Source organism: Pistacia vera, unplaced genomic scaffold (assembly GCF_008641045.1).
Source record: "Pistacia vera cultivar Batoury unplaced genomic scaffold, PisVer_v2 Contig183, whole genome shotgun sequence".
NCBI lineage: Eukaryota > Viridiplantae > Streptophyta > Magnoliopsida > Sapindales > Anacardiaceae > Pistacia > Pistacia vera.
The window spans coordinates 1-58,620 of NW_022195927.1; the positions used below are offsets into that span (position 1 = coordinate 1).

Consider the following 58,620-nt stretch of genomic DNA (forward strand, 5'->3'; position numbering starts at 1 on the left):
ACCTCCTTGGCAACATCCTCAATCCCCAACCCCATTCAACTCAGCCACAAACACTAAAACAGCTGCCACCAACGGCATTGGCCTCCTCCCTGTCGTCAGAAACCACTTCACAGCACAATTCAACAAAATCACCCCTTGTTGTCTCATTTGCTCCAACTTATCCCTCTCCAATTTAACCAATTTAGCCACTTTTGAGTTACTAAAAACTTTCTCAAACATAATCACAATATCAAATTCAGGCAACTTTAAATTCAAAAACTCAACCACACGTGTAACCATTCTCCCCATTTCATACACATCACAATTCAAAACAGACGCAATCTCACCCATTGGTAATGATTTATTCTCCATTCTCATAACAATATAACTACACGCGCCGATTAAAATGGGAAACCACTCCTCTAACCCAAATTCACCTTGGGTAACTTCATCAATCATGTTTTTGACATCGACAAATCGTTGACAGGTCAAATTTAATTTGTAAGCATATTCATCGATTAATTTATTAGACTCATAGATTTTTTCTCGTTGTAATTTAGGATAGAGCCGGTACCTACAGAGCCGACATGGATGTAGGTTCCAATAGGGCCGTCATGCCCATAGGTTTGGGCGTCAAAATTGTCGAATGACTGGACCGTACCAAATGATGTGCATATCACATTGCCTGATATGTGGTCATGGGTTAGGGATTTTGATTGGCAACTTGTGCAGGACATATGCCTGATGAAAATTTGGTGTTTTTTCCTTGAGAAAATTATAATTTTATATAGAATTTGTGAGTGATATAGTTGACATGTCCTGTCAAAACAGAGATTCTAGGCGCTGCCATCTGCATATGCTCACTGGAAGTTTTGAACAAGCTATTAACGGAAAATAAAAAATAAATCCATGAGAAGAGAAAGAAAGAAAAATAACTCATGAAACAATAATTTGGACATTTAATTCTCTTAAACTTATTAAGGAGAAGAGGAAAATTCCGAGTGATTTAATTTAGAATATTTTAACTCAAAACGATTAGCATCTCTGCAGCATTCAGAATCATAAAAAATACCATATACTAGACAGTGATTAACTCTCCAAAATATATCTCAAGTTAAGTCCAAGGAATTATTTTACACTGGAAGAGTACAAAATTCTATTGAAACAGCAATCATTCGAAGTTTATACAAACACCAACATTTTCCAATTAAAATGAGTTCATTACAAAATTTCCCTAAAGGTATCACTAGACAATAATTTCATCTTAGTATCTAAAATAATAATTCACCCTACCGACCGAGTTTTGTAAGGTTCTGGTGTTTAGTTTAACATATCAAGAGCATTTAATTTAACGAACTTAACAGTAAAATATGTTAGTCAAAAGGAAGAAACCTAGACATAACAATGACATCAGGAGATAAACTATAAATTTAGGACAAATTGTTATTTAATGATATCTAAGGGTAAATTACAATTAACTCATTAAAGATTTCAATTTCTAATGCAAAAGAACTAGCGAGATGTATACAAGTTCATGTGCACACAGAAAGTTTATATAAATTAATTTCCAATTAACCAAAGACTAAGCAATCCACACAGCTCAAATAACTGATTAAAAAAAAAAAAATTAAGTTCAATGGAAACTACGATTAGGTTTTGTAAAATGAAGAGACGTAGTTACCTTGGGCAGAAGCTTTGCGGCGACAGCGCCACCAGACGCGGTGGCTGGGAATTAGAGTTTTTGATTGCAGTATCGTTGGAAAGGTAGTAAAAGTTTAGAAGTCAGAAAGGGATTTGATCGCTGAAGGGCTTGTTGGTAAATTTCTAATAATTACGACTTACAGTCACTAACCTCCCCTTTGTTTTTTTCTAATTTATATTAGACTTTTCATCACTTACCCATCTTATAGTTTAAAATTATTTATTTAAAAAAATCCTTTAAAAAATCAAATTATAACAGATATTGTCACTTAAATTCTTTATTCTCTATAATAAAATAAAAACGGAATGGGTATCTAATTATATATTTATATGTAAAACAAGTAAAGATTATTTTAGATATTTATTTATAAAAAGTCAAAAAGTAAAATTAAAAAGTTACTCGTAAGAAGGATATTATAAAACTACAGTAATTGTATATTTGTATAAATATTAATAAAAGAAAGAATCTACTTTATTAATATCTCTGTGTAGTATTATATTTTAATGAGATTACGATATTACATAAACTATTATATCATGCAGAGGTGAATTTATCCTCACTACCATATTTATTCGGTGTCATTGGAGAAATGAATGTCTTATAAGATAAGATATGTTATATACACTACCTTTTACTAACCGAGTAGTTCGATAGAGATTACTGAATGTATTACTCAAGAAATCTTGAATTCGAATCCCTCTTCAATTATTAATAGGGATAGCCAATGAAACTCTTACTTGATTGTTAGTTTCAAGATTTTGATGGATTAGTTGAGGTATACGTAAATTGATCCGAACAATCTGATGATTAAAAAATAAAAAATAAAAAAAAAGATTTGTCACACACTTCGTCCTTCCTAATTTATTAACCCACAAAACAAAATAATAAGTTCAAGTTGCCCAAAGAGTCACCAGACAAAATTGACTAAGCTGGATTATGCTTTCAAACTATAATTCTACCGTCTGCTGGGCTAACCGAAAATTAAACAACTTCATATCATCAGTGATCACTATAAAAGAATGTTTCATTTTTTTTTTTTAATTTTTTTTTTCATTTCATCATGTCTGCTACAGTTGTGAAATATAAGTATGAGCTTACATTTTAGCTCATACACGTTTTAGCTCATATTATACACGTTTTAGCTGTAAGTACTTTAATCGTATGCCATCTCTACAAGCTAGCAGCAATGAACGAGGATGACTCCTGTTGCTTTAGGCTGTCTGCAACATGAGCAACCACTCCGGCACCAGCATTATGAAACCATTCATTTTTCACCTACATTACCAACAACCATCAAATTAGAAAATGAAATACAAATATGAGCTTACATTTTCAGATGGAAATTCAAGAGGGGCAGTACATGTATATTGTTATGAGCAAAGAAGGGCCAGAATGCCGAATGAAAGCTGACATCGACCTTTTTCCATCCTAACTGTTGTAGACCACCTATCATCTCCTCTGTTAATATAACAAACGTATGCTATAAGAACTCATTAACATGGAATAACCAAGTTCAGTTGAAGATTTCCAACATAATTCAGCTTCCATTGCCATCAAACTTACCTTCCACAATTTCGTGATACTCCACAGTATTTTGCATACTGGGTTCCTTTTGTGCTGCCTCCTTTGCTTTGACTGCTTCTGGAGTAAAATGGGGGCCATCAGAGGAAACTGGTGGACAATATTCCACATCCACCACATGCTTGTAACCATCCAAAGATCGACGAGGAGGCTGTCCATTAATTTCAAAATATCACCAAGATGCATAACAAACAATTACAATCTTCATTTAAAAACTGTGTACTTTCTAATTTACATAAAATTGGTGCTTACAACTCCAAATAGCAAATTCTATGTATCCCCTGTAAAATTTATCCATGGCTCAAACTTTATTACCTCCCATGGCAAACTCTTGTTGCTCCCACCATGGAAAGTGCTTCTGCACCCACCCTCACTTAGCACTATTAGGGTTAGACATGATATTTAGAGGTTACAAGCAGCTGATCCTAAGCTGAACCAAATATACATGAACTATACATTTTATAAGAACTCACTGATAATTTCCAATGAGAAGAAATATTCATTTTATGTAAGCTCACTGATAATTTCCAATGAGAAAATTCCTAAACTGCCACAGGAAAAAAAAAATAAAAAAAAAAGAGCAGGAGATAAACCTTCTGAAGGTTGTTTGTCCTTCTGCCATTGTAGATACTCAAACAATTCTATACTTTCCACATTTATAGTACTTGCTCAACAATTATGGCCTACTACAAATGTCTTACAGAATAGGATGATTTTAATTAATGACGGATTATTACTGCAGCAACTTTTTAAAGAAATTCCGCCACTAAAAGGATNAAAAAAAAAAAAAAAAAAAAGCAGGAGATAAACCTTCTGACCAAAGGTTGTTTGTCCTTCTGCCATTGTAGATACTCGAACAATTCTATACTTTCCACATTTATAGTACTTGCTCAACAATTATGGCCTACTACAAATGTCTTACAGAATAGGATGATTTTAATTAATGACGGATTATTACTGCAGCAACTTTTTAAAGAAATTCCGCCACTAAAAGGATCACAGTTTAAATGAAAAATAATAGACAGTTCCTCATCCTTTGGCAGCAACTTAAAACAACATAAGAAAAAGAAGTGAATTTTCATTTAAATAATTCCATAATTATAGAAACAACTATATGACCTCGTTATGACAAAATTCAAATTGCTGAGTCTGAAGGGGGTCTCAGTTATAATTTTTATTTATTTATTTATTTATTTTTAAACAAAGGAAAACCCCATTACCAGGACACTGTCCTTGGGGGCGAATAAGAAACTACTTCACAACTACACCAAACTGTGACTTAATGAGGAAATAAGCCTTTTTGAATCTTAAGACTTGTGTAAAGACATAAATTTGCTATTAGACATGCATATGGAAACACACATGCATGCATTTCCAAGAATGCCATATACACAAAGCACAAAAGTAACAAAATTGGGTTTTCTACTTATTACTATTGAACATAGGCATTTTTGTAATAATTTATTGTTCCCTAATAACCTACTTTTTTCTATTTATTATAACTGAAGATAAGCATTTTCTTAATCCCAGTCCAAAATTGAATGCACACATCTCAAATAATAGGTCAATGAAGATTGATGCATTATCATATAATGCGTTTGAAGAAGAGAAACCATCAAACTGACCTTCACAAGTTCTGTCTCCCTCCTTATGGATGATGTGCGCCAACCAACCATATCTTTCTATCGTCAAAGAACCAACTCAATGGCAAATGAGAAGCCTAATAAAAAAAGGTTGAGAGAGCTAGCTGATTTACTTTAAGAAAAGTACAACAAATAGATGATGCGCAGTAGGATACGATCATAAGACACATTTGCATAAAGAATGCGACATCTAAATGCACCAAGGGCAGATCTGCAAGAGAAAACATTTTAGAAACATTAGATTAACTTAGAAAAGAGGATAGCTCCAATTACTATAAAAGGTCTCTGTACTTACAAAAACTTTATATCTTCACAGTCAGATGCCATTCTCAAAAGCAGGGGTGGGTTGTTGGGTTTACCATCTGTCAGAAACAGTTGACTACCAGTCCGGCCAACAAAAATTGGAGCTAGTGGAAGAGCAAGTTTCTCCAGAATGGGAACTCCAAAGAGAAATGGAAGCTGGAAAACAATCATGAGAGTAAAATTAATGAACTTAATATAGGATCCTTCTGGTTACCAATAATACTATTATGTATTAACATACTCAGTGAGATTCAAGAATACTGAATTGAGGAATAACTAGATTTTTGAACATGATTGAAGAGTTTACTGTCAACAAAATGTTAATCAGGCTACACTTGTGATAGTTCCCAATATTAGAATCAAATGCTTTAACGTTCGACTAGAGACAATGGCTGCAGTAAGGGTACAACTTTATTTCCTCACAGCGAGGACAGAGCCCCACACTAGACAGCAGGTGGAGGTGAGGGGCCCTGCACCTATATTTCTTGTACCTCAGTTGTACCTTAAAAACTATTTAAAAATATGTTTAGTATCTTAGCACGTTGCAAGCATTGATGAAATGAAGGTTTATCAATTTGAATCAGTAAGACCCTAATGTGCACAAAATGAGCACGTACAAATATGTATAGATATTGAAATATAAAGACAATTTTGGGAGAAAAAAGTAGCAACAATGAAACCAATAATAACATGAATACTACATAGTAATTATGTAGCATCATATAAGCACAGTAGTCAGCACCCTCCAGAACAAACCTGCTTTCTCCCTCTCACCCCAAGATGTGGAGTCGCCAGGGTAATGAAATTGACTGGCTCGAGTCCTGCAATTGTACCTCGTCTAGGAGAGAACATTGTTTGTGAGTTTGCCATCTTAGAATCAGCCAGATCAACAGGTTCGTCACTTCCTAAGGGAGTTGGTGAGTAAAGGACAGCAACTGCATATCTTGCAAACAACCCTCCAAGAGAATGGGCTAAAAAGGAGATCTTTTTAAGGCTATCTGTCTTCTTCACAACTTGCATGACCTGTTTATTAAGGAAGAAAGATCATCAATTTTGATACACATGTAATTCCCTATAAAGATGCAGGTCATATACATATAAATGGAACACATATCAAGACTCACTTCATCTGCTAATCGCTTTCCAGCTCCATCAACCCCAGAGAAGGTTTTGGTGTAAGTGTTACATGAACTTGCTGCAGATGTAAACATATAAAACTTTACAATAACTGGCAACATAATAAGAAGCTAAAACTACCACAGCAAAAATTGCTACTATAATCATTTCTAGCACATTGGTCTAACTATTTTGTGTCATCAGCACATTTCTGACCTTTTCATGGTTCAGAACGAACCACATCTTTCTGCCAAAAAATCAGATATTGGTTATTCAGAATGAGACCATTCTCATTCTTTCTAGTCACCCCATCCTTTATAAAAGCATTCAAATAAATACAAATTACTACTAAATGGTGTTATGATTATTGCGCTTAGAAATTGGCAAAATACCTCAATCAGTAACCCCCCAATATACTATCAAACTGAGGATATTCCTAATTTCCTTGGCGTTCCCATCTTAAATTATATCATTTATCAACATTGACAATAGAATTCAACAAAAATAACTGATTTTTTGCCATGTGAATATGAAGAATGTTGAAAATAAAAGACATGAGCATACCATAAATTAAAAAGTTTCTCCCAAGACGCCTTTTTAACTCAGCTTCCACATATGTCCAGTCACTTGGGCTGCATTTTGAAGAGAGGTATCAATTTAAAATGAGAGCTGAAATAACAATAAGCATGACATAAATACTTTAAGCCCAAACAGTGATAATTCGTTGACATTATGACAGTATCAATTAATTTCATTTAAACCAAGATACTAATCCTATTAAGTAATATAGTCTATTAGAGAAAAGAGCATATGCAGAAGTGCATGCTTTCTTGCATAAAAGGCTAAAAGTTTCCACAATTATATTTATCGAAAGATATGAGACATAAAATTCTCTAGGCACAAAAAAGGTAACAGCACCGACCCACCAAAATTGTCGCATGACAAGGGTTCAGTTCCAAATCCCAATCCAAGGACCACTAAACCAGCTAATACCATAATTAATACAATAAATACTGAAAAAGGGAATCGGAAGCCTAAAAATGATATGAGCATATAGTACTTGAAGTAGCAATGTAGATATGGAATGGTATTAATGGCAATTTGGAGAAAAAACTGATGCAAACAGGGTTTTTGGATGTACATTTTTAGAATGGACTTAATGCAATGTGTTTCCACCAGTAACAATATTAATACCACATTTAGTTTTGACTTCTTCAATGGGGCATTCACTACTTTGTGAGTGGAAGTTGATCAACATATACCTAGCCAAGATACCATGAACAAGAACAAGAAGATGGTCAGGATCATTTCTCCCATTCACAATTCCCCTTGGTGATGCAAAATTTTCCTGAGTGGTGGTACTCATAGCTTGAGCTTTAAAGCCTTGATGTTTCCAATTATTGATCCCTGTCCAAGTTCAGTTACATATTCAAAAACAAGCAAGGAAAAAATGATTGAAAAGCATGATAGACATATTTACTTGAGAAAAGTGTCACAACATAGTTACACCCTTACTTTTCTGTTTAAAGCATTAATTTCTTTCACTTTCCTACACCATCCCAACGGTTTTTTTTTTTCTTTTTTTTTGGGGGGGTGGGGGGGGGCACAGTATTACCTCTAACTTTTTGTCTCAATATTTCTTGTTACTTTTTCCCCCAATTTAGAATGAGAGGAATGTTGAAAATGCAATATCACATATGAGTTCTCTTTATAAATTGAGCTTCTGCAAAGTAGACACCCTTCACCAGACAGAGGGCAGTTATCCTAGCTAAGCACACACAATGACAAAATAATGCCCAGTGATATCACAAATCAGTTTTAGACAAAAAGGTTATCAGCACATACTCTCAGGTCTTAACAACAACCATCTACAACAGCATGAACAGGGTTTAAAAAAGACCAAAGACCTTAATTAAAACATTCAACTCAATATGAAATAATCGCTGTCACATATGAGAAAGACCAGCTATGCAGCTCACATGACTGAAGTCAAAAGTCTAACAAGAGTGACAACCACAAACAAAAATGTGTAACTGCGTTCAAGCATCAAGGTCAAAACACTACAGTCATCCAATTTCCCATAGTCAGAAATTGCATCAATCTAACTCCATGCAGCCGTAAGCACATAATTTCATCTCACTTCTTTTCAACACCATCAAAAGTCCCTCTTCACGCATCAATTCAACAATTCCTCCAGAAATGTCCACTGTCCAGCCCAAATCCCTGCTTCAACACCAGACAACTAAACCAAACCCATAGACCATGATCGTGGAGATGCTTTCAAGTTCCAAATCTCACAACAAACTAGTTACTTCCCTATCTGCAATATCATTGACCTCTATTGCATCTTAATTACATTAATTTAACTAGCGGCTCCTTACATACAGTTGATTTATGCGTATGATGTAGCAGTTTGTGTGCAAAGAAGAGTGTGTTTTATCCTCAACCAAATCTTAAATGACAAATTCAATTTAATGCACCACAGAAGACATACGATAACATTACAATTCATTCAGCATGATCAGCAATTTACACCGGAACTCATTTAGAAATTACTCCTTTAAATGAAATGAAGTTAAAACATTATCTAATATTGAACCTTCAATTCCACTAAAATTGAAATTCATATATCTAACCTTTACAAATACAACAGTAAATCTAATCTTTCAAGTTTCTAATTCGAATCCTCTCCAAACTAAAACCGAAATAAGGAATTGAAATTACCAGAAGAGAAACAGGAACAGGAAAAGAAAAAGGACGTGGAAGAAGCTAAAGGTCCATGACCACGAGCTTCATCTCTGCTAGTATTACTAAGTCTGGGAGAAGAAGCAGAATAAGCGGGAATCAAAGAAGTGGTAGCCATATATAGAGAAAGAAAGAGAAAATCCAAAAATTTCGGTTTCCAATGCTATGTCAGCATCGGCACCATATCTGCAGTGTATTGGTAAATTCGACAATCATAGCAAAGCCCATGCCCATCACCTGCCATGCCCATGCTCGACTTTTAATTTCCTTATCTGCAATTCTGCATCAACAACTCCCTAATTTTTGTTGGTACTCTTTTTTTTTTTTTTTTGTCTAATTTGTATATAATATATTATTGGTTTTGTCTTCAAGGAAGAATGGGATAGGAGACAAAGATGTTGTAATAATTAGGAAGGCCAGTGTGACTCGGTTGGTCAGGGATGTGGGAGTCTGGGAGAGATGTCCAACCAATTGGATTTGGTTTTTGGTCAGGTCGAGTAGGGAGTTTTGTGTAATTATACGTGGTTTGGCCAATCAGATTGGGAAACATATGAACAGGTCCATGGTATATCATATGTATCACATCTTTTGTTTCATTCAGGCGGATATCGATTGGTAGCATAGTTATAAATTTGATTCACCCATTCTTATATGGGGGTGGAATAAGAAAATAATATCATATGTCAATTATCTTTGGAAACCAAATTGGTTCGATAGAAACTTTTGAATGTGTTACTCAAAAGATTATGAGTTCAAGCCTTTCCTCAATTACTAATAGAAGTAATTACTAGAGTTTTTATCAGTCTAATAGTTCTAAGGTCTAAAAATATTAATTGAGGTGAGTGTAAATTAACTTAGACATTGTCGGTCATAAAAAAAAAGTAGTATGATATGTTTAATCAGGTAATTTCAACCGTTTGATTCAATATAGAATTTGAAGAGATGTACCTAACAATAGGGAACAAAAGCAAGAGTTTTAAATTTAATCACTCCATTGCACGGCACGACATCTTAGTACTATAATAGGAAATTTTATTATTTTTTAAATATATTTCCCATGCATATTATATATCACTTGCACAACATAGCCTAATCCTGTTCCTTGGATCATGCTCCAAGATTGAGTCCATTGCTTCAAAGTTTTGTTCAATAATTCCCATATTTACTTAGCTCAAAAGCTATTGGAATTAGATATTCTTATGATACCAATCTAGATCCATTTCTTTTAAAAGAAGAATATTTCATTATTTTCACTCATACTACCTTTTTTTTTTTTTTTTTAATGATTGATGGTGTTCGAATCAGTTTGTATGCATCTCAACTAATTTCTTGGAACCTTAAAACTACCAGTCGAGTAAGAGTTTCGGTTGCCACTCATACTATTTTTTTTTTTTTTAATGATCGATGGTGTTCGAATCAGTTTGCGTGTACCTCAACTAATCTCCTGGAACCTTAAAACTACCAGTTGAATAAGAGTTTCGGTGGCCACCCCTATTTGGGGTTGAAGTGAATCGAACCGGGACCTCTTGAGTAATACACCCAGAGTCCTAATTGACTACTCAGTTACCCAATGGTGGTTAAAAGATTAAGAGAACTCTTTTACTATCAAAGAGACTCGAACTTGGAAGACCATCTTAGATCCTCATTTGTTCTTTTACCATTAGGTTATCTAGTGGTAAAAGCGCATAAAATATGAACTTGGTAATTGCTTCTCTCGCTATTCGACCATAAGACCCCTGGATCCCACCTCTGTCATTACTCCCATACACATTTTTAGATAATGAAATTAAAAGTTTAAAATAATTAAAAATAAAAAATAAAATAAAACAATCCATACAAATAATAAAGCCATGGATATAATACAACTAAAGAACAGAAACAATTATTGAGATTGAAATCACTACCAATAATTTGAAGGAAAAAAACAATAAATTTATGTTTTACTACAAGCAGCAAAAAAATAAGAATATTCTTATTCTTTTATGTTTCCACAAGTATAACAAACAATTCTTTTAAAAAAGACAAAACATAATTAACATGAAATCTTTGCTTCTTTCATTTTTCAACTGGTTTTTAATTAAAAATATAATTAGAATTAAAAAAAAAAAAAAAATCTGAGAAGTAACAAAAAACTTACAATTATATTGCTTGTAATATGACGTATCATATTGCAAAAATATACCTTCTTTATTACACCAATTTTTAGTTCTAAAAAATATGAGTAATGCTATCCGTACTCATGGATCTTACTAATCTTTGTTAAAATTACATATGGTGTCCGTACTATACTGTGGTACCTGTATTATGCTTTATATTTACAAAGGTTAGTACGATGGTTAGTACACTCGTAAGTACACATAATATTATTGAAAAAATATTTCAACTTCGTCGCAATATGAATTGAATAAATATAAAAGAATTATTGTTTTGAACATAGAAATGAGGTGTAAATTTAAATATTATTAAAAAATTGGGTTTCTTCTAAAACAATCTAGAGAGTAATACGAAATCAAACAAATAAATAATCACAAATATCAAACTAATAAAGTGAAAGAAAACACGTGCGGTTTACTTTGGTTCATCCAAAATTCGGGCTACGTCTAACAAAGTCTCGGGGGTGTTTGTCTGAGCTTATGAAAATTAGCTTATAAGCAACAATTACTTATAAGCTAAAATTAGCTTATAAACATTTAAAATTTTAAGTAATTACGTATTTGGTTAAAATACTTATAAGTGACTGATAAGTAGTTGACGTGTTTGGTAAACTGTAACTTATAAGTACATTTTATTATAAAATGACTAAAAAATATACTACATTAAATAAGAGTATACTATGAAATTTTAAAATTAAACAAGGATAATGTGGTAATATATTTGGTCAAACTAACTTATAAGCAAAATGCTTATAAGCAAAAAAAAAAGTACCTCCCCCCCAACTTATTTTTTTTGGCTTATAAGCTCAACTTATAAGCTCAAAAAAGTTATAAACAAACATGTCAGCTTATTTTAGAGCTTATAAGCTAGTTTGACCAGCTTATAGGCTTAGCAAACACCCCCTCAATATTATTATAATATTGACTCATCCTCTCACATTAGAATGGATGTATTTGCTTAATTTGCTATATCACTTATACAAGAAAATAATAAGTTTATATATTAGATTTAATGAGAAAAATCTAATATTATTAGAATCATTTTTCCTAAGCCCAAACCCATTAAGAATTTAATTTCTTAGAGAAATTCTATAATGACTCTTCATGGAATAGGCTTAACTGACTATGGAACCCCGAATGTGTTTGTCTCGCCCAAAATTGTTGAAGCGATCAACAAATCCAACATCTTTATCCAATGATGAGATAAAAGAACCACTCTTTTAGTTTTTTGTTTGCACTTTTTCATATTGATAATAATAAAGTATCTAATGCTATATACAAAATTACAAACCCGAACATTGATCACCCCTGCAAACACAGGCATTAGGATGAATAAATTTTTCTTATGTATATAAGAAGGTTTTATCGGATGATGAATTGGTTTTATTTTTTTCCTCGTTCACACCCAAAAACAAAAGATTAAAGATAACAGATACTGTTGTGATAAAACAAAAGGGTACCTACTAATGCAGATCCAGATACGACTATAACAAAACAAAAACGTATATACTTATGTAGACTGGAGACAGCCCAAATTTTTGCAGGCTACGTACTCAAAATGTACTTGGTTCTATTCTTCGCCCTGCATATTTTATTTGGACGGTTGTTTCTAGTTTATCTTGATATCCCAATAGTAAATTACAATGAAGAAATCTACAGTGCTGCGTACACCCTATTAAGAAAGGACAATGTTTTGACTTTTGATTTCATGGAAGAAACAATTTGCCTAGTTAACAGTATATAAAATAAGCCAAAAGAGAAATAACACTTCAACATTTTATTTTTATGAAAATACGGCCGGTTTAAACTGGAAAACCAAATTCTGGGGGCTTTTACAATGTGTTTTGCATAGAAATCTCCATTGAATTTGTTTTATACAATGTATGCACCCAGTATAAATAAACCCTTTTATTTATGTGTAGCTTATATCAAACTTGGTCAAGCAAATAAGTAACTGAAACAAATTAAATTTGGTTATGGCGGCGAAGGAAGGAGGAGTTGTGAAGAAGGGTCATCAAGAGGGAATTCGGATGGCTACTTCTCTTCTTCAAGAGTTTGGCCTTCCTGGGGGGCTTCTCCCTCTTGCAGATGTAATTGAAGTTGGTTACGTTAAGAATACTGGCTACATGTGGATCTCCCAGAAGAAGAAGGTTGAACACAATTTCAAAATGATCAGCAAGCTTGTGAGCTATGACACTGAAATAACTGGTTTTATTGACAAGAAACGGATCAAGAAGCTCAAGGGAGTGAAGGCTAAGGAACTAATGCTCTGGCCTCCGGTCAATGAGATCACTGTTGATGACCCACCCACCGGAAAAATGCACTTCAAGAGCCTTGCCGGCATCACCAAGACTTTCCCAGTTGAGGCATTTGCTGCCGGCCAGTGATTGCTCAGAGCCTGTTTGCCTGCTTTTAATTACAGTTAAATGGCAGAATAGCTATCCTTTTGCCACTTCAAATTTTCTTTTACTTAAATTATTATCTACAGGTTCTTCACTGATGAAATTTCTCATGCCAGCATTAGTGAATGAAATAAAAATTCTGGATTATAAACTTTTACCAGGTTAAGGGATTCAGCAACCTATCAATTACTCCATACCTTATTAGAATAAATTAATACCTTTCCTAATAAGTAATGCATACCTTATCTGAATAACTCAATATCTTTGCACATCCGGCAACACCACCAGTGTCGCAAGGATCAAAGTGAGTTGGTCTATGCAACACCAAAGCAATAACGAGCATTTGACAGGCGGCCTTTGGGAGGAGGCATTGAATCTCGTATTTTGGGATTTTCTCAAGTTTCGTGCCCTCTAAAGTAGTCCAAGTTATCATTTCCAAAAATAAATCTTATTCATATTTTGATAATCTTGTTCCTGGAATGATCCGCGAGTAATTGCTACACTACCAATGGGGCTTCTACTAGTAGTCTCTTCAAATGATTGAAAAAAGATAAAAAAGAAGACGTAGAATTAAGCAGAATCAAGTAGCAGTCTCTACTTCCTTGTTTCATATTTCTCTCAGTCTTTCAAATGAAAGAATGATGCCTATTCGTCAATAAAAAGAAGAATAAGAAACAAAATTCCATGCATCTACTTCGTCAAGAAAGGTTACTTTGCACAAATTTTAGTTATTATTTCTATGGACAAGGACCTTCTGAACTTGAGAAATATATATAATCATACGCCAAGCACAAGCTATATCTATGTACTTCTCTATCATGGGACGACCAAAAACAAAGATATAGAATGGAAAAAAGTATTGGAAATAACAACAAAACTAACAACAAAACGGAAAGAAAAAGGGTGAATTTAAAATACCAAGTCACCAAATGCAGCATATTCCATCAAGCAATAAAAGGGTGAAAATCATAAGGAAATTCATAAGAGTAATACTACACTCACTAACACTTCTTACTAACCTTCTCTTACTAACGCCAAATGTCAGTTCACAATTCGTCAATTTACATGGGGTCCGTCTGTCTAATAATGGGTCCTATCTAACCAAGCTAATCACAAACTCCCACATGGGATTAGTGAGGTTAATATTATTGAATTCGTAATCAATCATTTGTACATCTAAACTCATGTAACTATATGCAACCAGTTTTTATTCTCATGATACTTCACTGTCTCAGTTTTTTATCATGAAATAAAAAAAAAGGGCTAGAGTAGTCCTACTTCACACTTGTCTAATCGGCTTTTGTGCAACTGAAACGCAGGAGTCACCCAGGCTCCACAACTGCACTGCATACCTGCCCAGTTGAAGGAACCCAAGCGGGCTTTACATCCCATGCACTGAAGTTTATCTTCCACGGAACCTTCTTGTACTGGCAAGCCAAACGTAAAGGCTAAATTAGTATTCTACGATGCATATATGTGTGTGTGTGAAAAGAAAAACACAAAAAAAGGTTAAGAATTTGCAGTTACATGATTGCATCCACTTCATAGATTCCACAAATATGGAGGAGCATTCGGCTACTTCCTTTTCTATTTTCCCAGGGTCATTGCTTCTCTTTTTCCATTTGAAACATTGCTCTCCCTTTCCTCGCTCATGGGGAACTATGTTCTCCTCTGAGGCAACAATTCTCCGGCATTTTTTGCAGCGGTATACGATCTGAGGTTTTGGGACAGGTTCTGCGAAACCAGAGTTACTAGCTGCTGCCGTTTGCAAATACTCACCAGACATTTTAACAAATCTACTAACTGCTAATAAAACCCAAATCCATGAGCTAAAACACACTAAAAGGAAACAGTGATAATTTATCGAAAAAGAGATTATCATTTATCAGTACTTCCAACTCACCACATCAAAAAAAAAAACACTGGATACATTAATTAAAGGGAAAAAAAGCACAAAAAATATTAAAATCAAAGTAAAAAGAAGGAAAGAAAAAAAAAATCATGAACCAAGCATTTGGACATTAATTCTTCAAAATTTTAAGTAGAAGTGGAAATATAGAGTGGTTTAATTTATAATATTTTAGCTTAAAAGGAGTAGAATCTCAACAGCATTTGGAACCATACAAATACAATATTCTAGATTGTGATTAAATCTAAATGAACTCAATTTAAGTCCAATTATTACATACCGGCAGAGTACAAAATTCTAGTGAAACACCAATAATTAGAAGATTATACAAACACCAAAGTTTCGAACTATAATTTTCAATTCCTAATGCAAAAAAAAAAAAAAAAGAAAAAAAAGAAAAAAAAAAGAAAAAAAAAAGAAAAAAAAAAAAAGAAAAAAGAAAAAGCAAGAAATAAGCAAGCTCTCTTACACATTGAGAGTTCTCTTATAAACTATCTCCGAAATAACCAAGGAATAAGCAATCCACACGGCCTAGAATTATTGATTAAGATTAAGTCTTGTAAAAAGGAGAGACAAAATTACCTTGGACGGATATCTTTCAAGATTCACCGGGACTGGTTTGGTAGTCTGGACCTTCTGGTAGCTGTGTCATCCAAAAACCTTGCTTGAGAAGATGCTCCACATTTTCTTATATCGGAGGTTAAACGACACCACTTTAACAGTGTAGACATTTACGACGTCGTTTTTTTTTTTTTGGTAATTTTAAAGATAAGCACTTGTCTTTGTCTTTATTTAATAAAAAAAAATACTCGGCAGTTTAACAGTGACACGTGTAAACCAATAATTGGATAATCAAATAGGGACTTTAGGTGTATTATTCTTGAGGATTAAAGAGGTCATTAAAAAAATAAAAAATCAACCTGTGTATTTGCTTAAAGAATAAAAGTAGATTGATAAACACATCTCACAAATTTTTCCTCACAAACCTCTATCACCGAATGATTTCGGCTAGAACTAAGAAATGATTGTTCTTCTATAGGGAATGTAATGTTTCACTAGACAAGTATTCATTGAGTATCCTATAAAGAGAATCCAAAGAATTGCTAGTTTAAAAAGGGTGTTCGTCTAAATTTTTTTATCCTTAATCCAGTTATAACATACTATTACACAAAGATTATTTCTCACATATATAAATCCACATTAAATTTCTTCACTAAGACAGTGTGTGCAATCCTCTCATCGGCTTTACGTCTCCCGACCACTACAATCTAATACTTGCAAAAATAAGAAAAGCAACGAGGTGAGCTATAAATGTTCAGTAAATAAACCAAATCTAACTATGCTCTTACTCCGCTATCTCCGTTTTCGCTGTACTGTTTCTAAATTTCTACTTGATTTCTCTCTTTATTCTCAGGCGTACTACTTAGCAGTCTTCTATTTTTCTCAAATATTTCTAAATCCTCCTAGTGTTGTGCTATTCTTTATCATTTTATTTCTCTTTTCTACTAGATTATAACTTTATGTTTATTTCTCTACTCAACAAATCGCTAAGTTTCCTTGCTATTTGTCATGTTTCTAATTTATTTTCTTTTCTAGCATGTATCTAATTTATGTTCTTTTCTTGTATATCTCTAATTTCTTTTTTATTCTCATAGGCTTCTATTTTCTTTTATTCTTTATTCTCATGGGCTTCTATTTTCTTTTTTTAGCTAGTCAGACACACAATAATAAAATAATCTGTTTAATCTATGCATAAATGCATGAGATACAATGCACATAAGATGTATGATGCATATGCAAATGATCATGTTTGTATTCTTTCTAAAAATTCTTTTCTAATTCGTTATGAAATTATTTCTCTTTCTTTCTGAAATTCTTTGTTTTCTATTTCTTATTCTATTTTTTCTTTCTTTTTCTGAAATTCTTTCTGTTTTCTATTTCTTATTCTATTTTTCTTTCTTTTTCTGAAATTCATTCTGTATTCTGTTCTGTTTTGCCGATCGGACTAGGCTGAGGCATGGATTTGGAACCCTGGCCGTGTGAGCGTATTCTGAAATTCTTTCTGGGTACAGCCCTCATCCACATGCACTTCTGGCGGACTGTACAATTTTGTTTTCTATTCTGAGGTCGTTCACTAATGGCGGCGTGCATGTGGGAAACTTCTGTATCTCTGTTGCCACTAGCTAATGCAGCGAATGCTCACAGGTTCCCCACGCAATAGCCCTCTGAAAACATGCTCTGTAAATCTGCAAAATAACTAGCTAGACATTTTCCAATAGTTTTAAAATTTCTGAATTATATGCTATGCTATATCATGCATTTATATGCTGTCTATGCATGATCCCAAAATACGTGTTTGACTCTGGCATGTATTCTATTAATTCTAAGGCTTTTATTTTTATATTTTTTTGGAAAGCCCAAAGTTCTATTCTAATAACACGCTTAACTTAAACATTTTCTATTTTATTCTTTATTTCTGAATTCTATGTATCGTGTGTACGTACACGATTCTATAATTTCTACATAATTATGTAATTCTTTAATTTATCATACTATGTAAAATGTACACGTACACAAGTACATTATCTCTCACAAATTCTACTCTTCTATAATTCTATTAGTGAGATATTAAAACAGCACAATTCAATTAGGGAATAAATTCTACATTTTGGGCAATCTAATTTCTTCTATAAAAAGCTATGCCATAACATAGGTATTAAGTATACTAACTTGCCCAATTATGCTACTAGATTTTCTCAAACTTATATGTCACATAACCATGTCATTAAACAACTCTCTAATATTTTTCTAATGTAACAAACATGCCTTTTACAACTTTCTAAATACAAATCTTAATGCCATAAATTTGCATTCTCTTACATGACCATCAACTTCAATTGTTATACATGCCCTTCTTTCTTCTTTTCTTTTGGCTACNCGTAAAAGAACTAATTTAATTAAAATATAATAACGGTCATGGTCCACTGAACGAATCGTACACCTAATATGTTTAATATAGACGTAAACATTCTACACCATATATGTTTAATATAGCCATAAAATAACTAATTTAATTAAAATATAATAACGGTCATGGTCCACTGAACGAATCGTATACCTGATATTTTTAATATAGATATAAACATTCTACACCATATATGTTTAATATAGTCGTTAAAGAACTAATTTAATTAAAATATAATATCGGTCATGGTCCACTGAATGAATCGTACACCTTATATGTCTAAGATAGCGTTAATCGCTTAACCAATCTACTGAAATACAATAAAAAAAATCCAAATACGCTGGATCGCTTAAGAGATTTCATTTCTCTCTTAAACGATCCTGTGTATTTAGACTTAGTCGCTTAAGAGATCTAGTTGTATTTATGTTATCGCTTAAGCGATTCTATGCTTTTACACTTGTTATGATCGCTTAAGCGATCACGAACAAGACAGAATCAATAAGTGCCCAGACGCACGATCGCTTAAGCGATTTATTCTATCGCTTAAGCGATCCTTTGCTTTTAACCTTGGTCGCTTAAGCGATCATGTCCGAGGCAGAATAAACTTCTGCCTAGATGCACAATTGCTTAAGCGATTAAGTGTATTGCTTAAGCGATTCTTCGCTTTTACTATTGGTCACTTAAGCAATCATAGATTGCTTAAGCGATCATGAACAAGACAATAAATAAGTGCCCAGACATATGATCGCTTAAACGATCCTTTGCTTTTAACGTTGGTTGCTTTAAGCGATTTATAATCGCTTAAGCTATCATGTCCGAAGCAGAATCAACTTCTGCCTAGATGCACGATCGCTTAAGCAATCTAAAATCGCTTATACTAGATCGCTTAAGCTATATTCTATCATATACCAGATCGCTTAAGCGATCCTTTGCTTTTACTCCTGTCATATACCAGATCGCTTAATCGATTCTTTGCTTTTACTCTTGGTCGCTGAAGCGATTTTAGATCGCTTAAGCGATCATGTCCGACGTTTGGAATTTGCATTGGCATCCTCCTCTTTAGTTTCAATTTCAACTCTTGCCTTCCCTTGTTCTGCCAATAGAATGTCTTTCGTCGACGCCATCTCCTCTCTTGGTGGAGCAACTTCAGTCATCGGAAGTTACTCCACCATAACTTCTTCTTCTCCATTTTTGGTAGACCCAGTGGTGCCTACAATTTGGGGAGTAGATGAGTTTTTTTTTGTTTCTTTAAGGATCTCAGCCATTATAACTTAATCGGGAATGGCAAGGAATGACAAAAAAGCAAAGAGCAAAGAAATTGCAGAAAATTGGAAGAAAAAACGAGAGAGAGAAAGGTGTTTGAATCCTGTTGTGAGAAAGAGAAGCTGAGAGAAATGTGTTTTGCCTTTCAAATTTTAAATCAACATCTCTTTATTATCTTTAACTCCTTTTCACCATAATCCTTTTTGCTGCTTTAATTACACTTAAGTGTGCCACGTCATATTTTTTAACCCAAAAAAAATCAAAAAGATTTTCATGGCCATTTTGTTAAAGGGAAACTTGGGATGGCCTAGGAGTTAAATTTCCTCATGAAATTTCCATCTTTTTAGCAGGGTATTATTGACATTTCAATTTTTTGATATTTTTAATTTTATTTTTCTTTCTTTTCTCTTCTTCTTCCTAGGGGTGTTCAAAAAAATGCAAAAACCGAACCGAAAAACCGGTTAACCGAAAAAACGGTTCGGTTACGGTTCAAAAAATTCAAAAAACTGAATTTTCGGTTCAGTTACCGGTTCAGAAGAAATTAGAAACGGTTAACCAAAAACCGGTTTTCTAAACCGGTTTTTCAAATATATATATATAACCTAAACTAAAATAAATCTCTAATTCACTCAATCTAAAATCCCAGCCTAAATTTTTTTTCTTAGTTCCCAATGTATTGTCTATATTTACAATTAAATTTAGGACAAAATTAAAAAAAAAAAAAAGTTTTATAAAGAAAAAAGGGAAAACCGGTTAACTGCTTTTTTTAAAACGGTTAACCGGTTCGAGAATTTTCCTGAACCAAAAATCCAGTTCAGTTTAGAAAACCGGTTAACCGCTTTTAAACACCCTTACTTCTTCCTTCACTTTTCTACTGTAGCTCTCATCATCTTTGTCCTAGCATCTAGCCTTTTGCAGGTGTGGTGAGGTCAAATCTGGCTTTCGAAGGTGAACAAATCTCCCCCACAGTGAGCAAATGGCCATACGTGACTATTGTGAGATTGGGAATGACCTTACACGGCTGCCACAAGGCCAATCCTGCATTTAAGCAACAGCCGGATTTGGGGTTTAAGTATTTTGGGATTTTATTTGTTAGTTTCTGAAATTTGTTTGGTTAATAAAATATTTTGACAAGTTTCTGGTTTGCAAGTATAAATTTGACAAGTTTTTGGGTGATATTTAAGCTGTTAAGTTTATATTGAAGGGTGAAAGCGTCATTTTTCTAATTTAACAGATATTAAAAAAAAAAAAAACAAAAATATTTCCCATACTAGTAGATTATCTTTATAACCCAAAAGTTGTTGATATCTCTAAGCATAAAATATGTCACACTTTGAGTGGCGAATCCTCCTGGCGGGTTCCTCCACCCCACAACCCCACGCCACCACCCCCCCCCCCCCCCCCCCCCCCCCCCCCCCCACCCCCCCCCCCCCCAACCCAACCCCCCCCCCCCCACCCCCACCCAACCCCCCCCCCCCCCCCCCCCCCCCCCCCCCCCCCCCCCCCCCACCCCCCCCCCCCCCCCCCCCCCCCCCCCCCCCCCCCCCCCCCCCCCCCCCCCCCCCCCCACCCCCCCCCCCCCCCCGGGGGGCTAAACTTATGGACCTGTCATGTAAAGTACACATTAACTAACCATTCACATGCACTTTCACTTTGCGGCGTGTTAAATTTTTTTTTTTTTCCTCTTTTGATTATCTGAGAGTGTTTAGTCCAACTGTTGGTATTTCAATAATTCTCGAGATTATTGTGGCTTGCTTCTCTGGTAATTGTTATATAAATTATCAATTGGTGCAAATTTTGGAGTAGCTTCAACTCATAGCATCATGGAGATTGGAGATGGTCCTGATATGGAATCCTGGGATTTATTCAATTTTACTGAGCAAAGGAATCTCACAGCTAGCAGTGATATTGGTATGACTTATGAGCAAATGAAATTATTGAATTTAGTGTTCCAATATGAGTTTTTTGCCTTCCAGGCAAACCGTTTGAAACTAATGAGTTCTGATCCATCACAAAAATAAGATAAATTAATGATAGGTTAATGGTTCCACTTTCCAGTGATGGAGAAATGCCCTGGTTTCTTCTGGAAATGACCATAATATATTCTAATAACATTTTGTCTGTAAAGACTTGGTGATTGTAGACTACATAAAAGATGTGAAATTAAAAATGGAAACTCTTATCTCAACCACTGATATTACCGCTGAGTTCCTTGAGTTTATGAAACAAAATTGTTATCTTAAAATTTTAATGATGGAGATGTTTGAGGATGTAAAATATGTGGGTTGGGTTGAATTTTTTTATTTTTTTTTTAATTTTAAAAATGCCTTTAAAATGGGTAAAGGATTGGATTTTTAATCCATGACCTGACCGAATTGGTATTGAGTCGGGCTCACCGGTTTGTGTGACAACCCGCGGAATGCCATGACAGTCCTAGGCCATTCTAGGTTTACAGATAAAGAAGACGAATAGATGATATGAATTAATTGTTGAACCTAAGGAGTTGACATGATGATAAAAAATGTTTGCTCCATCATTGAGTTATTAGGTTAAACTTAGAGCTACCTACCACATTATGACTTACTGGTTTTTGGGTTTATAAAGTATCAATAGACCACAAGGATTGTGAAGGTGTAAGTAAGCTAGCTCGGACACCTAGTTACCAAGAAAAAAATTAAGATAATTAATTGATGAGTGTGAAAGTGATAATTGTCGATTGCTATAAATGAGGAGCAAACAGAGTCCTCCAAATTCTAATTAGAACTAAAGAATACCCCACTATCGTCCACTCCACTTTAAACAAATTGCTGTCATTTGGTTTAATTTCCAATTAAGATTCTGTTCAAACTGAAATTAGTAAGGTATAACTGTACTTAGATTCTTGATTACACATCACTAACAATATTCTCTCTAAAACCCCGCAAACTTTTGAAGTTGATGCAAACCAAATGGCTTTCTAAACAAATGCCAAGCCTCCCTCCTTATTCTTTTGGCAATTTGGGCCATTCCGCACTATGCCGTTTTCTAAGTGAGAATATGTCCTACGAGCCATGAGGAATGGATGGTCTCATGAACGCGTCTATGAAACGCAGAAGAGAAGGAGAGACGCTATGACATTTTCAAAACAACTTTGCACATGTTGAAAAGGTTAACAATGGTGTGGACCGTGGATTCAAGCTAGCTATTAATAAATTTGCAGACCTTACTGATGAGGATTTCGTAGTTTGTTCACTGGTTATAAGAGGGAAACCTCTAAAACAAAAAACAAACCAGAAACCAAATCTTTTTCCATGGAAACTTTACTGACGTTCAACTTATATGAATTGGAGAGAAAAGGGGCTGTCACCCTTGTCAAGAACCAAGGTAATTGTGGTAAGTAAAATGTCTAGTGTTTTGTGTTTTCTGTATTTTCGGAGTCACTAATATTTGCTATGTGAAAAGGTTGTGTTGGGCGTTTTCAGCGGTGGCAGCCGTGGAAGGAATAAACCAAATCAAAACTGGAAAGTTATATCATTATCAGAGCAAGAACTTTTGAGCGTGATACTCAATATAACAAAGGTTGTCTAGGTGGTTCCATGGAGAACGCCTTTGATTTCATGGTAAGCATGGTGGCTTAACAACGGGGATGATTATCCCTATGAGGAAAGGCAACAAACTTGCAAACTGATAAGGCAGCAAGACATGGCAGTCCCGATAACTGGGTTCGATTTGGTGGTCATCTTATCACGAGGAGGCCTTGTTGCAAGCTGTGGCAAATCAACCAGTTTGTGTTGCGATCGAGGGTAGTGGCAGAGATTTTCGGTTTTATAAAAGCGGTGTGTTCAAAGGGAATTGTGGCACAAATTTAGACCATGGGGTTACAACCATTGGGTCTGGTACTGAATCTGATGGCACAAAGTACTGGCTGGTGAAGAATTCTTGGGGTACTGAATGGGGCGAGGATGGGTTTATAAGGATTCAGAGAGATGTTGAAACTGAAGAAGGCCTTTGTGGCCTTGCCATTGCACCTTCTTATCCATCTCTGTAATTAAATCTCATTAAATTGTGATATCTGGGTGGTGTTATATACTCTATTATTCCTAAATATTGTTTCAAGATCATGTAGTTTGAATACTATTGGAGACTACGTAAGGTTTGGTGTTGAATAAAACTCCAATATCAATATCATGTACTTGTAAGTTAATTAACTTCTCTTTCAATGGACAAACCCAATAGAATTTGCTTACATTTAAGTTTCCTTTGTTTTTCTTTGGCTGTGTTGATGATTGATTTTGACACCAACTATTTGCACGTGAGAAATGCTAAGCGGGCTTAGAAGTCACACGCGATATGAGAATATTTAGTTGAATAATGGGTGACATGCAATGTTTAAAGTGGTTTGGATGCTCAAAAGCGAATCCTACGTCCACTGATATTGTATTAATGAGTAAGGTCAGGTCGCGTCAACGAGCTCAGTTACAGCTTAAAAAATACAAGAGATAGATAGAGAGAGAGAGAGAGAGAGTAAGCCATTCCAAAGTGAAATTAGCCAATCCCGCAAATGAGAGAGAATGCCTCCATTTATAGTGGGATGAATCAAGGTAATGATTACTGAATCTGTAAGTGGGTGGGTATCACGCAAATTCTTCCTTGCGTCCCATTGTTCACCTGCTCGAGTGATCTTCTCGACTTGTGCAGGGATTGGACACGTGGACGATTTCCAACCATCCGCTAACTTGGCATTCACCCACTGCACTGACAGGGGCATGCCACTCACGTCATCATGCAATGTGGTTGTGTTTGAACGGTCGCGAAACCTTTTGAAGTTTTGAGGACCCTATGCCGATAAGGCTCTACGCCAGCCTTACTTTTTCAGGCATAACATGCATGAACTTTAAGGTTCTACACAACAAATTACTTGGCTGTTGATTTCAAGAAAATGGGTTTTAGGCTTCAAATTAAACTAATAGAACAATTAATAATCGATATAATAAATATAGGTCACATATGTCACGTGGGTTGTCTTCCACTAAAACAACTTTATCTTCAAAAAAAGATGATGAAAAAGGCGAATAAAGTTTAATTAAAACCACTACTGGGTGGCTAATGGTAAAAGTGCAAGGGAGGATTTAACATGGTCTCTCAAGTTCGAGTCCTCACGACCCTTAATAAGGGTGGGTCAGGTGGCAACTGGAGCTCTTAGCTAGTCGGTAGTTTTATGGTCTCGGAAGATTAGTTGAGGTGTACACAAGCTAGCCTGGACACTCTGGTCATAAAAAAAATAATTTAACATTAATCTTAGATTATTAGATATAGAGATATAATTCTTTTGAGGTTGGTTATTTCTTTGATCGGAGTGGTAGGCTTTGTGTGATGTTATTTTTTCCTTGCTTGCTTATAATACAATAACAGGCTTTTGAGAATAGACGAAGAAAAAAAATCCAGGAAGTGAGTAACATCCACAGATGTACCAATAATTTTTTACAAAGCTGGAGGTGACAAGCAAGAAAGGACCAATTTAAATTATAAGTATCATGATTCATGAGCTGAGTTCAAAATTTACATAGACCTTAGCCAGACAATATAATGCCCAATTTGAATCTTCTAATAAGGAGACAATATGTAACCATGAATTTGCATGGTACAAAACGCAGAACATTCATGAATACTTGATTGGCTGATTTGGAAATTACTAAAACAATCTAGAGAGTAATCGAAACCAAACAAGTAAACAATCACACACAAATAACATAAACAGTAAAGAGAAAGTGCACGCACGATTTACCCTGGTTTACCTAAAAGATGAGCTACATCCTACAAAGTTAATATTGTTGAAACATCTCATCACCTGTCTCGTTACAATAAATGTATTTTTTTGTGATTTGTTACATATCACTCATACAAGAGAATAATATGTTTATATACTAGGTTTAACGAAGAAATTTATTGTTGAAGGTAGTGTGTAGTGGGACGCATAAATATGTCTACATCGCCTCTTATTGTTGAAGTCGCGGACAACTCCAACAAATACTATCATTAATTTCTGTCTAATATTTTGTATGACCCACTAAAGAATCACTTTTGAAAGCCATAAGAAGAACCATAAATAATGGTAGATATTATTTTTTAGTTTATTATTGATAAGTCTTGACAAAGGTCTATAAAACATGACCCACTCCAGTCCCCACTAATTTTTAATGAATTATTATTATTATTATTTTTTTAGAACAGAGACAGGGAGAAAGTTATTTTTCTTGAAGATATGAAGTAATTTATTAGCATATATTGAACTTCATTCAAGTTATGATAATAGTCATCAAGAGATGTGATTAAGTGTTTAATTCTTTATTTGTGTGTGTTTTCTTCAGTTGTTATCTCTCGTATTGATTGTCCAAGGTGGTGTGTACGCAAGCTGTGGACTCATGAATAAATAAGAACCTCTTTTTTTTTTTTAAGTTATAATTTGTCAAAAAAGAGTTTAAAAAAAGTTTATGCTTGAAATTTTGCTATTTTTCCTATTTACGTAACGTTCACTAATTCATCACAAATATTATATATGTGACCCAAGGACTAGGCCGAGAAAAAAAAATCTTTTATTAATTTAGGAAGGAAAGCTAACTCAAGTAGTCACTACTGTAAGATCTGAAGATCTGAGGTGAGATTTCTAAAGTTTAAGATACAACTCAGAAATGAAACAAAACCGGATTTTCGTTATTTCTGTTTTTACCACACAAAATTCCCAATAAAGAAAAAAACACCCAAATTAGTGAATTGCAACAAAACAGCCCGTAAAGACTGTAATTGTGGAAAAAGTAGGCGCACCAAAGCATTTATCACATATTTCCAACAGCCTTGGAGAAGAGGAATATAATAGCCGAGAAACATTCCTTCTTGCAAAATGAAAGACATGAGATTCTCTTCTCATGTATCATTTACCTCCAATTTTTTTTTTTTTTTTTTATTGCATAAAATGCATCATTTCATATATATATATATATATATTGTGGTGATTTAAATGAAGAATGATATTACACATTATAAAATATATCTTAAAATAATTTATATCGTAAATGATGTGTGTCATATTAGGCATTGATATATTATTTATCAAATAAACATTTTATTAATTTACATCTCAAGTCAACACCTGTAACATCTACTGAAAACTAGTACAATGCATGCGTAATAACAATGTAAAATTGGGCCCAAAGTTTTCTTTTCATTAATAATACATATGTCTTTTATACACAAATAGTACTGTTTACAAAAATGCATTGTAAAAGACAAAACAGGGGAAATAGTGTAGCTATTCCTCTTCGCTTGCCGACGCCCCTCCGACTGCATCATCACCTAGAACCTGCATCCACAAAGGAAAATAACGGGGTGAGCACAAATAATGCTCAGTAAGTAAAACTCTCTAACTGTCTGTCCCCGTGTGTAACTCTTAATTCTTTCCTTTTCTAATTCTGTTTCTGTTTCTACTAAATACCATGTCCTCATCTTACCGGAGGTACGGAAGGATGGCGTTCCACAGCACCATCTCACCTCTATGGCTATCGGGTGGAATTCACAAAGTGCCAAACCCGTTCTTAGTGACTACCGAGTGAGGATCACTAAGCACCAACTCGATTCTTCTTAACTATCGGGTGGAGATCACCTAGCACCTACCGTCCTCATGAATTTTGGGTAACGTTCACCAAGCATTTACCGTCTAGTCACTATCGGGGGATGATCACAAAGCATCAACCCGTTTCTATAACTGTTGGATGATGATCACAAAGCATCAACCCACTTATCTAATAACTAATGGATAGTGTCACAAAGCATCTATACCCATTTCTATACTCATGGGTGACGGTCACAAAGCATCGACCCATCTAAGGATATTCGGGTGTGATCACAAAGCATCAATCCGACTCTCAAAACGGTCGGGTGATGATCACAAAGCATCATCCTAACTTACTACCTTTCTAATTCATTCATTGTAGCATTTTAATGCTCTCTACCTTAGAGTAATTGTGCTCACCAAGCTCTTACTCATAGGGTTTGCACACACAATTCTCTTACACTTTCTTAGGTCACTTTTTATGTACAACTAGTGCCTATGGATGGTTCAACTTCACCAATGCACTTAGAGATGCCAACATGCAATGTTGCAAGAATTAAGGTTCATTACCACACTCAAACTCTTTTAGGCATTTCATCAAACAACTCATGTGCACTATAAAACTCTATTATAGCCATGATTCTAAAACTTTCTTAACCATCCAAAATGGGGAAAAACCCCTTCACAAAGTCTAATAACCTGTCAAACAAAACACTTCCAAAAAGGGTTCCATAACACCCCTTCAATTCCACTCTCAACTACCTGTAACCCAAAAAACCATTTCTCATATTTGCAAGGTATTAACATTCACAAAGCATAGAAATCTCCATTTAATACTCCATACATGGCATATTACATGCACATCACATACATACATCATTTTATCAAAACCTAATCAAGAAATTTCATGAATCTCAACTTGGGTGGGTTTTACTTACCTTGTTATGGAGAGACTTCACAAACTCTTCCTTCACTTGTTAGCTTGACCTCCCCCCCCCCCTCCCCCCCCCCCCTCCCCTTCTCCCCCCCCGTTCTAATCTTAAACCAAAAGAATGAAAACCCTCAAACTTCAATATGGGTTAAAACTCCCAAATCACACAACTTAAGTAGAAATCCTTACCTTAGGAAGCCTTAGGTTGCTTTTCTACCCCAAATCACTTCAAAAATCCCTTGGAAATCCTTGATCAAAAGAAAAGAGAAGTTGAGAGGAGTGAAGATGGAGAGTTGCGTTTGAGAAGAAGAAATGAGGGGTTTCTTTGATTCTAATTCCTTTTAATGAAATATAACACACTCATTCCCATTTTGCCCTTATTCATCTTTGGAAATTCCATCCATATCCTTTGATTCATTACAAACTCACCCCTATTTCAACATATTCTCCATGAAAATTCCTTACAATTAACTCCCCATTTTTCCTGCTAATTAGGGGTAGAATGGTCAAAATGCCCTTAGGGAAGAAAATAACCAAAACTCAATCAAACAATAATAACAAAAACCAACTCGATTAAGGGCGAAAGAGGAAACAATGACAACGTACCTCAAGTGGGGCGTTACAACACCACATAAGGACGAGTTGTTTTAGATATCGTTATCTTACTCTAGTATAGATTTTTTTCATAAAGATATACTTAAGTAAAATTTTGAGAAATTATAGGTGGCACAAACATATTTTATCAAATAGATGCTATTAAACTTATTAATACTGAACATTTATTTAAGAATTTAACCATCGAGTCAATTAATCACTTAATATGATATCAAAACTTTAATATGATATCAAAGCTAAAAGTTCGATATCAAAAGGAAGTATATCCTTTTAAGCTTTTGGATCCACCGATCTAGCAGTTTTTTTTTTTTCCTTGGTGTGTACCTTAATTAATCCCCAAAGTCTATTGAACACCTTACACGTCTTTTTTTGGTGCTCATCTCAACTAACCTCCAAGACCATTAAATATCTTACAAGTCGTCCAATGAGTCAAGTAAGTCACAAATGAGGTAGGTGGTCACTTGGTGGGACTCAAACACAAGACTTCTAGATAACCTTAGGTCTTGTCATCCGGTTACAAGCTAAGTGGTTACCAATCTAGTGCTTTAGGGTCTGCTTGGGAGTTTTTTTTTTTCCACTAGTTTTGAGGGGATTTTTATTAGACTGGTTTTGAGATATTTTAAAACCATTACTTACCAGATTTTTTATACATTGGTTTTGAATGGCTAAAAAATTCCCCAGAATCAGTATAGTCTATTTTTAGGGGTTTACAAAACACCCCAAATCAGGGTGTGTTAGTTGGTTTTAAAATTTTAATTCCACAAGTACCATATCCACAATAAAACTATCGTAATTATATAAAAAAAAAAAAAACCATATTATGCGCGTCTCCAACCATATTTAATATAAAATAATTTTATGCAATTATAAAAACAATTATTAAAATCTCATTTCTAGATGCTTTCTTGGAGAAGTGGAGCTACAATTTTTCAATCATGTCAGATCTTGCAAAGAATGGCGAAGAAGGATAAGGAGATTTTATCACATTTGAAGTTATAAAATACTAATAAATAGAAAACTGTTAAATAATGAAGTCTACGACATCGTTTATAGCCAAGTAAAACACTGCCGTGTTGCTTATTAATCCAAGATTGATCACAACCCTTCAATTAAGGAAGATCTGACGGCTCCAGTTCACTCAGCAGTCAACGATATAAAAGAGGCCATTTCTCTCAGTTTGCTATAGTTCAGTTTTTAGGTTTTTCTTCTCTCAATAAACACGATTGTAACCTGGGTTAGGGTTTGTCACTCATATTGATTCTTCTCTGTGTGAACCTGTCTAGAGTCTTGTTTGAGGGCTAGGTGTTCCTTAAAGGGTATTGTGTACTCTAGTGGTTGTACAGGTTTGCGAGTATAAAGGGAAGAGAGGTGAGTGATTGATTGTGTGGTTGACAGAGAGGGTGAGTTGATTGTAATCTGTATCATTCGGAGTGATTAATCATAGTGCAACGAGCTCTATATTCTGGAGCTCAACGTGGATGTAACTTGTTCTACATTGAACAAGCGAACCACGGTATGTTGTTGTGTGTTGATTTCTTGTTCTTGTTTGATTAGATCTGAGATTGGTGTTTTGGTTTGAGGATTTAGGATTAGTTTACAACAGTGGTATCAGAGCCTACACTTTAGGGTTTAGATATTCTTGAAATTGATTCAAATTGGGCATAATCGCGAAATTAGGGTTTTGTCAAATTTGGGGGTTTTCGATTTAGGGAATTTCTTGATCTCTAGGGTCCTGAATCTTGAGTCTTCGGTTAAATTCTTGAACATCAGAGGTTGTTTTGTGTCTCAAAAGGTCAAATCAAAGGAAGTTAGTCAAAATCAAGGAACTGAATCTTAGAGTTTTCACTGGACAAAACGATGAGCACTACCACGCGTGTAGAAATATCCCAGTACGATGGGAAGATAGATTTCAATACTTGGAAGAAGAAGATGAAGGCTCTTCTATCTCACAATAAGGTGGGAATAGCACTGGAGAAGGATGCAACAAAGTGGTACGAAGAAAAGGTGAAAAAGAAAGCAGAGATAGACAAAGAAGCATACAATCTGATCATCATGAACTTATCATATAATGTACTGAGAAAAGTGGATGGTCTGGACACATCAATAGAGCTCTGGGGTAAACTCAAAACTTTATATGCATTACAGTCTGCTCCTAATTTAGCATTCTTGAAAGGTACTCTGTTTTCTTTCAAAATGGATGTCTCTAAGTCATTAGAAGAAAACCTAGATGAATTTCTTAAAATGACACTAGTGCTAAAAGGAACTGATCATGAATTAGGGGATTCGAGTCTTGCAATGATTTTATTAAATTCATTACCTGATGAATACTTAGTAGTAAAAAATGCATTGCGGTACACTGGAACGGTCCCAAGTGTTGATATGATAATAGCTGGTTTAAAATCTAGAGAACTTGAGTTGAAAATATAAAAAAGAAATGGGAATAATCTTTTTGTAAAGGGTAGACAAGAAATTGGACACTTAGGCAAAGAAATTGGAAAAACTATTCAACAAAATTTAGGCTCTAAGTCTAGGAAGAAAGGGAAAGCCTATAATAATAAATCTAAATCAGAGACAAGAAAATGTTTCCACTGCAACAAGCCTGGTCATATTAAAAAGAATTGTTATAAGTGATCAAGAAGCAAAAACAGTCCAGTATTGAGAGTAACATAACATCCTCTAGCAATAGCATTGAAATTAATGAAGCTCTCACTGTGTCTAGTTCTGAAATTGCAAATGAATGGGTGCTAGACTCAGGGTGTTTATTCCATATGAGTTCTAACAAAAACTGGTTCCAGAATCTGATAAGTGGTGAACCTGAAACTGTGTTTATGGGCAATAACCACTCCTGCAGGGTCCAAGGTGTTGGTAATATTACCATTAGACTTAACAGTGGCAAACTCATAATGTTAACTAGAGTTAGATATTTACCAGAGCTTAAACATAATCTGATCTCACTAGGCACTCTAGATGAAGCTAGCTGTAGCTATAGGGCTAAAAATGGATGTATTTCTGTTTACAAGAATGATCAAATTCTGCTTGAAGGTGTTAAGAGGCATGGCTTGTATATCCTATGTGGTCAATACTATCAAATGAATGTTAATTCTGCTTTTATATCTACTAACATTTCAATTGCAGAAAAATGGCACCTAAGGATGGGTCATATAGGCCAAACTGGTATGAACTCCCTCAAACAGTAGGGTTATTTTGGTAATACCAATGTGTCAGACTTAGGTTTTTGTGAAACTTGTGTTATGGGTAAACAGCACAGGCTGAGTTTCCCAAAAGGAACTCACCTGTCTGTAAATTTTCTTGAATACCTACATGCTGATCTTTGGGGTCCCGAGAGAGTCAAAACACAGGGGGGAATAGTTATTTTCTAGCTATAGTAGATGACTACAGTAGGAAGGTGTGGGTATACCTCCTTAGAACCAAAGATGAGGCCCTGAGTAAGTTCAAGGGTTGGAAAACCTTAGTAGAAAACCAAGTGGAGAAAAAGGTCAAAGCCCTCAAAACTGATAATGGTTTGGAGTTCTGTAATACTGAGTTTGATACATACTATAGAGACTAGGGAATTTCAAGACATAGGACAATTAGGAGAACCCCTCAGCAAAATGAAGTTGCTGAGAGGATGAATATGACATTGTTAGAGAAGGTCTGATGCCTGTTATTCACAACTGGTCTGCCTAAGTCTTTTTGGGGTGAGGTTTTAACCACTGCTGCCTATTTAATAACTAGGACTCCCTCTAGTGCAACTGGTTTCATATGCCCTGAAGAAAGATGATCAGGAAGATAACCATCTCTCAACCACCTACGAGTGTTTGGATGTGCAGCTTATGCACACACCACAGATGGGAAATTAGAACCCAGATCTCTCAGATGCGTGTTCTTGGGGTATCAGGAAGGGACCAAGGGATATAGGTTGTGGGAGAGAGAGGCTCTAGGGATTAAGTTCATCATCAGTAGAGATGTAGTATTTAATGAGTGTGTGTTTCCTTGCAGGGTTACTAACACTAATGCAGGTACCTCAAACCACCAAGTGGAGACCTCACAGCAAATAGAGAGTACTTAGTTTGAGGTGGAGTCAACCAACCAACAGGAACCTGAAACTACCACTGATGGACCAGAACCTGAACCTGAACTTGAACACCCACCTTTTGACACTGATCCTGATGGAGAAGGTGAAAATGAGAAAAATACAGAAGAGGCCCAATTACAGGACCTGGCCCAATACCAACTTGCTAGGGACAGAGCAAGGAGGGAGATAAGACCACCTGCAAGGTTCAACTATGCTGACCTCATCTACACAACACTACTTGCTGGTGTAGAGATTCAAAGGTCTGAACCTGATTCCTATGAAGATGCCATAAAATCAAAAGATAACAAGAAATGGCTCACTGCCATGAATGAGGAGATGGACTCTCTAAGGCAGAACAAAACCTGGACTTTGGTTTCGAAACCCAAAGACATCAAGCCAATGGAATGCAAGCGGTTGTATAAGCTGAAAGAGGGCATTAAGAAGACTGATCCACCAAGATATAAGGCCAGATTGGTGGCCAAAGGCTACACACAAAGGGCAGGTATAGACTTCACTGAAATATTTTCTCCAGTTGTTAAATTTAAAACTATAAGGCTGATGTTATCAATTGTAGCACATCATGACCTAGAGTTAGAGCAGTTAGATGTAAAAATTGCATTTTTGCATGAGGAATTAGAAGAACAAATTTATATGAGTCAACCCATGGGGTTTAGGGATAAACAATTTCCTAACCATGTATGTTTGGTGCATAAATCTCTGTATCGACTTAAATAGTCACCAAGGCAGTGGTACAAGAGATTTGACTCTTTCATAGTAGGTATAGGCTTCACTAGAAGTGATCATGATAACTGCTTTTACTTTGCACATGTGGATACAAATCCTGTATACTTGTTATTATACATTGATGACATGCTATTAATTAGTAAATCCAAGGCCCATATTGATGAGTTGAAGGAAAAATTGCATGCTGAATTTGACATGAAGGATTTAGGCTGTGCAAAGAAAATATTAGGAATGCTAACAGAGAGAAATAAAAAAAACTGCAGTTTAAAACTCCATCAGATGCCCTAGCTGCAGAAACTAGTGTTAAGGTTTGGAATGAATTGACTCTAAATGTGCCACAATGCCCCTAGCTAGTCACTTCACCCTTAGTAAGGCTCAAAGCCCAAAAACAGAATCTGAAAGATTAAAGATGGAATCCATACCCTATGCAAATGCAATAGGCTCTGTCATATATGCTATGGTTAGTACAAGACCTAACTTATCCTATTCAATATCACTACTAAGTAAGTTCATGTCAAACCCTGGATATGAACATTGGAATGCTTTAAAATGGCTTCTTAGATACATTAGAAGCACTGTCCATGTTGGTTTAAATTTCTGTAAAAGAAACTCCTCACTTGATCTGGTTGGGTATGTAGACTCTGACTTTGCAGGTGATAGAGACTCCAGGAAGTCCACAGCAACCTATCATTTCACCTTGGGAGGTAACTGCATCGGTTGGAAGTCCCAAATACAGCTACTGGTAGCACTGTCCAAAACTGAAGCGAAATATGTGGATGTAACCGATGCATTCAAAGAAGCTATATGTCTTCAGGGATTCTTGAAAAAGGCCAAGCTGCTGGATGGAACTGTGACTGCCTATTCAGACAGTTAGAGTGCCATTCACCTGGGAAAGAATCCCGTATACCATGAGAGGAACAAACATGTAGATGTCATATATCATTTTGTACGGGATATGATCTCAAAAGGAGAGGTAAACCTGATGAAAATCCCAACTGAAAATAACCCTGCGGACATGGGAACCAAGGTTGTAACACTTGCAAAGTTCAAGCATTGCTTGAACTTACTGCATGTGGAATAACCACTCAGAGCCGAGAAGGAATATGGAAATGCTTGCTGCACAGAAGAGGAGACTACCAGAGAGACAACCATAGACTTCAAGGTGGAGATTGTTAAATAATGAAGTCTGCGACGTTGTTTACAGCCAAGTAAAACGATGCCGTTTTGCTTATTAATCCAAGATTGATCACAACCCTTCAATTAAGGAAGATCTGACGGCTCCAGTTCAGTCAGTAGTCAACGATATAAAAGAGGCCATTTCTCTCAGTTTGCTACAGTTCAGTTTTTAGGTTTTTTCTTCTCTCAATGAACGCGATTGTAACCTGGGTCAGGGTTTGTCACTCATATTGATTCTTCTCTATGTGAATATGTCTAGAGTCTTATTTGAGGACTAGGTGTTCCTTAAAGGGTATTGTGTACTCTAGTGGTTGTACAGGTTTGCGGGTTTAAAGGGAAGAGAGGTGAGTGATTGATTGTGTGGTTGACAGAGAAGGTGAGTTGATTGTAATCTGTATCATTCGGAGTGATTAATCATAGTGCAGCGCGCTCCATATTCTAGAGCTCAACGTGGATGTAACTTGTTCTACATTGAACAAGCGAACCACGGTATATTGTTGTGTGTTGTTTGATTTCTTGTTCTTGTTTGATTTGATCTGAGATTGGTGTTTTGGTTTGAGGATTTAGGATTAGTTTACAACAAAAACAAATAAAGAACTCATACCTTGTAATTGAAAAAATAACTCCCAAGTATTGGTTAGAGTTAGAGAATTTTTATGAGCATATATGTAAATTTATTATTTTAAAAAACTATTAGAACCGTTGAAAAATAAACTCCCAAGCATAGATTTAGTGTTTTAAAAACAGCTATTAAAAATCTTTCAAAACCTCTATGATGATTTATTCTTAAAACTACTATGATAATTTACTCTCATAACTGTTACCATAAAACTCTCAAGCGAACCCTTAATAATATGGTTGTTACACTCAAGTTTTATCCTGAATTTTAATTAGGTCTTTGTCAAAAAGGTTAATATATAATGAATAGATTTTCAATTTCGGGGACAAGTCCGGTCCCATCCATGAAGTGCATGTATATTGTACAAGACGATTAGATTGGGCAGTCAAATTTAGTTATTGGACCATATTAAATTCTGAAAAGTTGGCCTACCTCCAAGGAGTATGCTTAACGCAATTAAGTTTGATTTAATAGGTGGAATCCTTGACTTCCCTCAGCATGTAGCACTATTATGGTGATGCTTCTGAAATGGACGCGCCGTGTTAATCCAACTTTGCTGAGAGAAGGAATCTTATTACAGTCCAACAAAACAATGGAATCTTACTGTGAATTCAGGGGCGGATGAGCCGCGGATCCAGCATCCAGGCCTACCACTCAGATTTTGAAAAAAAAAAAAAAAATTTATAATTAATTATTTTTATATCAAAAAAGTATAAATATAGGCCCACAATCAAAATAATTGTTCAGGCCACTAATCATAAATATAATAATTGTTCAGGCCACCAATCATAAATATTGCGGTTACGCTGACCTAATGGTTTCATTATATGTATATAGGGCTAATTAATTTCCACAGCTTTTTGTATCATTAATTTTATTTAGTGAGTATGTCTATTTATCTTATCGCTCAGTTGGAGTTAATTTTTGAAGACCCAAATTGTTCAACCTTTTAATATTCAAGGCGTTGCACTATTTTATATTTTATTAGTTTTAGGTATACATATTATTTATTTTAATTTAGTTTATTTTAGGGTTGAATCATGTTTTTTTTCTTTAGGTTTTTTATTATGATGAAAAAAGACATGAATCTTATTAGTTGATTTTGTGTTTGTTTGATTTTGTAATTGGCTGAAAATATTATTATCAATTTGACTTTAGATATAACAAATACATTTATAAAATTAATTTTTTATATAATTAAAGGACAACTTGATTTGCACAAATCATTAATATATTAATAATGATATTTTTATTATTTTATAATATAATTAGTTGGCTAAGTATGTTCTAATAATAATTAAATTAAATCTAGTTGATCTATGCCAATAATTTAAATGTCGGGAAATTGATTAGCAAATTATATAAGTTTTTAAATTTCACCAAAATGATTTTAAATATAAGAAAATTAACACAATAAAATGATTAATTAATTACTAAAATAATCTTTTAATTAGATCTAATTGTTACATTTAAAAACGTGATAAATCAATTTTTGTAATTTTATTAATTAAAGTTTTATCAGTATTTCTTTATATGTATCATACTATCTTTTTTTATTTGATAGCTATGATATCCAATTATTTCAAGAGATTAAAGAAAATTCCAACAAAAATTGTGTTTCCTTATGAATTGGATGTTATTTTCAACACATTTACTCGAGGTTTTGCTTAAAGTTTGATGGTTTTTTAAAAGTTTTTACCAATTGTTTGACAGACAATGACGAAACCGTGGAGGGCCTCTTGGGCAAAAACCCTGACTTTCGTCACTGACTGTGATGGTATCTCCATGATTAGAATATTTGGCTGCAGATCACTGTCTTGGTCAACAGGTCCAGTGAAGATGCTCAAATCAAAATCATTCAGTGGCGCACACAAACTAATAAACGATAAGTTTTCTTACTTTCATGGTCAATAGTGATCTAGAACTGTTGAATACTGTCCATTGCAATGGATGAATTTCTATTAAAAGCACAAAATGGGTTGTTTTCCAGGGACATAGCCATATAGAAATTGATTACTTGAAGCTTTTGTGCCATAAACAAACACACAGGCACATGCAAACAGCCGTGTGAAGTTCTAGCAGGCTGTTTGGAATATCAATGGCAATTTAATTGACCCACAAGTTATTTTTCTAGTTCCGTCTAATATTTAGTTTTGTGTAAACACTTCTTATTTTCACATTGAAATGATTGAGTTGCTGCTTAGGAACCACATAAAAAGTTTCTGATAATAAACCAGTGGAAGTTCTTATCTTGAACTCCATTTCTGCATACGACACTCAAGGTCTTTGAGTTATTCTTTACATGTTCACCATCTATGCATATTAAGAATTTCATCGTGTTTATAAACATAAATCTGTTTTCAAAATTGGGTGTCATATAGATGGAGGATTATTTGCGGTTGCGGCCTCTGTCTTTATGAGTCTATTAGACCAGCAAAGAAAATTGTTGACCACTTCAGCGTTAGTGCTGGAATTGTTGACCACTTCAATATTAATAGGCTGTGCAAATGCAGTTCGTGTCCTGCTAAATGATTTTTTTAAGTTATTAATTCATTATTGGGTTTAAACTTTAGAATAGAAATCTTTGTAATATTAGGTTTTATTCTTTTAAACCTAGTATATAAATGTATTTTTCCCTTATAACAAGTGATAGAAAATATTAGAATAAATTCATTCATTGTAAATAAGAGAGATGAGACAGTATTGCAATAATATTGATTAAACTGGACGTAACCTATTAATTGGGTAAACTAAGATAAAATCATGCATATTTCTTCTTTCTCTTTACTGTTTGTGTTTGTGTTTTTACTGTTATTTTGGTTTTCGTTACTCTCTATTAGTCCAGTTTGTTGAAGTTGCTATCATGGTTTAATTTCTCCAAATAAGATTCTTTTCAAATCAAAATAATTACTATTTAGATTAATTTATCAACCTTGAGAATTTATTAGTCTCCAGTGGATGGAAGGGCCCTCAAGGCCTGAAGGAATATTTTCATTCTTCCAATTACTCCAAACTCTCATTTATCATCAGTGCTCTGTGAACAGATTCATCCAACATAACGCCTTTGCTTGAAAAGTTTTCTGAGTTAAAAGTAAATTCCAGGACCTCTGCTCTTCTTTGATTAATAAAATACAGTAGATACTATATGTTTAGAATTTTATTGTAAGCCTTCTTTAAAATTACTCGAATCTTATTTACATCAAAACAATAATGGCTGAGATAAAACCTCTTGATAAATTAGTGATTACATGTAACAGATTTGACAGAAATAATAATTCCGGTTTTGGGGTCTAAGTCAGAAGATCTTGTAAGGAACGTATTAGTGCCAGTCTTTTCTAGCATTATAAAGAGAGTGGGAAGGTGACAAAAATCCTTGCCTATAAAACCCCATAACCACTCTGAAGTTGTTGTGCCCATCGAAAGATTCTCCTCGATAATTTTTCTTTATACCAAAATGACCACTCTCTCAAACAAATTCCAATTTGTCTGCTTGGCCTCAATCCTTATTTTGCGCACTTGGGTCATTCATGCTTTATGCCGCCCTCTCAATGATGAATTTGTCCTACAAAGGCATCAGGAATGGATGGCTCAACATGGACGTGTCTATAAAGATGCACAAGAAAAGGAGAGACGCTATAATATTTTCAAGAACAACTTAGAATATATTGAAAATTTTAACAATGATGTGGACCGTGGATACAAGCTAGCCATTAACAAGTTCGCAGGCCTTACAAATGAAGAATTCCGTGGCTTGTATACCGGTTACAAGAGGAAAACCTCAAAAGCAGTAACCACATCAAAAGACACATCTTTTACACATGTAAACTTAACAGCTGTGCCAGCTAGTTTGGACTGGCGAAAAAAGGGTGCTGTGAACCATGTTAAGGACCAAGGCCGATGTGGTAAGTAAACGTGTTATTTAGTGTGGCCAGAGTGTTTTTTTTTGTGTTCTTTATTTTATAGTCACTTACTGTTTGTTATTGTCAATATATAGGCTGTTGTTGGGCGTTTTCAGCAGTGGCAGCTGTGGAAGGAATAACTCAAATAAAAACCGGTAAGTTAATATCGTTGTCAGAGCAAGAGCTGGTAGACTGTGATACTAAAAGTGGGAATCAAGGTTGTGAAGGGGGTCTCATGGACACTGCCTTTGAGTTCATTAAAAGCAACGGTGGCCTAACAACTGAGGCTGATTACCCCTATGAGGAAATAGATGGCAATTGTAAGACTAAGAAGGTGGCAACACGAGCAGCCAAGATTACTGGGTACAAAGATGCTGTGACACATATTTAAACCATGCTGTTACCGCCATTGGGTATGGTACTGGCACCAGTGGCACTAAGTACTGGTTGATCAAGAATTCTTGGGGCACTGATTGGGGTGAAAGCGGGTACATGAGGATTCAGAGAGATGTTAGCGCAAGAGAAGGCCTTTGTGGGATTGCAAAGGAAGCATCTTATCCAACAGCATGAAAAATATGGTGGGTTTATGTATTTCTGAACTTAAATATTCTTCCAAGATATTGTAGTTTGAGTATGTATGTACAATAGTGTTGAAGTAAATGATATTTTGCTGGAAATCATTTTGCATGGTTGGTTTGTAAGTTTGCCGCCAGGTTTTTGAATTAAAAGGGTTGTCTGTCATGTGCAGTTCCCATCCTTTTTTGGAAGTTATTTGAATGATGTTTTAGGTGAAGACAGCCGGTGATTAAGCCACAAAATCTCAGTGAATTTTGTGTTTCTTAAGAGTGGTTCAAATTGTAGTATATTTAAAGATTATTTATACTGAAAAGTAGTTGTAACAGTGATGTATTAGGTTCATATATTTCTCTGTTTTGAATGAAAAACGTAGACTATTTTTGTATAAGTTCTTTCTCTTCTGTTTTTGCTCTCTCGTATGCACAAATAACCTTCTTTCTCTTAGCTTTAGAACCCTGAAAAACCTACAATTGGTATCAGAGCTGCTTTGATCCTTCAGGACCAGATACTAATTAACTCAAAAAAGCTTCTCCATGGCATCCAGTTTTGCTCCAATCTCTGCTCCAGTTTTCAACGGTGACCAGTACCATGTTTGGGCTGTCAAGATGAAAACATATATGAGAGGCCATGGCTTGTGGCAATAGTGGAAGAGGAGAAGCAAGTTCCCCACCTTGGACCCAACCTAACGCTGAACCAGATGAGAGTTCATGAAGAAGAAGCAGCCAAAGCTCCAAGAGCATTGTCTTGTATACATTCAGCCGTGACAGATCAGGTATTCTCCCGGATCATGGCATGTGAGACACCTAAACAAGCTTGGGACACTCTCAAAGAGGAGTTTGGAGGGAGTAACCAGACAAGAAATATGCAGGTTCTAAACTTGAGAAGAGAATTTGAAGTATTCAAGATGCAGGAGGCAGAATCTGTCAAGGAATATGTGGACAGACTCATGGCTGTGGTGAACAAAATCAAGCTACTAGGGGAAGAACTAACCAACCAGAGAGTAGTGGAGAAGGTCCTGGTCAGCTTACCTGAGAGGTTTGAAGCAAAAATTTCGTCCCTAGAGGACTCCAAAGATCTGTCCCAAATCAGCTTGGCTGAGCTGGTTCATTCACTTCAAGCCCAGGAAAAAAGAAGGCAGTTGAGGCAAGAAGACTCAACTGAGACAACCATATATATAGGTCAAAAAGGAAGAGTACAAGGAAGAGAAGACAAGAAATATAGTGGTGAAAAGAAAGGAAAAGAGAAGAGCTACAATCAAGGAGGGAAATGTGGTGGACAAAGATCATTTCCTCCATGTGTGCACTGCAAAAAGAAGAACCATCCAGAATATAAGTGTTAGTTCCGACAATGCAGGTCATGCAAGCAGTATGGACACATAGAAAAAGTGTGTAAAAGCAAAGGAAATCAGCAGGAGCAGCAGGCTATAGTGGTGGAGGTCCAGCAACCAAATCCAGAAGCAGAACAACTCTTCATGGCTTCATGCACAAACCACAACATGTGTGATGATGTATGGCTGATTGATAGTGGTTGCACAAACCACATGACTCCAAATCTGTCAAGTTTTGTGAGCATTGATAGATTCTTTCACTCCAAAGTCAAGATTGGCAATGGAGAATTTGTGGAAGTCAAAGGGAGAGGTAAGGTTGCTGTCCCAACTACATTAGGCACCAAATATATTGCAAATGTTCTTTATGTACCCAAAATCAACCAAAGCTTGCTGAGTGTAGGTCAAATGCTAGAAAAGAACTACTCCCTACATTTTCAAAATATGTCTTGCATTGTAGTTGACAACGTAGGGAATGAATTAATGAATGTGAAAATGCTAGGAAAAAGCTTTCCAATTGAATGGAAAAACTCAGCCTTGCATGCCTTGTCTACAAAATGTGTTGAAACTGAAACTTGGCACAAAAGACTTGGGCATTATCATTATTCAGGTCTTAAGGAAATGAGGAGGAGAGAACTTGTTCAGTGTATGCCCGAAATTGAGGAGAAGGAAGGGGTATGTCAAGTTTGCCAACTGGGAAAAATCAATAGGCAGCCATTTCCAGCAAAACAATCCTGGAGAGTTGCTGAAAAGCTTCAGCTTATACACACAGATGTGTGTGGTCCAATGCAGGTGCCCTCTCTGAATGGCAGCAGGTATTTTCTACTGTTTATAGATGATTTCACCAGGCTGTGTTGGGTCTACTTCCTGAAACAAAAAGGTGAGTTGGCTGCAATGTTTAAGGGGTTTAAGCAAATGGTGGAAAATGAAACTGGTTTGAGTTTGAAAACAATCTAGAGTGACAATGGTTCAGAGTATACCTCAAATCAATTTCAAGAACTGTGTGCAGGGTTTGGAATAAAGCACCAACTGAGCTCCCCTTACACACCACAGTAAAATGGTGTGAGTGAAAGAAAAAATAGAACAGCAATGGAAATGGCAAGATGTATGCTGTTTGAGAAAAAACTGCCCAAATTTTTCTGGGCTGAAGCTGTGAATACAGCAGTCTATCTACTCAACAGGCTGCCAACTAAAGCCTTGGATAACAAAACACCATTTGAGGCTTGGTATGGAGTAAAGCCAAGCATCAACCACCTCAAAGTGTTTGGAAGCATTTGTTATGCTCACATTCCAGCCAACAAGAGGAGTAAGCTGGATGAGAAGGCTGAAACTGGAATTTTTGTTGGTTATAGCAGCTTATCCAAAGCATATAGGATTTACAATCTAAGAACAAAAAATTCCTGGTTAACCATGATGTAAAGGTAGATGAAGAGGGCTGTGGAATGGGACAGAATGAGATTGAAGAAGTAATATGCAGAACAAGGAGGAGACTTGATAGCTACTTAGGATGCTCCATATTTCAGTTTTGATTCTGAAGCTGATTCTCCAGTCAGGGGACTAGACCTTTGGCTGAAATTTATGACAGATGCAACTTGGCCTTGATGGAACCATCATGTTATGCTAAAGTAGCCCAAGTTAAAGAGTGGAGGACAACAATGGATGAAGAATTTGACATGATAGAGAAGAATGCAACCTGGGAACTTGTAACCAGACCTATCGGAAGAAAAATCATAAGGTGAAATGGATTTATAAGAAGAAACTGAATCCTGATGGTTCAGTTAACGACACAAGGCAAGGCTTGTAGTGAAAGGTTATGCAACAGCAGTTTGGGGTGGACTTGTTGTAAACAACCCAGTTACGCAGCGGAAAAAACAAAACATAAACTCTTATGATCGTTCCTTGAACCAAGATTCGGGTACAAAAATCACAGTTTATATAAAATAAACAAATCTGTAGAAATTAGTTCAAGTTTGAGAAACCATACCCACGTTGGAGGCTCCACCAATATTGTCTCTGAACGTGTTTGCTACCGATCAAGTATAGGATCGAACCAAGAAGTCTACACGAAGACAACACCCAGAAAACAAGGAGGGATTTGCTAGATCCTCCTTGGCCTTAGAATCAGAAGAACAAAAGAAAGTTGATTTTCAATCAAACAGTGAAAGTGGCGTGGGAGAGTCAAAATGGGGGCTGTGTGTGTTTGTTTTAATTGAAAAGAACTAAAAAAACTTTTTTTAATTTCCACACACACATTTCTTTTATAGGCAAACTAAGTTGCCCTATTCCACATGGAATGGGCTTGGGCTCCAACCCAAACACCCCATGTTGCCAAACACTCCCAAATTAGATATTTTATATTTCATCATTATTTCAATTAAAATCAATTAATATATATTAAATATATATTAACATTTAACAATAATGATAATTTATTAAATATATGCGAACATATATTTAAACAGAATTTCACTTATTTATTTTTTCTAAAAAATTAAATAAAGGCTACGACCTCAGCAAATTTAATTGCACTGTGAAATTACCAAATACACCTTCGCCAAAAAGACGAAAACGCCCTTCTTTTCTCCTGAGTCTTAAATTATCTATGTGTGTGACCCATAGGTCCTCATCTACCGGTAGTGTATAATATGTGATTAACACCAATTAATGTCTCACATTATACATAGACCAAGATTGGCCCCTAGCAAGGATCATGGCACCCGATAGATTCGGATTCGGCAAAGTAGCTACCTGTCAACGATATGGTTACCGTACAATTCGATCCTTTCATCATACGTTATCTCGACGAGACGAAGGCATAGAAATAGTGTCAACCTTCGGTTACTCTCGATATATATTCAGTTTCTGGACCAATGACCCGTATTATAATCTGGATAGAGCAACAACCAATCCCACTGTGGCCACAGTTTAGTGTTCATTGCTATATACTGAATTGCCGTGAGATAAATCTCGTACTCGGGAGTGATGAATCCTTGTCAATCCCCATAGTCTTGATACACTCCTTGATATAGCCCATCACCACCGTACTGACAGCTTTGAATAGAACTGCGTTAGGCTAGTGTCCACTATACAATCGGTGCACAAGGTGCTCCGGTGATTCAAGTCTAAGGATTACATGCACCACCATTCGTTAGAGGATTTGTTATAGACACTAGGGTTACCATCCATATGGAATCCTCTGGTGGGTGATCCAGTGAATTTGCTGCGGTATATCCGCCTACAACAAGCACACCATGTGTTGCACCAGGTGTCACCAAACAACTTGACAAGTGAGATCAGTCACTGCCTTTTGACAGGGTCGTTCAACACTATGATAGCCTTATCGTATTATTTGTGCCCTACTCAGAAAACTGGGGCTACGGACGTTTCTAGAATGGCCACCGTATGTGCTCATAGGGTTTCACTATCAAGATTTGAAACACTTGTACCCTCGTCCCGGTTCTACCCTCTAAGGACATATATCATATAATATGCAAATAATGATTACGCGATATAGAATAAAATGCCTTTGTTATTGATATGAACATTATTACAAAGGTCAATTTACAATAATTGATTGGCTCTAGGGCATCTACTCTAACAATCTCCCACTGACACTTTGCACCAGTTGCAAGGCATGACACCATCAGAATCTCACTGCAACTGCAGCCAATTCAAGTGGAAAGTCTTCCAAAGGATGTGAAATCTGCTTTCTTGAATGGGTGGCTTAATGAAGAGATCTTTGTGGAGCAACCTGAGGGTATACGGTTGAAGGGTATACGGTTGAAGGGCAAGAGGATAAAGTGTATCTCCTTAGAAGGCTCTTTATGGATTAAAACAGGCCCCTAGGGCCTGGTACAGCAGAATCAATAAGTTCTTGATGAGTTGGGGTTTGAAAGAAGTCCAAATGAGCACACCCTATATGTTAGAGAGGTTGATGATGAAAGGATATTTATATCTTGTATGTTGATGACCTTCTGGTGATAGGGACTGACTCCACTAGGCTGCTGGATTTCAAGAAAGAGCTGCACAAGGAATTTGAGATGACTGATTTAGGGGAGATGAGTTTCTTTTTGGGAATGGAAGTATGGCAGTCTCCTTATGGGATATTTATTCCCAAGAGAGGTATGCTAATGAACTTATCAAAAAATTTGCAATGGAGAACTGCAAACCTGTCAACACACTCTGATGCAAAATGTGAAGCTGTGTAAAAATGATGTGCTGCTAAGGTTGATGAAACTAAGTACAGAAGCATAGTTGGGGCTTGTTGTACTTGACTGCAACAAGGCCAACATTATGTTTGCAGCAAGTTTACTCTCTAGGTTCATGAATGAACCAAGTGAGCTGCATTTGCAAGCAGCAAAAAAAGTCCTCAGATACATTAGAGGATGTCCAGACCTGGGAATATGGTTTAAGGAAGCTGAAAATTCAGTTTGCATGGTTTCACTGACAGTGATTGGGGTGGCTCCTTGGTGACATGAAAAGCACCTCTGGATATGTTTTCTTTGTGAATGCAGGTGCCATAAGCTGGAATTCAAAAAAGCAGAGGTGGTAGCACAATCCACTGTGAAGCTGAATATGTAGCTGCTGCTGCTGCAGTCAACCAGTTGGTTTGGCTGAGAAGAGTCTTGAAAGACTTAAGGCTGGAACAGACTCAAGGAAATGTGCTGCACTGTGACAACCATCAGCAATGCTATGTCCAAGATCCAGTACTCCATGGTCGAAAAAGCATATCAGAATCAAATATTATGCAGTGAGAGAGGCAGAGCAAGATGGTGAAGTAAATCTGATTCATTGCAGGGGAGGGAGCAAGTGGTGACATAATGACCAAACCCTTAGGCGATCCAAGTTTGAAGATTAAGATTCAGACTTGGAGTTCCAGCAAAAATATCAAGGAGGAGTGTTGAAGTAAATGATATTTGCTGGAATCATTTTGCATGGTTGGTTTGTAAGTTTGGCGAGGTTGTTGAATTAAAGGGATGTGTGTCATGTGCAGTTCCCATCCTTTTTTGGAAGTTATTTGAATGATGTTTTAGGTGAAGACAGCTGGTGATTAAGCCACAAAATCTCAGTGAATTTTGTGTTTGTTAAGAGTGGTTCAAATTGTAGTATACTTAAAGATTATTTATACTGAAAAGTAGTTGTAACAGTGATGTATTAGGTTCATATATTTCTCTGTTTTGAATGAAAAACGTAGACTGTTTTTGTATCAGTTCTTTCTCTTCTGTTTTTGCTCTCTCTTATGCACAAATAACCTTCTTTGTCTTAGCTTTAGAACCCTGGAAAACCTACAAATAGTGTGTAGAATAAAACTCTGATGTCAATATCATGTACTTTAAAGTTAACCTTTCTTTCTATTGCCAAACAAAGCAAAAGAGAAAGAGTGAATAAATAAATGTACAGTTGCATATATGTTTCTCCAACTCAGCAATCTAGTTTGCTTATATTTAAGTTTCCACTTTTTCATTTGCTTGGAATTATATGGTTCTACTCAACAGATCAGTCAATATCGTGCCTTATGATGACAAAGTGAGTAAACCAAACAGTTTTTTGGGTATGATCTATTGGACAGGTGTTGATTATAAAAAATAAATAAATAAAAGAACAGGGCCTTCAGGCTAAAAATTGATGTAACAATTGTTGATTTATATTTATAGGTTAGTTAGCATGTCCAATAATCACAAACAAAACTATCACTCAAGCTACCGATATAAAAAAGGGACTAAAACCTATATATGGCCTCTTCTTCCCCTTCAACAGATAAGTTCACTAAAAATAGTTTGATTGGATTGGGTTAATCTTTATATATTCATTCTACCACAACCCTCCTTTCCATTTTTTTTTTCTAATTTTATACAGTTTGCCCAGATTCCTGGATCACTAGATATATAACAATAAAATTAGTTAGAGATCATTTGGTTTCTATGGTTTTTAGTTTTTTTTTTATGTTCTTGCTAACTGATTCTAGTCCATGTATTATTTTCGAATAAAATTTCTTATTTATCCTATTCAAGAAATTTATAAAAATTGAAAAGACTTCCTGTGCTAAGGCCCCATCATATTACAATAACACAACCACTTGAAGAATTAAACAAGATAAGCTCTCAAGAAAAGACTTACAAAAGAAGCAGGGTCTGCAAAGTCTGCATCATGCTGCAACAAATTTTTGGAAGTTGAAGGCGACTCTCCAGAAATGACCCTTTTGAGTATCATGAGCTGAGTTCAAGTTTACATTAGCCTAACATCATTGGCTTATGAGCATAATTGAACAGACAAAGACAACGTTTAAATATTTGCGTATGGCACACACTGTTGCATTGATTATTTAACAAGATAACAACACCTAACTGATAACCATATAGCACAAAAGCAATAAAGCATAACTATTCCTGATTGGGAAATTTAAACACTCTGATACCAACTAATAATTAAGAGTGTAACTTTTATTTGCGTTCAGTTTAGAATAATTGTATTCAAAGACGGATATTGAACCTAATGTTATGCTTCTTTCACAAGATTAACTTAGAGGTATACAACATTATCAGATTATAAAGAAATAAAGGAGCAAGTTCTGGGAAAAAGAAATACGAACCTGAACTAGATGGAGCTAATATGATGAAGGATGGAAAAAATTATCTGTTGCGGCATTAACATTCCATAATCCTATTCTAGGAGCCCCAAATAAAGGTTTGACTATGCCAAATCGTTGTTTTGGATGAATTTATGGAGCCAACTATACTTCTATAAATATGGTGTTTGCCAACTCGTACTAAAATATTCCACATGGAAGGGATAAAAGTAACTAGTAAATTGGTGTTCATTGATTTCGAATTTAGATTATTTCACTGAACATACTGTCAAATAGGATAAGAATTCAGAGAAGCAACTTAGCGTATGGGAACTTGCTGATTACGACTATATAAATTTCTTAAATACATAATCTCAGGGCGGCAAGTCTAAATCATATGTATTTTCCTGCTGGGGCAAGGAGCCAGTTTAGTTTAATTTCTCTTGAGAGTAACAGAAATATTTATTTTGACCTATGAAAATGAGAGGTTTTGACGTGAAGTCTCAGTTCTTCAAGCCACACTATAGTGATGGAAACAGACTATAACTAAAACCAATTAATTTGCAGAGGTAAACAATGAAGAGTTTCATAACCTCACATAGGGTATACACAATCCCAACTAGGACTTCCCTGGACATGAACAATCTTTATACTCGAGATGGCGAATGGTATAATCTTTACAATCTTTACAATAATTCACTTACCATGAAGGAAATGCATTCAAAGTAGCTATGGGAAGCAATTACTTAACTGCTAAGGAGTAATACCACTCTTTTAAAACCCGGCCCAGCCCTAGCCCAATTTAATCAAGACCCGGGAGCTTCACTGAACTGGGTTAACAATTTTTCTATTCATCCAAACCCTAGAATTTAAGATGATGATTGACGAACAATTGAAGGCTGGGATGTTGGAGCTTTTGAAAAGAAAGTGCCGGTGATTGCAATAGTGGCGACGAAGTTGATTTTCGATGAGTAAATCAACTAGAAATTGAAAAAAAAAAGCAATGACAACACCCAACTTTTGCAGACGATTGGTGAGGTTAACGGGGGTGAGGCAAGGTGGGTTTTGGTTGGAAGGAAGAGGGGAGTGCCTTCAAAGTGATGGGGAGGGTTATCGACGTCGACGTCGGTGAGATCTTGCTTGGAATGTCGACACCAACATCAGTGTGATCTGGCCAAAATCGAACCAATTTCTGTCAAATCTTGGGTAGATTTTCTGGGGAATGGGCTCAAAGGATGATTGGGATTGCATTTAAGATGTCACAGTTGCCAACCAGTCGCTGGCCGATTTGTATTTGGGATGTGATTGCTAAATTTCAAACCCATATAGAGACTGTAATTTTTAAGGATGTATTTGCTGAATTTTAAAAGTTGTCACCCAGTTTGACAGGCTGGTCAAACCAGTCTACTCGAGACCCAGCAACTTTGCTAGGTTTCACCTCAGGTTGGTTATTGAAACATTGAGTAATACAATGATTGTTAATTGGCAGCCTAAATGTAGATAGTGTTTATTCACCCTAATCTGCTTAAACAATCTGACAAAGGAGAGTACAAAATATCAAATTAAAGGAGATCTTAACGTTTGCTGGAAAACATAACAAATACGGAAAACATTACAAGACATAGGACTCTACCTAAAAGAAAGTTCCACACTCCTAGACCTCATAAGACGCATTCTCGCAAAGATAAATCCATTTGAATCTAACTGCTAGACTAGCGCAACTCAAGGCGAACAAAATCTGCATCTGGGGGCACGGAGATGTCAACAGTTGGTCTCAACTGAGCACAAACTACAATGGCTCCATGAACAGGATCAGACAGGAAGTTGCTAAGGAGGTCCTGGTTGACAGAAGTCCTTGCATCAACTGCTACCAAAGCTTGTTGGGTAAGGACGTAATCAAATCTTGGGGCCCATTTCCTTGATCCCAACCTTGCAGTTGTGGAACAGTTATCAACCATGAATGAGATTCCTCGAGCATGCATAGAAGGGTTCAAAGAGTCCACTGCTTCAATCAAACTTTCATTAATTATTTCTGAGTATGAGTGCCCCTTCTTCCTCAATACCTTAATCTGTAATTTTGCATACACAAATGGTAGGTAGTTAAGCACAGAATCCAAAGCATAATATCCATTTTGTTGTAACCACGAACATTGGATAAGAATGTAGAAGATTGATCCAAAAGTGACAATGAAGTTATTACCTGAGCCATCATAAGTGCAACAAAAACCCCAACAGTGAAAGGATACAATGGACCCAAGTCACTTGTGGTCGTGTTGCTCGAACACGTTCACCAACTTTCCACATCCAAGTTTGATCAATGTTACCCATTGGGAAAGCTGGTAGACCCTCATTTTCTTGTTGACAAGTAAAATCAACCACCCAACAACAACTTATTTACTAAGCTTTAAGTAATGAATAAAAAAATACAAAACGTCTATACAAATAAAATCAACGTACATAAAATCGACGTCCAGCCAAAACAATACTGCGAATTTCACTCCCACTGGCTACATCTTCGTAACACTCATACAAAATGTCCATACAAGGATAATTTGAGGCATTGTATGTAGCCTCAAATTCCCTTTTTCCATCCTCCGACAATGAGTTATACACAGTCAGCATGCCCTATCAAAACAAATACATGCGAACAAATCGACAAGTTCATAATAAGTACATTTTCTCCCAATGGAACAATCCACATATTCAAAAAAGAGAGAATTGAAAGACAAAAGCTACCTTTGTTGAGATAGTTTTTGATACAATTCTTGTTATGCACTCAACCGTATTCTTGTATGCCAAATCCTCACTCATTCCAGCTTGGTGTACCTTCTAAACAAGCACTCCACAACCGTGAACAACACCTAGTAATATGCCTACATGACAAAATAAATGTATAAAGAAATACTATGAATACTGTAAATGAAAGAAAAAAGTTGAAATAATCACATAAACTACCAAGCTTACCCCGGTCCCCAAATATGTCACTCTTGTACTCCTGTTCCAATGTGGTGGCAAAGATAAACGAAGATCCAAAGGTAACATACCAGCCCAAGGCAACATCTGCAGCCCATCCATCAACATCCTGCTAAAAAAACAAGAGAATAAACATTCATAAACTTCACTAGGGCACAGATTTAAAAGTGGTACTGATTGTTATAACAAAAACATATTAAGGGAAACAAAGAGGGCAAGATAGATAAAAGACAGAGAGATCTGATGTACAACAAAACTGGCATTTATTCCAGCTCCATTTATCTCTTTACCCTGAACATACAGTCTCCTAAAAGAAGGTCCCATCCCCTTGGGACAAGCCTCAATAACACTCATGTTCTTTGGAAAATCAAGACCCAGGGATTGCAAATGACCAAGAAGAAATCCATGAGAAAGGCCAAGGATGCTGTTTGGTTTCATGTGGGAGAAAATCTTCTCATAATTATCTGCTTGCAGCATATAGGAAAAAACTACTGATAGCAGAGAAACAAACAATATATAAAATATTGAAAGCAAACGTGCCTAAATATAATGAATAAGAAATGCGTAAGCCATCCAGTATTTAACTATAAGAAAGAAGAAAACCAGCCTTGAAGTCTATTGTTGAAGTCTGAAGAGTCACATTCTCAAAAATGAAAAAACTTGTAAAAACAGTATAATAGATTGGTTCAGAAAGTCTGTACTTAATCTTATAAGTTTTAAGAACTTGAAACACACTATTTTCAAAAAGCAAAACTGTCAAAAAGCAAAACTGCGCAGTAGACTGGGCAAGATCAAAATGAGTGATATCAACTTTATAATAAAACAATCATGAAGAATCAATCAAGGCTGTGTTAGGCTGTAACAATTTACTTGAGTGGAATTAGGTCTTTACAAATCATAAATTCTCCCTTCATTAAGAGCAAACTCAAAAACTGAAATTGGAATTGGAATTATAACCTTTTATTCCAATTCCAAATTTTTTGGAACCAAATAAAGCATATAATTAATGGTTTAATGTACTACTATATCATGCATGCAATAAACAATGGCACAATAAATAATAGTTGAATGTAATAGGATTGCTCAACAAAATTGAATCATTGCTGAAGAAATACTAAAGGGTTGCTCAACTTGTGCAGCATCGGAAATCAATAGCAACACAAGGTCACTTCCCGCAACAGTTTCCCATATATCTCTGTGCTAATGTGGCATCCAATTTATGCTTATGTGGAGTCAAAGTTTTTATACTTTGGTCAGAGGTAATTTAGAAGAAAGAAAGGGACATTTCTGGAAATTCTCTTTTGGGATTTTTTGTTTGTTCTTTGATTGTTCTCTCTTGGTTACAAAAGACAAAAAGTTGTTGAGGGAATCATCAAGGTGAAGCTTTGGTGTTCGTAGGATGAGATCGACGATGGTGATGAGATTTCTTGTAATTAATTTTTATTCTTTCTTCTTGCATAAATTACTGATCAATGTTATATTTGTGTGTGAGAGGTGTGAGACACATGGGAGCAATCTAGGGTGATTACAGAGGGGAGTTGTCACTAGATTCTTGGTGTAAAACTAACTTACAAACTCTGTAAGGTTTCTCTTCATAGTGCATGTTTTCTACTACCCTGAAGAATGGATGTAGGAATCAATCTGATTACCGAACCACTATAAATCTGTGTGCATGCTCTTATTTCTTTATATTTCTAGCTTGTTGTGAATGTTTTGGTTACTTTAGAACTTAGGTTTTCTAAACTGGACAACCTGTAAATTTCAACAACTGGTATCAGAGCTAGATTAGGTCTGAATGTTAGGGTTTGTTCGACTGTGGATTATCTAGGTTAAATCTAAGTTTTGGTTACTGTTTCTTGACTTAGGGTTTATTCTAGGTCCTGAATTTTTTTGGGGTTTTGAATCTCCTGGTAACTGAAGAAGTAGTAAACCTAGATATGTCTAAGTTCAAAATAGAAAAGTTCATAGGTGATAGTGATTATGGATTATGAAAGATGAAAATGAGAGTTGTTTTATTTAAAGATGGGTTGTCAGCTACCTTGGAGGGTGAGGACAGTTTACCAGAGTCTTTAACTGAAAAGGAAAAGAAAGTTTTTCTAGATAAAGCCCATAGTACCTTAATTCTAGGCTTGGGGACAAAGTTTTGAGAGAGGTAAAGAAAATGACAACACCAGCTGGGGTTTGGGAAAAACTAGACTCCTTATATATGTCTAAGTCTTCCCCTAATAGATTAGTTTTAAAACAGAAATTATTTGGTTTTAAGATGAATGAGGGAAAGTCATTAGGAGAAAATATGAATGACTTTATGAAATTAGTACAAGACTTAGAAGGTCTAAGTGTTAAAGTAGAAGATGAGGACCAAGCTATTATCCTCATAAACTCTCTACCCAAAATGTACTCTAACTTTGTTGATACCCTAAAGTATGGCAAGCAAACCCTTAAACTAGATGAGGTTGTGGTTGCAATTACTACAAAAGATGCTGAGTTTAGGAAAGAAGGTAAACTAGATGGTAAGGGCTTACATGTGAGAGGAAGATCTAAAAAGAAAAGTCACAAGAAAGGGAGTTTAGGAGTAGATCAAAGTCAAAGTCAAAATTTGTTAGAAAATGCTTTCACTGTCATAAGGAAGGTTATTTTAAAAGGGACTGTCCTGATAGGAAGAAAAAATCAGGGGAAAAAGATGCTAGTGGGAGTGTAGATGTAACTTCTGATGGGTATGAGAGTTCTGATGTGTTGGTAGCCTCTGAAAATGAAATTGATGTTGAATGGATACTTGATTCTGGTTGTACTTTCCACATGACTCCAAATAGGACTTTTTTGTCAAACTTTAGAAAACTATAGTCTGGAAAAGTTTTGAATTTGCATGATGGCAGTTCAAAATGGCTCACAAATGTTAGATACATACCAGAGTTGAAAATAAATTTAATTTCTCTAGGAAGTCTATACTCAATTGGCTATAGCTACAAGGCTCAAGGTGGAGTCCTGAAAGTCACTAAAGGATCCTTAGTTGTAATGAAGGGTGAGAAGAAGAATGGGCTGCATGTTCTAAATGGTTCAACCATCATTAGAACAGCAGCTATATCCTTATCTAAGAAGTCCAATAGGGCAGCTTTATGGCATAGGAGGCTAGGGCATGTTAGTGAAAAAGGGCTAATTGAGCTGAGTAAGCAAAAGGTTCTCGGAGGGGATAATATAAAGAAGCTAGATTTCTATGATCATTGCATCTATGGGAAGATGAGCAGAATTAGATTTAGTGTGGGAAAACACTGTTATAAGGCTATTCTAGATTATATCAATTCTGATGTGTGGGGGCCAACTAAATATCCATCTTTAGGTGGTTGTAAGTATTTCATTAGCATCATAGATGATTACTCTAGGAAAGCATGGATCTATTTCTAGAAAAATAAGGGATATGCATTTGGTAAGTTCAGGGAATGGAAAATTATGATTGAGAACCAGACAAGAAAGAAGATTAGGAAATTGAGGACTGATAACGGTTTAGAATTCATAAATAAGAAGTTTGATAACCCGTGTAAGGATAGTGGAATCTTAAGACATAGGACAATTAGATATACCCCACAACAAAACGGGTTAGCTGAAAGGATGAATAGAACTATATTGGAGAAGGTTAGAAGCTTAATGTCTTATGCCAAACTTCCCACTAAGTTCTGGGCTGAAGCTGCTCATACAGCAATATTCCTGATTGATAGAATTCCTTCCTCGGCTATAGAGTTTAAAACACTTATTGAGAGATGGATAGAACATCCAGCTGATTATGGTAGCTTGAGAGTTTTTGGGTGCACTATCTTTGTGCATGACAAATCTGATAAGTTACAACCTAGAGCCATTATGTGTATTTTCATAGGGTATCTTGATGGGGTAAAAGGGTATAAGTGCTGGGATGTTACTAGGAAAAGATGCATAATCAGTAGGGATGTCAGATTCAATGAAGAAGAATTGAATGGCTTGAATGAAAAGACTGATAAATTGAATTTTGAAGTTATTAGGTTTGAAATGAATGGAGCAACTCCTTCTGACAATTTTGGTAATCTGCAAGCAGAATGTCAGCAAGGACATTTACAAACTCAAGAGGAAGAATCTGTGTTAGAGAAGAATGAAAATGATCCAGTTTATGATGAAGAATATGAACTACAGAACTACCAGTTATCTAGAGATAGAGAAAGGAGAGAAATTAGGTTGCCTAGAAGGTATTCACAAACTGACATGGTTGCCTTGCACTTCAAATTGTTGAGGAAATAGAAGATGAACCTAAGACTGTCAGGGAAGCTATGGAAAGTAAAGAATCTAAGCAGTGGAGGTTAGCTATGCAAGAGGAATATCAATCTTTGGTGAAGAATAAGACTTGGGTTCTTATTAAGAAACTTGAAGGGAGTGGAGTTGTCAAGTGCAAATGGGTTTTCAAAAGGAATGAAGGAATTCCAGGGCTAGAAGGTCCTAGATTTAAAGCTAGGTTGGTTGCCAAGGGTTTTACACAGGTTGAAGGGGTAGATTACACTGAATTTTTTTCACCTGTGGTAAGGCATACCACCATTAGGGTCCTACTATCCTTAGTAACTCAATTTGAACTTGAATTAGAGCAACTTGATGTCAAAACAACATTCTTGAATGGTGACCTAGAAGAAAAAATCCTAATGGAGCAACTTGAAATGTTTGAAAAAGGTGCAAGAAATCAGGTATGTCTGTTAAAGAAGTCATTTTATAGATTGAAATAGTTCCTTAAGCAATGGTATAAAAAAATTGACAGTTTCATGATCATTTCTAGTTTCAAAAGAAGTAAGTTTGATAGCTGCCTTTATTTCAAATGTTTATACGATGATTGCTATCTTTACTTTGCACTTTATTTTGGTGACATGTTATAGGCTTGTAAAGATGCTACTGAAATTGCTAAGTTTAAGGTGGAAATGAACAAACAGTTTGAAATGAAAGATTTGGGGCAGGCTAAGAAAATCCTAGGAATGAACATAGAGAGAGATAGGAAAACAGAGAGGATTATTCTATCTCAAAAGGAGTATGCTGAGAAAGTTATTAAAAGGTTTAATATGCTTGATTGTAAACCTGTCAAAACACCAATGGGCCGGCATATTAAATTAAGCTTGAATCAGTGTCCTAGTCCAGAGGATGAGAGAAAGGAAATGATTAATATCCCTTATGCTAATGCAACAGGAAGTCTAATGTATCTTATGGTATGTACAAGGCCTGACTTAGCCTTTGCAGTAAGCTATGTTAGCAGATTCATGAGTAATCCTGGAAAACCTCACTGGGAAGTAGTGAAATGGATCCTAAGGTATATTAGGGGAACAATGTCAATAGGAATTGTGTATAGTAAAGAGAAAAACTTGCTAGATTTCATTGTGGGGTGTGTAGATGCTGATTATGTTGGAAATCCTGATAATAGGAAATACATGGTAGGCTTTGTTTTCTCTTTATGGAATAATCTGGTTTGTTAGAAAGCTAATTTGCAGGCTATTGTGACTCTATCAACTACAGAAGCTGAGTATATGGTGATTACAGAAGCTACCAAGGAAGCAATTTGGCTCAAGGGAATGCTTAGTGAGTTGGGATTCCATTAGGCTCAGGCTCCAATGAAGAGTGATAGCCAAAGTGCTATATTCCTATGCAAAAACCAAACCTTTCATGAAAGATCCAAACACATTGACGTGAGGCTGCACTTCATTAGAGATATGATTGAAGAAAAAGTTATTAAGGTGGAGAAGATTCTTGGGAAAGAGAATCCAGTAGATATGTTTACCAAAGTTCTTACTTTGGATAAACTAAGGCTCTTCAAGAGCCTGCTCCAGATTGAGTAAGAATGAAGGAAATTTCCAAGGCAACAGGGGATGAAGAAATCAAATGCCAAGGTGGAGATTTGTGTTGATATGGCATTCGATTTATGCTTATGTGGAGTCAAAGTTTTTATACTTTGGTCAGAGGTAATTTAGAAGAATGAAAGGGACATTTCTGGAAATTCTCTTTTGGGATATTTTTGTTTGTGCCTTAGGTCGACACTTTTTGTTTGTTCTTTAGATTGTTCTCTCTTGGTTACAAAAGAGAGAAAGTTGATGAGGGAATCATCAAGGTGGAGCTTTGGTGTTCACAGGATGAGATCGACGATGGTGATGAGATTTCTATTAACTAATTTTTATTCTTTCTTCTGACATAAATTACTGATCAATGTTGTATTTGTGTGTGAGAGGTGTGAGACACATGGGAGCAATCTACGGTGATTATAGAGGGGTGTTGTCACTGGATTCTTGGTGTAAAACTAACTCACAAACTTTGTAAGGTTTCTCTTCATAGTGCATGTTTTCTGTTGCACTGAATAGTGGATGTTGGAATCAATCTGATTACCGAACCATTATAAATCTGTGTGTATGCTCTTATTTCCTTATATTTCTAGCTTGCTATGAATGTTTTGGTTACTTTAGAACTTAGGTTTTCTAAACTGGACAACCTGTAAATTTCAACAATCTCCTAGTGTTCCACTCTCTTCAGTGAATCCTGTAGACTAGCTTCAGTGAAAGAGCGAGAGCCTTTCCTCAACCCTATCTGCAATACACAAAAGCAATCACTACAGAGTCAAGTAAAGATCAATCATAAAGAGACCTAACAATTGATAAAACAGAACTTACCTTTACTACAATATCAGATTTTGCTTCCACAAGGGAGTCTCTCAAATTATGTGCTTGTGTTGGTCCCTATCAAATCGGGTAAAATCCCATTGGTTAGAACAAACAATCAAGGAAGATTCCAAATAAGAACATAAAATTTCTAACAATGTTTCAAAAATTCAGTTTTCAAAACTTTGTTACTTCCATAGTTTATTGCGCCAGCATGCTTAGCAATTTTTCAAAAATTGTTACCTTTATAGTTTATGAAGACTATAAAACATTATGTTAATGAAATCTTTATATAATTCTTCTATCCTTTTATCTTACATTACTTATTCAGCTTGTAAAGTGTCTCCACATTAGTAAGGAGGTAAAAAAAAAAAAAAAAAAAAAAATGACAAATAATTTTAAACACTAAACTCACTACAGACTTTAAAATTTTAGTTAAACTATTGTTATTAACTATCAATCTATCTTTCTTATACAATATACAATTAATATATTTTTTTCCTTATTGATCCTATGACGAGGAGGCCTTGTTGCAAGCTGTGGAAAATCAACCAGTTTGTGTTGTGATCGAAGGTAGTGGTAGAGATTTTCAGTTTTATAAAAGCGGCATGTTCAAAGGGAAATGTGGCACAAATTTAGACCATGGGGTTACAGCCATTGGGTATGGTACTGAATCTGATGGCACAAAGTACTGGCTGGTGAAGAATTCTTGGGGTACTAAATGGGGTGAGGATGGGTTTATGAGGATTTAGAGAGATGTTGAAGCTGAGGAAGGCCTTTGTGGCCTTGCCATTGCACCTTCTTATCCATCTCTGTAATTAAATGTCATTAAATTGTGATATCTGGGTGGTGTCATATACTCTATTATTCCTAAATATTGTTTCAAGATCATATAGTTTGAATACTATTGGAGATTACGTAGGTTTGGTGTTGAATAAAACTCCAATATCAATATCATGTACTTGTAAGTTAATTAACTTTTCTTTCAATGGACAAACCCAATAGAATTTGCTTACATTTAAGCTTCCTTTGTTTTTCTTTGGCTGGAACTTTAAGGTTCTACACAACAAATTACTTAATTGTTGATTTTAGGAAAATGGGTTTTAGGCTTCAAATTAAACTGATAGAACAATTAATAA

At 35.6% G+C, this 58,620-nt stretch overlaps 6 protein-coding genes, 1 long non-coding RNA gene and 2 pseudogenes across 8 annotated transcripts; 4 read left to right on the plus strand and 5 right to left on the minus strand.

Moving 5' to 3' along the window:
* Positions 1-5: 5 nt before the first annotated feature.
* LOC116126713 (plant-specific TFIIB-related protein PTF2-like) lies at positions 6-1,730 on the minus strand (the record flags this gene model as incomplete). The annotated part of the gene is given in 4 exon segments (XM_031412380.1): positions 6-27; positions 29-518; positions 521-860; positions 1,661-1,730. Coding segments are annotated over 3 exon segments (708 nt in total), but the record flags the coding sequence as incomplete, so codon positions are not given.
* An 824-nt stretch (positions 1,731-2,554) lies between these two features.
* On the minus strand, positions 2,555-10,229 carry LOC116126714. The gene is made up of 13 exons (XM_031412381.1): positions 10,145-10,229; positions 9,307-9,349; positions 9,049-9,140; positions 7,587-7,731; positions 6,889-6,956; positions 6,333-6,403; positions 5,965-6,231; positions 5,201-5,364; positions 5,061-5,116; positions 4,888-4,940; positions 3,245-3,413; positions 3,042-3,139; positions 2,555-2,956 (listed from the first exon to the last, which is right to left on the minus strand). The coding sequence occupies exons 1-13, from the start codon at positions 10,227-10,229 to the stop codon at positions 2,852-2,854; spliced, it is 1,416 nt and encodes a 471-aa protein (XP_031268241.1). The 3' UTR covers positions 2,555-2,851.
* A 2,969-nt stretch (positions 10,230-13,198) lies between these two features.
* LOC116126716 lies at positions 13,199-13,609 on the plus strand. Its single transcript, XM_031412382.1, has one exon. The coding sequence runs from the start codon at positions 13,199-13,201 to the stop codon at positions 13,607-13,609; it is 411 nt and encodes a 136-aa protein (XP_031268242.1).
* Positions 13,610-14,515: 906 nt separating this feature from the next.
* LOC116126742 (probable inactive dual specificity protein phosphatase-like At4g18593) lies at positions 14,516-16,235 on the minus strand. 2 transcript variants are annotated; one of them, XM_031412405.1, is made up of 3 exons: positions 16,116-16,235; positions 15,152-15,427; positions 14,516-15,051 (listed from the first exon to the last, which is right to left on the minus strand). In XM_031412405.1, the coding sequence occupies exons 2-3, from the start codon at positions 15,408-15,410 to the stop codon at positions 14,888-14,890; spliced, it is 423 nt and encodes a 140-aa protein (XP_031268265.1). In that variant the 5' UTR covers positions 15,411-15,427; positions 16,116-16,235; the 3' UTR covers positions 14,516-14,887. The 2 variants fall into 2 exon arrangements, with proteins under 2 accessions (XP_031268265.1, XP_031268266.1); XM_031412406.1 differs by having other exon boundaries at positions 15,152-15,453; positions 16,116-16,178.
* Positions 16,236-23,051: 6,816 nt separating this feature from the next.
* On the plus strand, positions 23,052-23,788 carry LOC116126717 (annotated as a pseudogene).
* A 10,332-nt stretch (positions 23,789-34,120) lies between these two features.
* Positions 34,121-34,585, plus strand: LOC116126718 (secreted RxLR effector protein 161-like). The gene has a single exon (XM_031412383.1). It carries the CDS (start codon positions 34,121-34,123, stop codon positions 34,583-34,585), a length of 465 nt encoding a protein of 154 aa, XP_031268243.1.
* Positions 34,586-38,930: 4,345 nt separating this feature from the next.
* LOC116126735 (senescence-specific cysteine protease SAG12-like) lies at positions 38,931-58,233 on the plus strand. The gene is made up of 4 exons (XM_031412400.1): positions 38,931-39,408; positions 39,501-39,781; positions 40,895-40,903; positions 58,003-58,233. Exons 1-4 carry the CDS (start codon positions 38,961-38,963, stop codon positions 58,231-58,233), a joined length of 969 nt encoding a protein of 322 aa, XP_031268260.1. The 5' UTR covers positions 38,931-38,960.
* LOC116126736 lies at positions 46,516-48,008 on the minus strand. Its single transcript, XR_004127525.1, has 3 exons — positions 47,895-48,008; positions 47,423-47,518; positions 46,516-46,590 (listed from the first exon to the last, which is right to left on the minus strand). It is a non-coding gene; the product is annotated as an uncharacterized LOC116126736 (long non-coding RNA).
* Positions 49,583-57,679, minus strand: LOC116126741 (annotated as a pseudogene).
* Positions 58,234-58,620: the final 387 nt, after the last annotated feature.

Coding starts and splice junctions, on each gene's coding strand:
- LOC116126735 (XM_031412400.1), top strand. CDS start 38,961: ATGACCACTCTCTCAAACAAATTCCAATTTGTCTGCTTGGCCTCAATC. Junction 39,409..39,500: donor TAAGGACCAAGGCCGATGTG/GTAAGTAAACGT, acceptor GTCAATATATAG/GCTGTTGTTGGGCGTTTTCA.
- LOC116126718 (XM_031412383.1), top strand. CDS start 34,121: ATGGAATCCATACCCTATGCAAATGCAATAGGCTCTGTCATATATGCT.
- LOC116126716 (XM_031412382.1), top strand. CDS start 13,199: ATGGCGGCGAAGGAAGGAGGAGTTGTGAAGAAGGGTCATCAAGAGGGA.
- LOC116126742 (XM_031412405.1), bottom strand. CDS start 15,410: ATGTCTGGTGAGTATTTGCAAACGGCAGCAGCTAGTAACTCTGGTTTC. Junction 15,052..15,151: donor TATGAAGTGGATGCAATCAT/GTAACTGCAAAT, acceptor TTGGCTTGCCAG/TACAAGAAGGTTCCGTGGAA.
- LOC116126714 (XM_031412381.1), bottom strand. CDS start 10,229: ATGGGAATTATTGAACAAAACTTTGAAGCAATGGACTCAATCTTGGAG. Junction 9,350..10,144: donor GATTAGGCTATGTTGTGCAA/GTGATATATAAT, acceptor TTGTTGATGCAG/AATTGCAGATAAGGAAATTA. Junction 5,117..5,200: donor TGTGAAGATATAAAGTTTTT/GTAAGTACAGAG, acceptor TTTCTCTTGCAG/ATCTGCCCTTGGTGCATTTA.